Raw genomic sequence first — 72,089 nt, forward strand, 5'->3', positions numbered from 1 at the left:
GGCTGGGTGTCTACATGCGGGTGCATGTCAGTGATTTTTTTCCACCTATATGTTTGTTTGTCATTGGTCGGTGGGAAAATATTTTTCACACGCATCCGGCCCTAAGCTTTACTCTTTTTTAAAAGACTTTGTCAAAGACTCAAGGCCAATCAAGGAAAGATGTGCCTGTCAAAGGCAGGTTAATTTTATAATATTTTTATTAACTTTTTTTTCTTTTATTTTTTAAAACTCAATAAATATAGGCTGAAGAGGCCCCAAATTGTTTTTTTGAAATTTCAATATCCTCATACATTTTATTTATAATTCTATAAATATAGAGAATAGTCACTCAAAAAAATTATAATCCCCCATATACTTTTTAAAATTTTCTAAACTTTTAATATATTTAAAAATACCCCTCTCCAATTTTTTCCTCCTAAAATTTTGCAAGGTCACCGTAAACATTCTCATGAGCAGGCTCACCAATCATCTTTTGTAAGGTGGATAAATCCATCCTGTAGAATGTGGTTCGCAAAAAATTTGTCAAGAGATGATCCAAGTGACACCCCCTAGCAGGGGACTGAGGGGAGTTATATTTTCTTGTCGGTTTTTATTATTTTATTATTTATAATGTGTAATATTTAAATTGTATTTATTTATTTATTTTAAATATAAATAATGATATTAAAAATAGAATTTTTCTACATGTTGTATTATTGAAAATTTATATAAATATTAAAAAACAAGTGAAAATAATAGATAATGATGATAAACGAAGGAAAATGGAAGGGTAATCGTGTACTTTAGGAAACCTAGCAATCCGTTATCTGGTACCTCAAAACCGAAACTGTTATCCTCTTGGCCCTTGTCTGCGTAAAGATCCACTTCTTTGAATCTTTGGTTTCAGTCCAGACAGAAGAAAAGCCTTCCTTTTTTCAAGTCACCTTTCTTTCTTATGTCTTAGAAACAGGAAAATTGGAGGTGGGTTCCTGGATTAATATGCAATCGCTCGGTTGTTACGTAATCTGCACTCTTTGTTGCTTTACTTTCTTCGGTTCTTCGTAATGCCTTACATGGAGAACCTTAGGTCAGTTTTGGTCTTGAAACATGAGCGCAACGTTGGAGCTTAAAGAATCTCCTCCTCAAAAGAATGATGTTTTTTCATGAGTGGGTTGGGAATGAGGGTTTCGCTCGTCTTATGAGCACAACGGGGATTGCCTTATTGCTTTACTCGAGAATCTGAAAAATGTGGGCTTATATTCATGTTCTTAATGAGCTCTTCGATGGTCTTATGCCACAACTTGATTTGTGCTAACCGCGGAGTGCGTTGGGAATCGTTTTCTTTACACGACTCATCGAATTTTGTGGCTCAACTGGGTGGGAAGCGAAGGTGGGTTAGAGGGCTTATTCCGAATGCCAAGAAGAATAGCCGCCTTTCAAGGGAAAGGAGATGGTGGCAGAAGTTCTTTTTTGATGACGATGGCAATTGGCTTGGTTTGAAGGATGATGACATGCTCGAGGACGTATTGGAGGGCTCGAGTGATGAAGATTTGTCGGAGGGAGACAAGTTTGAGGCGTGGAAGAGAAGGGCCGAGACGATCATAGAGTTGAGGGAAGCACAAGAGGATATAATGAACGAGGAGAGCCGGGGGTGGGAGGATTGGCTTGTGGATGGGACAAATCATGTTAACGGCTCTTCTTGGAATCGAGATTGGGATAATGGAGTTGGGGAGTCGCGAGAAGATGTGCTGGGTGACTCCAGGGAGATGGCCCCAGAAAGGGGGTTGGTTGACTCTGTCAGGAATTTGGTTCTTGGAAGGGAAGACGATGATATGCTCTATGAAGATCGTGTATTTCAGTATGCCTCACTGAATTCGGTAAGTACATGTAGGAAACTTTTGCAGCTATATATTAAAATTGTTAAATCAGTTTAATACATTCATATACAGTGCCAGTCTATGTGACTATGCACTAAATTGATTGTTTTTGGGTTTCTAGTAGATACATTCTCAATGCCAGAACATACTCTCTCTCTCTCTCTCTCTCTCTCTCTCTCTCTCTCTCTCTCTCTGTCTATGACTCTTCTTCTTCCATTCCTGGTGCTTCTCACCAGGAATAATCCTTAATCGTTTCCTGGTTTTCCTTTCTTCTAGTTATTTCCTTAGTTAGTTAAGAGTAGTATGGGGCACTCAAGATTTGTAGTTATTGAGTCGAAGGAGTTTGAGGTCTTTAAAGATGGTAGACATGTGCGTATTTTTGAGAGAGGTAGGAGAGTGGTCACAGAGATATGCTTGGGCTTAGGCTTGGCAAGATGGTTCATTAGAGCCATGGAGGACTGTTTGAAGTTTGGGAGGAAGGTGTTTTATTCAACTCATAGGGAAGGAGGCAAGGGATACACTGCACAACGATGTGCTAATTTCAGGGGTTGTTATATGGAGTTGGTGGAGTATGGTGGAGGTGGTCATTGGAACTTCATCATTATTCCAAAGGATAAGGATGGCTGGGGATGGAGCAAACTGGTGGAAGCATTGAAGGAGGCTGCAAGAGGTCAGGCTCTTCCATCACCACCAGAGAAAAGGATTGCTACTGCGCAGCAACCATGTGCTCGGTCGTATAGGGAGGCCCTTCAACAACCTCAGGCCAGGTTAAGGGAGAGCTCTGACAAAGTGACCTACCCGAGTGGAGGTGTAGGCTTGCTAAGCAAATGTAGTACTTCCCTTCCAGTAGATAACCAAAACCATGCGGGAGTTGGTAGGGGTGGTGTTGGTCTGAAAGAGGAAATGAAGGAACGCGTGCTTCTGGAGTTGAAGAAACAACTTAATGACATGCAAGATAAAGTGAATTGGCTTATTAGGCGGGTTGAGGAGCAGAGAAGGAAGGGTATGGGCCTGGGTGGGGATCAGAATACACAAAAGGCTTAGATGGACTTTAGTGGACCTATGGGCTTTAGTGGGCCTCAGATGGATGGACTAAAGGGGAAGGCTATTTTAGATGGGCTGGGTATAAGCCCAAGCCCGAGAAAGGTCTGGAAGGAAATGGGGCATCTGATACCCCTTTCCGAGATATCGGCCCTCCCAAAATCATCCATTTCGGGGCTGATATCTGGGTCGAGCTCTCCAGCGTTGGCACAGAAAGTGTCGACGTTGCAGGGAGAGCCCGCTGGTGGTCTGGTGGAAGCTATGCAGGCGCTGGCTGTGGAAGAAGGAGAGATCGTGGGGTGTTCCGTAGATGGTGCAGGGCTGGAAAGGGAGGATAAGGGTCTGTCGATGTGCCAGACTTTGCTGATGAGTCCTCAGAAGACGTTGGGGAGCCCTGGTATGACACAGATCGTGCCGGTAAGTGAGGGGTTGCCATGGGATGCCCAGAACCTATCGTGGAGCTTGGAAAATACACAGATATTGCCATAGAAAATGCCGATGGATGGAGTTGAGCCTGTCGAAATGGAAGCAGGCGTTGTTTTGGGAAATGGGGAAGCACTGAGCCTTGAAAATGCCTAGAAAGTGTCAGTCAAAGCATGTGTTGGTATTGGAAGTGGGGAGCCTCTTGCAGTTGTGGGGAGTGGGGACGAAATGGATAGATCTCTTATTCTTTTTGAGTCTGCTAGAATCTCTCCTGAGGGGGAGTTTTCAGGGGAGGATCCTTCCCCAATCAATATTTCTTTACCCCCTGATTGGATAATGAAAAAGGTGAAGGAGTTACAGGTTTGTGTGGGGATCTCATGTGAGGGCTATGCAGAGCAATTTAAGGCATTGCTAACAGCCATAGAGGTTTGACATATTCAACAGGGAGCAGGATTGAAAAGGAATAGGGAGTTGAAGCGACTTACTTGTTCTATTAACTATGATGGCAAGGAGGGAAGTGCAAGCCGTGATCGAGGAAAAGGTAGGGCTGGTATAGTTGATAAATGCAGCACAAAATATTGATTTGGAATGTTAGGGGGTTGAATGAGATTAACAAGCGCCTCCGGATCCGAGCCTTGTTAAGACATTGGAAGATGGATATTATTTGTTTGCAGGAAACTAAGTTGAAGCTTATCACAAGGAAAACTATACGGAGCATATGGAGTTGTCAATATGTAGGATGGTTATACTTACCTTCAAAAGGGGCCTCAAGTGGAGTTTTGGTTATGTGCGATAAAAGGATGGTCTTTTAAAAATATAGAGGATGGATTTGTATGGGCTTTTGCGGGGTTTTATAGTCCTAATTTGGATGGGAAACGGCGGTTGCTTTGGGATGAGCTTGCGGGCTTGTGTTCTTGGTGGGAGGTCCCATGGTGTGTAGGCGGAGATTTTGATGTTACAAGATTCTTCAACGAAAGGTCGGGGGAGGGACGACAAGATTCTATGCGCGAATTTTCAGATCTAATTTCGGAGCTGGAACTTATGGACATACTGTTAATAGGAGGCGATTTCACTTGGTCCTCTAACCAAGCCTGGTCAAGACTAGACAGATTCCTTATATCTCCTTCATGGGAGGCGCATTTTCCAGATTTATGTCAGAAGAGACTCCCTAGGGTATGCTCGGACCATTTTCCTATTATGTTAGACTGTGGAGGCATCCCATGGGGTAGAAGGCCATTTAAATTTGAGAATATGTGGTTGAAACATGAGGGGTTTGTGGAGCTGGTGGGGCAATGGTGGAGCTCGTATCAATTACAGGGCAACCCGAGTAATATATTGGTTGGAAAGCTGAAAGCTTTGAAAAAGGATTTGAAGATATGGAATGAACAAATATTTGGTGATGTAACGATACAAAAAAAGAATTTATTCCAAGAGTTACAAAGCTTGGACGGGGTAGGAGAAGAGAACAACCGCAAAGGGCAAGTAGTTGCTGAATTGGAAAGAGTGATTCTTATGGAGGAAATTTCGTGGCGACAAAAGTCAAAGGCATTGTGGCTTAAGGAGGGGGATAGGTGCACAAAATTTTTTCATCGTATTGCAAAGTCGCATAGGAGGTTTAATACTATCGAGACTCTGAACATGGATGGGGATGCATCTACAGATCAAGCAAAAATAAAAGACCATGTGGCTGGACACTTTGAACACTTGTTATCGGAGCCTCATGATTGGAGATCTACCCTAGATGGGTTGGCTTTTGAGTCCATCGACCAAAGTAGGATGGCTTGGTTGGAGAGACCATTTGAAGAGGGAGAGGTCCATCTAGTAATCAGAAAAATGAAGAAAGACCCGGGCCTGAACGGTTTTACTATGGCATTTTTTCAGACTTGCTGGGAGGTGGTGAGAGAAGATGTTATGCAGGTCTTCCAGGAATTCTTCATGTATGTTAAATTTGAGAAGAACTTGAATGCTACTTTTGTTGCACTTGTTTCATAAAATAAGGGTGCTATAGAGGTGCAAGATTTCAGGCCTATTAGTCTTGTGGGAAGCATATACAGAATAATATCCAAAGTCCTAGCTAATAGAATGAGCATAGTTATGGATAAGATTATTTCTAAGACTCAAAATGCTTTTGTGTGAGGGCGATGAATTTTGGACTTGGTTCTTATAGCAAATGAATGCTTGGATAGTAGGATCAAGTCGGGAGTGCCAGGTATTTTATCCAAATTAGACATGGAAAAGGCCTATGATCACGTCAATTGGGACTTCTTGTTATACATGTTGAGAAGATGTGGTTTTGGGGAAAGATGGAGAAAGTGGATGAGGCATTGTATGTCAATGGCTCGCTTCTCGGTTTTGGTAAATCGGGATCCGGTGGGTTTCTTTAATAGTTTGCGGGGTTTACGACAAGGTGATCCATTATCACCTCTATTATTTGTCATAGTAATGGAGGCTCTAAGTAGAATGATGTCGGCTGCAGTTGAGGGGGGATTCTTTTCTGGATTTTCATTGGGAAATATAAACATTTCACATCTTTTGTTTGCGGATGATACTTTGCTGTTTTGTGAGGCAAATGTAGGACATATACAATCCTTGAAGGCCATTTTATTGTGTTTGAAGCGGTATGTGGTTTAAGATTAATCTTGCGAAGACGGAGATGGTTGCGGTTGGTGAGGTGAGGAACATTAGGGGGTTGGCCAACATTTTGGGATGTGCGGTCTCTTTGTTGCCATTGAAGTATCTTGGCCTTCCGTTGGGGGCTACCTTCAAAGCCAAGGCAATTTGGGAGGAGGTGGTGGAGAAATTAGAAAATAGATTAGCCAGGTGGAAAAGGTTGTATTTAACTAAAGGGGGGCGGATCATTCTTATTAAGAGCACTTTATCTAACCTTCCTACATACTACTTGTCTCTATTCCCTCTTTCCGCCAGCATTGCAACGAGAATAGAGAAACTTCAACGTGACTTTTTGTGGAGTGGCTTAGGTGAGGAGCTCAAATTTCACCTAGTAGGGTGGAATAAGGTGTGTACTCCTTTGAGAGATGGAGGCTTGGAGATTCGTAATGTGAGGGTTTTTAACGAGGCATTACTAGGAAAATGGCTGTGGTGTTATAATAAGGAGATGGGAGCTGTATGGAGAGGCATGATCGACATGAAGTATGGAAGTACATGGGGGGGTTGGTGTTCTGGGGAAGGGAGGGTGGCATATGGGGTGGGGTTATGGAAATACACAAGGAAAGGTTGGTGTTCCTTTGCCAAAAACACTAGATTATGTGTGGGGAATGGCAGTAGGGTCAGCTTTTGGCATGATGTGTGGTTGGGAGACACAGTCCTGAAGGATGCTTATCCTAATATTTTTTAGAATAGCTCGGGATAAAGAAGCCATGGTGGCTGATTTGCGGGTAATGACACACAGGAGTGGAACATAAGTTTTACTCGGGATGCACATGATTGGGAAGTGACTGGGCTGGTGGAGTTTCTTAGCCTGCTGTATAACACTGCAATTGATGCCATAAATGAAGATAAGATTGTATGGAGACCTTCTAGGAAAGGAAATTTTTCTGTGTACTCCTTTTATGACACAATTACTATGCACCAAAGACACAATAGTTTTCCTTGGAAGAACATTTGGAGGAGCAAAGCACCTACTAAGGTTGCTTTCTTTGTATGGAAAACAGCTTTAGGGAAGATTCTTACTATAGACAACCTAAGAAAATGAGGACTTATCATAACAGAATGGTGCTGTGTGCTGTATGTGCAAAAAGAATGGTGAATCGGTGGACCATCTACTTCTACATTGTAAGTTTGCTAGGGAAACATGGAATTATTTCTTCAGCAAAATGGGTATAGCATGGGTCATGCCCGGAAGCGTGGTAGAGCTATTAGCAAGTTGGAGAGGAATCACGGGGACATCACAGATTGCGGCCGCATGGAAGATGGCTCCTCTTTGTATTATTTGGTGTATTTGGAGTGAGAGAAATGATAGACTTTTTGAGGATCAGGAATGCTCTCTAGAAGAGTTTAGCAGGTTTTTTTGGAAGACTTTATTTATGTGGGCCATAGCTTTAGAGTTGAATGGTTTTAGCTTCCATGATTTCCTTGTATCAGTTACTAGTTCCTAAATAGGTGTATTCACGTATATACCTCCAGTGTACCTGGGCTATGCCTATCTTTTCATCAATAAAATATCTTATTACTTATAAAAAAAAAAAACATTCTCAATGCCTAGAGAATACCTGTTACATATCAACTTGCTGAGATGTCAAGTGGATGACATCCTGCCAATGCAACGTGATTCTTTCTGTAGGTCTTGAAATCTCTCATGCAAATCAACCGATCAATAATAGTGAACTCAAAAATACCTTGAATTCGCTTGATTGAATGAGGTCTTTCTATGTTCAGCCATCACATCCTCGGCAGTGAAATGCACTTCGAGAGCTCATAATACCTACAACCTAAGAGTAAAAATCTTGGGGAAAAAAAGCAGAGAGAGAGAGAGAGAGAGAGAGAGAGAGAGAGAGAGAGAGGAGAAAGAGGGTCTTTCAATGTGCATTCATCACATTCTCGGCAGTGAAATGCACTTCGAGAGCTCATAATACCTACAACTTAAGAGTACGAATCTTGGGAAAAAAAGCACACAGAGAGAGAGAGAGAGAGAGTGGGAGAGAGAGAGGGAGGGAGGGAGGCACTTCTATGCTGATCGAGGCTTTATTGCAATCAAAATGGAGCGAAGGACAAAAAACGATGATTATATCTCTGTACATATATTTTCATTTTATTTTATCTACTGCAATAGCAGTTGCATGCTTGTGACTTCTAGCTTTAAATTGATTATGCTGGGGCATTGATCTTGGTTTCCAAGTAGTACTTACTAAAAAATACAAATATAGGAGGTTATCCTTGTAGGCGTGTGCAGTTTACTGTCACTTATATTCATAATTTGACGAGGTTTCCAACCAAATACTTGTGGTAAGCTAATGTTAACATTACAAACTTCTCTAAGCTAACCGTTCCCTAAAATTATATTTCAAAGATTTTCATAATATTTACAAGTTCCCCCTGAAAAATAGAAATAAATCACTAGGAAGTTTCCAAATGATATCATAAGCTTTGTTGTTCTGTCTACATCTGTTATAGTGGTTCATACAACATCAAGATCATTGGGATGGACACGTAATCAATTTTGAAAAAGGAAGAACATATTTAAGAACTTCACATCCAATCCTCATTTTGGGTTTCAGATGTTGGACTATTTCAATATTAATGCCGGTCTTTCAAGATTGTTGTTGTTGTAGTCTAATTGAGGAAATCTCTGCTCCAAAAGCTTTACTTTAGCAGTTTGGTATTTTGTGTTGCTTATGTCCGCTAGAGAGGTTAACAATTTGGATAATTGAATATTGACAAGTACTTATCAAAAGATTTTTTTGACAATTATATAGAATCGTATTTCTTCCCTTGTTACAACATGCAGAATTACCAGAGATAAAATTAATTTAATTATTTACTTAAAAAAATGAATCCATCTATTTCATGTATAGTCAGCCCTATAATGGTTCCTTCAGCAATTTGGGTAATTTGATGGCTTATATTGTTTTTTTTTTTTTTTTTTATCAGTAAATAGGAATTGTATTAAAAACAGGCGAAGCCAAGTACATGGGATTGTTAAACATGACTTGCTATTTTAAGCCGTACTCTTCCTTGTTACAGGCTAAATTTTTGGCTGTATTGATACTTATACCCTGGGCCTTGGATTTTGTGGTGCACGACTATGTTCTCATGCCTTTTCTGGACAGGTAAGTTCTGAGGCACAATGATTTTAGCTTGTGTATTGCCTCTAATAGTTAAAAAAATACAATTGCTACAATTTTTTTTCTTTGCATAATTCTGTGTTTCAACATTAATTTTCTTTTTTTCTTTATGTCCTTTCTCAACATTTCTTCTTTGCTTTTGTATTATAAAAGGCCACCCCATGGTGGCTTGCATAGGATCACCTCCAGGGTGGCTTTTTTTTTTTGATGATTTGTTATATTTTTCATAAAAAATGTGTATGCTATTATAAAAAATTTATTTACTTTTTTAAAATGCTAATTTAGTTTTTTTAAATAAAGTCTTCATGTGGCAGTTCCGTAGATTTTTTTTTGATAAGATAAAATTTTATTAAAACAAGTAAAGAGAACCCTATTTCAAGTTTGGAATTAGAAGTGACACATGAAATTCATGAAGACTATTGATGGTTGCTCTCAAGTGGATGTGGTTTGGATTTGGTTATTCTCATGTATACTCCCTGTGTACTTGGGCTTTGCCTACTTCTATGAATAAAATTTCTTGATTATCTATAAAAAAAGAAAAAAGAAAAAAAGAAAGTCAATGCAGTTTGGAAGATGGGTTCCTTTGTGTCTTATGTGGTGTATTCGGATGGAAAGGAATGAGTGGTGTTTCAATGATAGGGAGCATACTCTGGAGGAACTTCGGAAATTTTTTATGCACTCTTTATTTCTTTGGTTTTCTGCTTTAGTGATTAATGGAGCTTATGCTCATGATTTTCTGTAGTCATTTTCTGCTTCTTAGAATGTATTTAGGTGTTCACTTTTGTATACTTCCTGTGTACATGGGCATTGCCTGTTTCATTCATATTTATAAGATTGCCTTTCTTACTTATATATATAAAAAAAAAAAGATCAGGAAGACTACATCCATTGAGTACAATGACAGAAGCCCAAAGAAACAAGGTGTGAGAAAAGAAACTTCTAAGCTCATCAAAAGAGTGCTCCCTATTATCAAAGCTCCAATCATTCATTTCAAGCCAAATGCACCCCATGAGGTGTAAAGGAATCAATCTCCATATAGCCGGAAAATGTAGGTTACCGTGAAGGCCTTTCCAACATGCAAAAAGACCCACCACTCTCCTAGGCATCACACATCTGAGTTCAGTCCTACTAAAAATCTCATCCCATAGCCTCCTTGCCACCTCACAGTGATGTAATAAATGATCACAAATTGCCATGTGTCTTCGGCTAACATTGATGGACAGAGAAATCAACTGAGGGACCTCTTCTTAATTAACTCATACCACTAGAGATTATTTCTAAAAGAAGTGATACATGGGTTGAATCCTAAATACCCCTATAGCATAGTAGGTGTTTATCCAAAATTCGCTTTTATTTTTTATTTTTTATTGGTAAATAAGAATTTTATTAAAGAAAGGAGAAGCCAAATACACGGGACATATACAAGAGTAACACCTAGGCATGGGTGTCTAAAGATACAAGAAAGTAGGTCTGTACACCAAACTGATAAACCGGCCTAAACCGACGGAGACTGACTGCCGGAGGCCGGAACTGGCGAAGAACCGGTTGGCGTTTGAGTTAAAAATATAGGAATCGACGTTGGCCGGTTCAGTTCGCGGTTCGACCCCAGGGAAAACCACTGAACCGGCCGACGTCAGCGGTAACCTTTTTTTTTTTTTGTTTTCTACTTGTAAAGAAACGACGCCGTTTAATACCCTTGGATGGGAAAAAAATTTAGTGGAACAGCGGCGTTTGGCTTAAGCCGTTAAGCCAAACGGCGCCGTTCTAAAATGGCATTAAACTAACTCGCCCCCCTTCCTTCTTCGTCGTCTTCTTTGTCAAGCTCTAGGGTTTCGTCTACCAGAGCTTCGTTGCACTCCCATGGCAGAGTCGCAGACGCTGCTCCTCCGTCCTAGACGACGCCGACGGTGGACCGAAGACCGCGCCGACGCTAGTCAAGACCGATGGAATCGGTTCTTTCTCCCCCAGTCGATCAGTTTCGGCCGGTTGTAAGCAACGTTTTCCCACGTCGGTGGGGTTTCGGTTTGGCGCCAAAACCGACGCCGACGCATCGGTTTACACCCCTGCAAGGAAGTCACATACACTCATGCCGTTAAAGTTTATTACAATCGACTAATGGAATAAAGTTTGAATGAAAAAAGTTCTAAGCTTGTCCATTGTCCATTCACGATCCTCACAGCTGCAACCATTCCTCACCATCCAAATGCACCACCATAGATAGATTGAAATCACCTTCACCTTCCACATAGCTGCAATTTGAGAATTACCCAGAAAGCCTTGCCAGTTGGCCAAAAATTCAACAACCCTTCTTGGCATTACCCAAAGGAACCCTACTCTAGCAAAGATATCATTCCACAAACTCATAGCCACATCACAATGCAATAATAGGTGATCCACAGACTCCTCACTTTTCTTGCACATATAACACCAATCCAACACAATGAGTCGGGGTTTCCTTAGATTATCTAAGGTGAGAATCTTCCCTAGTGAAGCTATATCCAAACAAAAAAAGAAGTTTTTAGAGGTGCCTTAGTCTTCCAAATGTTCTTCCTAGGAGATGGTCTTGTAGCATGTTTTCATTAGGGATGCATAGTACGACCAAACAATAAATCTTCCCTTCTTGGACGGTGACCACATCATCATATCAACTCCTCCATTCACTCTATAGTTATACACAAGATGGAAGAAGTATGCAAATGTGTCAATTTCCCAATCTTGCGCAACTCTAATGAAAATGATATTCCATTGAGGAGAGCTACTAGATAGATCCATGAGTTTTGCGATTGTAGCCTCTTGTCGTCATGCAATGCCGTATAAAGTTGGGTAGGCTTCCTTAAGAATTCGGTCTCCATACCAAAGGTCATTCTGGTTTTAATTCTAGATCCATCTCCAACTGCAAAGTGTGTATATCGTTGAAAGTTCCAACCTCTTCCTATGTTTTTCCAAAGCCCCACCCAATGTGATTCGCTCACCTCGTTTGAGCACCAGTACTTTTTATCAACATAACTCTACCACCTTTAGACAAATAAATCCTTTTCTAACTCGCCAGCTTCCGCTCCGTTTTTTCCAACACCTCGTCTCAAATAGACTGTGATTTAAAGGAAGGACCCAAGGGAAGACTGAGATACTTCATTGGCAAGGTGGAGACTTTGCATCCCAGAATATTGGCATAGCTCAAGACATTGGGAACATTTCCAACTAGAACTAATTCTGACTTGGCGAGGTTCACTTTCAATTCTGATACCGCTTTAAAGCAAAGTAGTAAAGCCCACAAAGCTTGAATATGATTGTGATTAGCACCACAAAATATAAGAGTATTATCTGCAAATAAGAGGTGGGTCATCTCTAGTGTGTCGATTCTTGCATCCCCTATTACAAAGCCAGATAAATATCCACCTCCCACAAGACCTAAATCATTTTATTAAAAGTTTTCATAATGAAAACAAACAGTAATGGAGATAAATGATTATCTTGCCTCAATCCCTGAGCTTCCGAAGAAGCCCATTGGAGTACCATTTACCAAAATGGAGAAACCTACAATGGATATGCAAAATTTGATCCAAGAGCACCATCTCGCTCCAAGTCCACACCTCTCATGCATATGTAACAAAAAGTTCCAGTTTACTCGATCATAAGCTTTCTCCATGTCAAGTTTGCATAGTAATCCTGGAGTGCCCGACTTGAGATGACTATCCAAACATTTATTGGCAATGAGAACAGAGTCAAGAATTTGTCCTCCTCGTATGAAGGCATTCTGGGGCTTGGAAATGATCGTCTCCAAGACCGTACTCAATCTATTAGCTAATACCTTTGAAAGGATTTTGTACATTCCGCTTACCAAGCTTACCGGGTGATGATCCTTAATCTCTACCATCCCTGGCTTCTTTGGAATAGGAACAATGATAGTAGCATTAAGACTTTTTTCGAAACTACCTTGTTCATGGAACTTGTGGAAGAAGCTCATGATGTCATCTTTAACTACTTCCCAACATGTCTTATAAAAAGGCATAGTGAACCCATCCGGACATGGAGCTTTATCACTTGCCATACTTCGCACTACCTTGCAAATCTCCACCTCCTCAAACGGCCTCTCTAGCCAACTTACTTCTTGATGATCATTTGACTAAAAAATAAGGCCATCCAAACATGGTCTCCAAGAAAATTGTTAAGAAAGTAATTGTTCATAGAAGTTAGTAATATGGTCTGTAATCTCAAACAAGTTTGAAGTAATCCTCCCATTTACTATTAGTGACTTAATGACATTGTGTCTTCTATGCGAATTAGCTATGCGATGGAAGAACTTGGCGCATTTATCCCCTTTTAGCCATTAAGCCCTTGATTTTTGTCTCCAGGAGATCTCTTCCATTAATGCCATCCTTTCAATATCTGATGATACTTGCTTTTTTTGAGTCTTTTCTTCTTCTAAGAGACCCCTCTCCTCCTCCACCTTCTCTAAACCCTGTAGTTCGTCGAAAAGTCTTTTTTCGGTGTTCCACATTCCCATATATCTGCTCATTCCACTTCTTCAGGTCTTCCTTGAGAGCCTTTAGCTTATATGCCAGCACATAACTAGGATTGCCCTGTATAAGATAGGATGACCACCATTGTCCAATTCTCTCAACAAATTCTTCTGATCTCAGCCACATGTTCTCAAACTTAAAATATCTTTTACCTCCCTGGATTGTGGGATAATGGGAAAATGATCCAAACATAATGTTGGAAGCCGTTTCTGCATTATATCCAGAAAATGTGCTACCTAGTTGGGCAAAATGAGGAATATATGAAGTCTTTGACCAAGCTGAATGTTGTCTAATACTGGACCATGTGAAAGTGCCACCAACTAGAGGAATGTCCAGAAGATCTTGTTTGTAAATAAAGTCAGAAAAATCTGTCATTGCTAAACTGCAGCTAAGACCTCCTACTCGTTCGCTTGGGAAGCGGGTGACATTAAAATTGCCCCCAATGCACCAAGGAAAACTCTATAAGCTACAAAGATCAGCCAATTCATCCCACAAGCCTCTTCTCGTGGTATTAGAGTTAGGACCATGAACACCGGCAAAAGATCATTGAAAGCTAGCTTCACATTCTTGAAAGAAACAGCCACTGTATATTCCCCCATGCACTCATCTGTCTTTTCCACCACCCGTTTATCCCATGTCACCAATATGCCTGCTGAAGCCCCCTTAGACAGCAAATACGACCATCCCTCATGACAACAATTCCACAAGCTCTGTATTATGGTAAGGGAGATGACTTCCAATTTTGTCTCTTGTAAGCATACAACATCCACTCTCCAGCCACAGAGCTATTTTTTTTTCTTGTTATTATTTTTTATTTCGGTACGTTTCTCTAGTTTGTTCAGCCCCCTAACATTCCACGAGACTATTTTGAGCTTCATAAAACCACCGACTTTGCCCTTCCCTTCGTCCTGCCACGACTCGCACTTCCTTTGTAGTTTATCCAACAAGTCGCTTTAATTCCCTTTCCATTTTCTTGGCTGAGTGGCAATTCATGGCTGAAGTAGGCTGTCCAGCTTCAATCGCAGCAAGTAGTGCCAGAAACTGATCTTCAAAACCAGTACATGGGAGTCCTAGACACAGTTGAACCTCCTAAAACCCAATCTGATGCTAGAGTCTGGTTCTTCAACATGGGCATTAAATTCAAGGAAATGGGCTCATCCCAATGATCTCTACTTCATTGTCCATACCCTCTGCTAACTCCACCTCCTTAATACCGTGTTCAGAATCCCTAGGTGTGAATATTACCAAGGTGCCAGCCTCAGTTTCATTTGATGATGCCATGTGAATCGCTAGAAACATGGAAGTGTATGGCTAACCCAAGAACGAAAGTTTCGTAAGGGAATAGGAGCAGGCTACCATGAGACAAAAGATCTTCTTTTTAAAGAAATTCGATTCAGAACTATTATATGTCCAAGGTCCAATATTGAAATAATTTCAAAGGTTTGCCTATATCCTAAGCTCCCCACTTTTCATAAGTACCCTTCATCCATCGTCATTTAATGTTTCATTTGAGGTTCTCGTGTAGATTAATCAACAATAGGACTTCCCTCTATCACAAACAATGTCGCCAGTTCATTTTGGCCCTGTTTCTCAGCCCGAGATCCCCTCTCATGGCCACAATGAGCATCCTCAGCTTCTACCTCCATCAGCGGTGGCGTCTCCAGCAAACAGATGACCAGAGGCCCACCCACTAGGTCTGTGTATTCGTTGGCTCCTTTTCGCTCTGTTCCATTGCCTAGCGTTCATTCTCGGCTTCTTCCTCTGTCAGCGGTGTCAACCTCGGCAAACCGTCGACTAGAATCACACCCACTAGGTCACATATTCCAAGCGACAGAGTCTATGTGAGCATCCGTTCCTTCCAACTGGTGGTTGGAAGAAGGTGCATCTTTGCCGATGGAGTCCATTACATGAATACAGGAAGTTTGTGAGAGAGAGAGAGTGCTTTTATTAATATAGGAGGTTGTGTTGAGGATATGATCTTGTGGGTTCCATCCCAAAAAAGGAAGTTTGAAGTAAAGAGCTTTTTATCACACATTGTGACCCATGAGCATTTCTATCCTGTTGAAGTGCATTTGCAAGAAAGCTCCATTGAGGGTGTTGTTTGTTGCATGGACAGCTGTGCTGGGGAAGATTCTATATATGAAGAGTCCAAAAATGAGGAGAATTTTAGTGATGGATTTGTGTTGTATGTGCAAGAACAATGTGGAAATGACAGATCTCCTCTTGTTGTATTATGAAGTAGCTAGAACAGTACGGGTCTCGGTCTTCTATCTTTTTTATGTGGATTGGATGGTGCCTCAAAGGGTGGTAGAGTTATTGGGTTGCTGGAGAAGCCAGGATGTAGGCATTGTAGTGTGGGGATTATTCATCTATATGTAATATGGTGTGTGTGGAAAGAACTCAATGCGCAGAACATTGAAGACGGTGTACACATGGTGTAGTCCCTTTGCACTTTTAATGAAATTGACTAGCTTAAAAAAAACCTGTTTGTATTCCATGAACAGAAAAAAAAAAAAGATTTGGCTAAAATTTGTCATAAATTCATATATCAACCAGCTAATATGGTATGCAATTATGTAGTTAATTCAAATATGAATTTACTTGGAGCAGTTGTGTACTCTCTCTCTCTCTCTTTGGAGTATGGAATGCCAGGGGTCTGAATGTTGTCCGCTACATTTAAATGGGTTTGAGGTTGAATCATATCATATTTTTATTTGCTCTTTTGATCTCTTGCTGTTTTCCATTTCTTCCCTAGTTACTGTAGTGACTGCTGATTCTAGATTTGGTTTAGAATAGTGAATGTTTTTGTTTTAACTAAAGCTAAATATTTCTTAGTAAATCAGTTTAAGCAACAATTCACTTTGTCTGCCATTACTAGATGAATCTAAATTTCTAAAACGATAGATGAGGTAACGCCTATGTTGTGAACAGGTATGTAAAGACTGTTCCACTTGCAGCACAAATGCTTGATGTTAGAAGAAATCAAAAGCTTGAAATGGTAAAAGAATTAAAGATTGAGAGAGCAAGATTCCAGCTTGAGGTAGAGATTGGTAAATCTCCACCTCTTTCTGAAGAGGAAGTTTTGTGGGAGTTACGGCATAAAGCGTAAGTTTTAGCACTGTTTTGTGTTCTTATGGCAAGATCTTGTTCTCGTTAGAATCTTATATTTATTCATTATGTTATTTTGGTGGCTAAAAGTGTATATAGTTAAGTTTAGATAGTGTGAAGCCTGATATCAATCGTGTTCAAATTATTTTCACATATAATATATATGTATAAAGTATACTTCTTGTGTACCTAGGCTATGCCTAATTACATGATTAATAAATTTTTCTTGCTTATAAAAAATATATATTTATGCATAAATGTTTGTTCTGTGTGTGTATGTAGTAATCTAAGTAATGGATACATGCTTTTGGGAAGGACATATTACAGGAATTCATCAATCTTGACTTTACCTCCTATCTGATAAAAAAGATTAGAGATTCTGTGACCAAATTACTAGTACACATGTTACAGCTGGAAACTTATTTTAAACAATCGTTGCCCTTGGAAAAATTTTCCTTATGTTCTGTTCTTATGAAAATAAATTTCCAGACTTCCATTACTTTAGTGCATGCTATTTTTATTGGCTTCCTATTTGTTGCTTCCACAGCTTAAATTTGAGAGATGAGTGGAGGTTAGAGAATCGTAGAGCATTTGCGAACATATGGTCAGATATGGTATTTGGGATCTCATTATTCATTCTTTTGTACTTAAATCAAACTAAGGTAAGCTATCATTGCTCTATTGCATTCTTACTTTGCATGACTTTTGTTTCCTAAAACTGTAGGAATGTTATCTACCCCAACTTTCTTACACGCCCATAGAACTTTAGTGACTACTTTTCCCTGAGCTACTCTAGATGACATTAATCTTTCATTTAGACTTCTATCGGCTGTACCATCCAAAATTTGGTTGTTTTGAAAAAACCTCTGTTAGTTATTCGGCCTCGGAAGTCTATGAACATGAAAATGGTGTAAATGGGATCACTTATATCATAGATCAAGCTAAGTGAACAGAAAAATGAAAATGATTGGGTGACCGAAATGGGCCTGTTGTTTTAAGAAATCGAAAATGCACAACACAAGCTTTGCCTATATCGAAGAGCTTTAAAAGATGACCCATCATCCTTGCCAATGTGAGTGGCTAACTTGTGCCTAGATTTGCCACTCACAACATTGTTAAAAACCCTATTCTTATTCATCTTGCTCTGAGAGGAAGTTAACTAATAGATACATTAATGGTTGCCTGGGCAGCTGGGCTGATCTCTTTTCATTGAAAAATACAGCTGACATTTGATATCCATTGAGCAGATGCTTCAATTCTTCAAAATAAATTTTGTTGGCGTGAGGGTATAGGAAAAAAGAATGGCATGCATCTTAATGGTAAGGTGCTAGGTTTTTAAGCTCGAGCATGAAAGAAACGTGACCAAAGAATTTGGCTTTCTTTGTTTCGGAAATTGTCAGAAGATACTAAATGTATAAGATCAAGAGGCTGGTTGTTTTAAAACCATTTCCTTGACATTTTGTCGTTTAAAAATATCCCATACTTTTAACACCACATTAACGAACACTGGCTTTTTTTTCATTCACTCGTGAAAAAACTTTTATTTTTATTTTTATAAGTAATAATCTTTATTGAATATGAAGAAACTAGGTAATGCCCAAGTACACAGGGAGTATACAAAGTGAGACACCTAGTTACATTCTAGTGAGCTATAAGGAAAGTAGCAACTCATGAACATTCCCGCCCTTCAGAACAATGGTTGAAAACCATTGAAACAGAGACAATACAAAAAAATTCCAGATTGCCCCCACTCCCCGCTCCTTATCATTAAAGCACCTCTCATTCCTTTCCGACCATAAACACCACATTAAGCACAAGGGTATAATCCACCACACTGCTGCCAATTGAGCACTGTTGTGAGATCTATTCCAGCATGCAAGTACCTCCACCACACTCCTAGGCATAACCCAGCTTAGCCCAGCTCTACTAAAGATTCTGGCCCATAACTCCCCAGCAACCTCACAATGTAAAAGCAGGTGATCTATCGATTCCCCACTCTTTTTGCACATATAGCACCATTCCATTACAACCAGCCTTCGCTTTCTAAGGTTATCAATCGTTAAAATCTTCCCATGAGCGGCTGTCCAAATAAAAAAAGCAACTTTAGAGGGTACTAGCACCTTCCATATACGGAGAAGAGATGATTTTGTAGATCCCACCTACCAAACTGATAGGCCGGAAATCTTTCAAGTCATTGGCACCCGCTATCTTCGGAATGAGAGCAATGAATGTAGCATTTAGTGACTTTTCAAACTTATGACTAGTATGAAAATCATGAAAAATCTTCATTACTTCTTCCTTTACTATATCCCAACATTCTTGAAAGAAAGCCATGGAAAAACTATCCGGTCCCAAGACTTTGTCTTTACACAAACCTTTCACCACAACATGCACCTCCTCTTCCTCAAATGGCCTCTCCAACCATCCTGCTACCTCCGAACCCAGCTGTTCAAAACTTAAGCCATCGAGTTTGGGGCGCCAATCTACTTTTTCAGCAAGGAGTTCCTCATAATACTGCACTATATGGTCTTGAATTTCTTCAGTTGATTGCAACACCTGTGAGCCGGAATGGATGACTTCAATAGCATTGTTGCGCCTATGTGAATTGGTCACCTTGTGAAAGAACTTGGTGTACTTGTCCTCCTCCTTCAACCAAAGTGCCCTAGATTTTTGGCTCCAAGATATCTCTTCCATCAACAAAACTTTCTCAATTTTAGTCACAACAACATTCTTGCTTGACATAGAAGCCTCATTAACATCCCCTTCCTCCAAAGCATGCAACTCTTTCCATGGCATATTTTTCTGCACTTCTGTATGTCTAAATACTTCTATATTCCACTTTTTTATGTCATTCTTAAGAGCTTTAAGTTTACCTGCCACAATGAAACTAGGAGTACCATCAAAAGAGTAGCCGTCCCACCACGCCCTTACCTTCTCCACAAATCCTTCAGCTTCCAGCCACATATTCTCAAATTTGAATGAACGCCTACCCCCTTGAATGCCACCACAATCAAGCAAAATTGGGAAGTGATCAGAACACACCCGTGGCTACCTTTTCTGGCATAGATCCGAAAAACGCGTCTCCCAAGAAGAAGAGATTAAAAATCTATCTAGTCGGGACCCCCCTCGACAGTTGGACCAAGTATAGGCCCCTCTTGCAATGGCAAATCCACAAGATTCAAATCAAAAATCAGCTCTGAAAAAGCTTCCATTGCGCCTGTCGACGTGGATGCCCCCTCCCTTTCACTAGGGAACCTAACTATATTAAAATCTCCACAAAAGACCCAAGGTAAGTCCCAAACAGCTTGTAAACCCGCCATTTCCTCCCACAACAAGCTTCTCTCTCTATCCTCATTGGGCCCATACAGGTTCGTTAGAGCCCACCTCCACCCATCCTCTATATTCTTAAAAGATACTGCCACTGAAAACATCCCAATACATTCCTCTACTAGCTCCACCACTCGCTTATCCCACAATACCAACACACCTCCCGAAGCCCCTGATGAAGCTAAGTAACACCACCCCACAAAGGAGCAGCTCCACAAATTACGAATTATGTGTCTATCAATACTACACAACTTGGTCTCTTGAAAGCAAACAATGTCCGCCTTCCAAATATGGAGAAGAGATCTAATGCGAAGGCGCTTATTCACATCGTTGATCCCCTTTACATTTCACAAAATGATTTTAGGCATTGATATAAGACGCTGGCCCCCTTCCCTTCACCCTCTCCCTCCCCACACTTCCTTCCTTATTATCATAGTTAATAGAACTCTTGAGGCGTTTCAACTCCCGGTCTTGTTTCACAGCTGATTTCAGAACTGTAGTTCTCCCTGCCTCTATCGCAACTAGAAGAGTCTTGAACTGATTTTCAAAACCAGGACACGAAATCCCCACACATTCATGAAGTTTCTCAACTTCTTTTAACACCCAGTCTGAGGAAAATCTGAACACTGGCTTTGGAGATAGAGTACGTAGCGGAATAGGGCTATCCATATCTCCCTCAGCCCCGCTAGTCACAATATCCCTCAACTCAGCCTCTTCTATGCCTTTTGCTAATGTCCCAGTGTCCCTCTCTGGCCCCCCTTCTAATTCCAGCAACCACATCTCCATGTTACTGTCCCCCTCCACTTCAGACTTATTCACCTCCCCTTCCTCTAGCTCAAACTCCCCTTCCTGTGCCTCGGAAATATCCTCAGATGCTTCCCATGCTTCGAAGATGGCCATCGGCGTCATTTGGGCCTGTGCCGGCAACCCATGTTGTGAGATAGACATTCCACTCGATTCCGTAGCTTCCTCCAAGAGAGAAAGTAGAACCGGGTTTAAGGTTTTTGCCTCTTTACCTAGGCCGGCTTCATAGAACCCCTGGGTTGGCGTCAACGAAGCCCCAGCAACCTTCGTTGCACGTTTTTGTGCAAAACCCGAGAGCCTTAATCCAGTCGAGTGGTCGTGGATGCATCGGGAGCTATCTTCATGCTCTGTTGTGAGCATTGCCTGCACCGTGCCATCCTCCGAGGGCGGCGATGTCACCTGAGGCGTCGGCGAGGTCATCTGAGGCCTCGTCGACGACGATGTCTTAGGCCCATAGGCCGATGGTCCTGGGTCAACCGATGCGCCACTAAGCTCTTCTGCCGAGCTCTTTCTGCAGATAGGCCTGGGCTCATTTTCGACCACTGGGCCCTTTCCCTTCCCAACTAACTCCGGCCCATTTGTCTTGTTTTGGCCTTGGCCCGCTTCACTCCAGCCCACCTCCAAACCCTTCTGTTTTAAAACACACCGTTTCAGCCATTTCATTTTAACGCTCAACTCTCCCATCTATTTTTCGATATCCATTATAACCTCTAAGCCAGTTCCCTCATTTGAGCCAACATCTTCTCTACCATCCTCTTCACCATATTGCACCCCTTCCAAAAGAGTTCCCATCTCTGGCCTGGACAGACTTGCCACCTCTGGCTTTTTTGTGTCTTGAGGCCCCTCAATCCGCCCTTGTAGTGCCTCCCTATACGACGGAGGCGGCATGGTACGAAACGGTGGAGTGGGCTTCCATACGTGGCTGTCTCTGTTCTTTCCTCCCAAACTAGAGGAAGCTCCAGTGATCTCCTTCAGCATATCCCCAAAGGTCCTCCACCCTACAACATCCCTTCCTTCTGGGATCACTAACATCCCATGCCTCTTCACTTGACCGAACTCTGATATGGAAAGAAACCTCCCATAGAAATTGCTCTGCCGCTGCACCACCAATACCTGGGCTCCATTTCTTTTCGTTCTGAAGAACTCAGAAGAACTTCCATTTACTACACCATCTTTCACCATGTTTGCCAGCCATCCCAGTGGTTCTTGATCCATGGAGATATATTTCACAGCACAGCAGCTACTTTCCGTGATTCTCCACCACCTAACATTGACCTTCTTAAACTCAAAGCATTTTTGTTTGATGATAACGTTTCTTGTTGACTCCATCTCAACACCACAAGAAGGATATGAACAGAACAGTCTAAACAACACCGGGAAAAAAAACTCTGGAATAAAAAGGGTCCTGGGACACACTAAGATTTCCTAAGCTTCAATATGGGTAAAGTAAGCCAATGGATCATCTCCGGCGAGAAACACCAGAGATGAGTGAGAGAGAAGAAGAGTTGTACGGAGAGAGCATAGCACTTCCTTTATCTGTGAATACCATTATTTTCTGAAGTTCCATGAAAAAACTAACACTGGCGTTTTATTAACTTAGTACATAAACTTGCCATCGACTTCTAATCCTTGAACTTGGTTACCTTAATTATATTGTTTTAATTTTCATTAAAAGAGAGAACCAGCCAAACATTCACTGACACCTTTGGTTCTCCAAAGTCTGAGGTAAAAGTGATTTAGAGAGAAGTAAGCATAATTGGTTTCTTTTTTATTTTTCACGTTTATTTCATTCTTGCTGAAATTATAATCCTGATGAAAAGAGATAGATGTATTTGACTTTTGCTGGAATGCTATCTGTAAGTTACCAACTCTATTTTTACCATCTGTGTGTTATTTCTCTCTTTTTCATGGATTTTCTGCCAATTTATCTGTCTAGTCAATATATGGCGTGTAAGTCAATATATGGCTTGCAAGTCTCCATGGGTATAGGTAGCTTAATACTTTTTTTTTGGTTATAACTTCATCTAGGTTTTTGGAGATTATTACAGATTTATTGTTCGTAATAGGTTTCTTAATCTCACCGATGAATTTCTATTGGCTGTCTCAAGTTTACCTCTTGCCTGATCAAGCTTTGATGCTTCAACAATTATAACTGTTGTAAAGTCTTTCTCAAAGTGATTCCACCTATAAAAAAGAATCCAATACTCAAATCAACTCAGCTAAGGCTTAATCCATACTATTTCGGTTAAATTAAATGGATTATTTTACAACAAGGAGCCCTATCTAGAGTTATGTCCCCATCTATCTCTTTAACAGCGGTGCCTTTCCTCATAACTACTACCCATGCTATTTTTTCTCCTTTTTCCCCCATTCGATTCCTTTCACATTAACAGAATTATGCTTTCACACCTATCTATGCATGTGTAGGGATCACTGCATATGTCCAAACTGTTTCAAATGAATGTTTCCCATTTTTTTTTTTCTCAATTTTTAGCATTCCTTATCTTGTTTTTCTTAGTGTTTCCATACATCCTTATCTCTAACGTACTCAGTTTGTTGACTGCCCATCTTTCTGATTCATAAGCATAGCTGGATTTATTGCAATTCCATGATATCTCACAATACCCTAGATGCACCTATCCATTTCATCTACCCCACTCCAACTCTATCATAAAATTCTCTATAGCTCCCAACTTATGTGAATAATTGATTGGGTTGGGTTTGGGTGTTGAGAAGTGTTGATATATGTTGTGAATAGTAGGGAAAAAATAGGTGAAAAGTAATAATAAAATATTGAATAGTAGTAAAAAGTAATGAATAGCAATAAAAAGTAGGTAAAAGTAATAATAAAGTAATAAATAGTAGTGAAGTATGTTGAGAAGTGTTGAGGTATCCTCAACACCCAAACACAGCCCGTCACACTGCAGTGTCTCATGGCCATCTAATCTACACATTTCTAGTCTTGGTTTTATTAATTTTATGTTCTAGATACTTGTCAAAAAAATTTTATGTTCTAGATACCTTGTAATAGTCGTGCTCAACTTGAATTCCTTAGATTCTAAATTGGATCTCCATAGTGTTCTAGTATCATGATTAAATATAATATCATCCATGAATAACATGCCGCAAGGGAATCCAGCATACATAAACAATGCAAATAGATAGGGACTCAGAGTTGATCCTTCTTGTAAACCTATTGTAATTGGGAACTCACTTGACATTCCTCCTACAGCTTTTACATTCCCCTTGGGTAATCTCTAGGGGTCATCAGATTGGGAGATTTTCCCCTGGAATTACCTGAGATGCATTTGCGGGAAACTCCTTGCCGAGTGCCTGTGCACCCCTGGGATTAGCCAGGATGCTGTTCCTTGACACCCGGTGCCAATAAAAATATATATATATATATATATCTGATGATGTTAATGTGTTTAAACCTGAAAAAAAAGCAAATGAAAAGCAAGAATGAATTCATTTTCCTTCAAAAAAAAGGAAGGAATGAAGTATTCTGCTTTCTCTATGAGCAGTATCTGAACACTAATGTGAATGGTAAAAATTTTATACTATTTGCAATGTCAGGGGATTCCCATTGAAATTCTTTATGTGGACGCTGACTGGATGTTACCTTTTGCCATTGGAGCATGAAGATTTGTTTTCTCGTTTCTTATCTGCTTAAATACCTATCCAATAAATGATATCTTGAACTGCATTTGAGCTTCATGCATTTTCTTTTACTAATTATCAACTCTTTTATTTCTTCTCTCACTTTTGCAGGTAGCTTTGTTGAAATTCACAGGTTACAAAATAATAAGTAATATTTCAGATACTGGGAAGGCATTCTTAATTATACTTATCACAGATATTTTTTTAGGGTAATATATCAGGCTCTTTATATAATGCAATCATTGGTATGTCTTGGCCATTGTGTTGATTGGTAGAATGAATACATGCAGTGATGAAATTAAATGTGGTGCTATTTGATGCTAACCACCACTTGTTTGGAGTTGATAATTTCACTCCTTTCCGTGTAGATTCGTTTGCCATGGAAAACTTTTCCTTTCATTATTTATTTCCTGCTGTTAAATGCATAAAGATTGAGGCAGGTCAAAATGTTTTAGCTATATCAGATTAAAGCTGTTTCCTCATGGCTATTCACTCTTGCCATTTGTTTTTAATCTTTCCTACATTTTCTTTCAGTAAAAAAATTTAATTGATAGAAATTGGCATTGCCCAAGTACATGGGACACAATAGCAACACCTAGTCACAATGGCCTAGAGATACGAGGAAGTCATGGATATTCAAACCATTGAAATCTATTACAATTGACCAATGGAATAAAATGTTAAAAAAGAAAGTTCAAAGCTCTTCCATTGACTGCTCACAATCTTACAAAGCATCTTGCATTACTCTCTCGAAAGACACCACCATAGATGAGTGGGAAGCATATTCCATGTTGTTGAAACTTGTGAATTACCACTTAATCCTCTCCAATTTGCTGAGAACTCAACTACCCTTATCGGCATCACCCAAGCTAGTCCAACTCTAGCAAAGAAATGTACCACAGAGACGTAGTGACCTCGCGATGAATATAGATGCTTTACCAAGGCCCCTCAATTCCCTACTCCACCTGAGCAAGCTCAAAGGCAAGGGAAGGAAGGGAGATTTACATAACATAATATTTTATACCGTTTAACCACTCTATTATTGATAGGCTCAGTAGGCTAAGTACTTCCATTGGTGAGTACGTCTCTTGTTAGGCTAGCTAGTAAGGTAGACGTAGTTCCCAAGACTTTCGTGCTAGTAGCTTATGAGTCAGATGCTTCTTCTCTCTCCTTTTGAGCCTGGGCTTCTGTTGGATATGGCTTAGTTTTAAATGAAGAAGTAATTGATCCACCGTCTCCCCGCTTTTCTTGCACATGCAACACCAATCCATTATTATTACCCGGCGTTTCATTAGGTTATCTATGGTGAGGATCTTTCCCAAGGAGGTTGTCCACACAGAGAAAGTTGCTTTAAAGGGGGATACTCTTCTATGGGAATGGACTTGTGTCGCGCATAGTTAGACTTAGAATGAGCTGCCAGTGAACTTTCCTTTATTCAAATGGCTTCAAACAATCTTGTCTACCTCTCCCGCCCCACCCTGAAGGAGTAGACAAGATTGTAAAATCCAGTGAATGCATTCATCTCCACAAGATGAATGTAATGTTTGATTGAGGAAATCCACTGGACAGGTCTAGGAGATCTGCAATTGAAGCTTCCTACAACCTCGCAATTCCATATATTCCTAGATAGGCTTCCTTGAAGGTCCTGTCACCAACCAAAGGTCATGCCAGAATTTGATTTGGCCCCCACCTCCCACCTCAAACTGAATGTGTCTAGATAGAGTTCCCCATCCTCATGTGCTTCCATAACCCACCCCAGGTGATCCACTCACCTCATTCAAAACCCATCCACCCAAGTCTCCCCAAGTTTTGCATCAGTGACCATCCTCCATAGAGCTCCCTTTTCTAATTTGTATGTCCAAAACGATTTCACTAATAGAGCACTATTGAAGACCAACAAGTTCTGGAATCCCAACCCACCTTCTGAAATTGGAGTGCATACCGTAGGCCATTTCAAAACACCCCCCCCCCCCCCCCCCCCCCCCCCAAAAAAAAAAAAAACAAAAAAAAACCAAAAATAAGAAATGTCGTTGCAGCTTTTCTAAACAGTGGGTGGAAAGTTGGATAGAGTGCTTCTTATCAACGTAACTCTTCCGGCTCTAGACAAATACAGTCTCTTTCAATTAGCCAGCCTTCACTCTATTTTTTTGATTACCTCATCCCATTTGGACTTTGATTAAAGGAAGCGCCCAAAGGGAGGGCAGTTTACGAAATCCATCCTATGTCACTTGCAGATTCCTTAATTTATTTGAATAATGATATTTCTACAATTTTACAAAAAAGAACTTTGATAGTGTCACTTCATTAAAAATACTAAAGTTTCTTATTTAAATTTTAAATTTTACATAATTGTCCTCCATTTAAAATAGAGTTATAAAAGATCTGTAAAATGGTTGCAAGTGTATCATTACTCATTTAATTTTAATAAATTGGATAATGTTGTGTGACTGATTTTCTGTTTCACAACTTTTTTAACTCTAACATGAGATTATTGACCTGCAGGTATCATTCTGAATCTGGATGGCAGACTTTGTTGGAGATAATTGTTGAACACTATGGACTTGAGGTTGATCAGTCTGCCATAACCATATTTATCTGCCTAGTTCCAGTTATCATTGATGCATGCGTGAAACTTTGGGTATGTTCTGGACTTGATTATTTTTATACAAATTTATTTTTCATGTCAAGTCTGGCCATGCAAAAGTGTCACTTTAACTTCCCAGCATATTGTTCATTCCTTGTCACCATGCTCCACAGCATTGTAATAGGATTGAACTCTTCTCTTATTAAAACATTAAATACAGTTCGTTTCTTTCTGTTTATGCTTGTGTCTGCATTAGCAAATCTGACATGGCAAGCTGGTGATATTGTAAAGGGTGCTGAATGAAATGTGTCTCCGTGGAGCATGCAAGTGAAATGGGAAACTTAAAAACGAAAAAGAAAAGAAAAAAACTGAAATGGGAAACTCATTAGAAGGGAATTTATCGCATGACTGACCTCTGACAATAAAAGTTTAATTGTACACCTAAACTTCCAAGTCAAACTAAATAAATTTGAATAGACATGCATACTTACAAACATCTGAATTCGTCAATTTACGAAATTTACCAGATATAACATATTATCAGTGAAAATCTATGCCATGGAGTCGGTTCTATTATGAGCAGGGCAATCAAGGAGTAGAATGTATATTGGGATGACAAAATTCCATGAAGCAGAGACTATGCTGGAGTTCTAAGCTAAAGAGGTAGGCGTGAGTAGCCTCGAGGACAGCGTCAGGAAGTGTGCTTAACTGAAATTCAAATATTCGAGAGAAGAAGAATATCACATATGAAATAACAAATCTACGAAGATAGTAAATATGAACTGAACAAAATCAATTTAGGACATGAAGTTTATGAAGGACCTTTTTGTAGTTCTCGTGTATTAAATATAATATGCTCTTCATTTATAAATTTAAGCGGAAGATGCCTTTAATATAAGAGAGTATAAGATTCTACCTAACCAACGTCTAGGGGTTGTCTCAAGTGGTTAGGGCCTCAATCTTGGTTGTATGCTTCTCCTAGGTCTAAGGTTCTGCAAATAATTTCCCGGAGCCACATGCCATCGGTGAAAGCTTGATATGATGTAGGCGCATTACATGGGTTGGGGGGTTTAATTGGATAAAAGATATGTTGTGTTTGCACAGTTTTCAGGAGTCCTCATCCTCATGCAGGATTCTTGAAGGTGTCCTAAAAAAGCTTTGTTTTTAGGGTGCTTTTTCTTCTTTTAATTTTTTATTTGTTATGGAGCCAATTGAGGATGAGGAACTTCTCTATGCTAGGTTGTAGTTTGTTCATCTTGATCTCATCTTGGAGAAATTGTGACAGTTTCACTCAGCAAAAAATGTCTGTATATGCTTGTTTACCTTTAGTCAATCACTAACGATTGTCAAGGATTTCCTGTTGAAATCATTTTTATTTTGAAATGAGTTTTTTGTTGATCATGATAATTATGTCTCGTCTTGACTTCAAAACTTTTAAAATTAAAGAAAAGGGCAGGCAAGCTGGAGAGATGGATTTAGAGGGAAGATGGACATGTACCTGAGCTTCTTGCTGATACTCGCTCTATCTTTAAAAGTATTATAAACATTGGCCCCCTGAAAATTGTAAATGACCTTCTCCCAAGCTCTTAAAAGTATCTGTGTGAGCCTATCCTTTCAAATAATTTATTTATTTATTTTTGATAAGTAAACAGTAGTATTAATAATAATAGGCATAGCCCAAGTACACAAGATGGTATACAAGAGGTAAGACCATTAAAGTCTATAGCTAGCGACCACAGAAATAAAGTGCTGAAAAAAAAGATACAAAGCTCCTCCGTTGTCCTCTCCTTGTCTTCAAAAGTTCGTTCATTTCGCTCTTGCCAAATGCACCACATAATGCAGATAGGTACCATCTTCCACACAGCTTTGATATGTAGATCTCCCCCCGGCATCGCCCAACTGGCTAGTAATTCAACTACTGACTTCGGCATCACCCAGTTTAACCTTACACGACGGAATACTTCACACCACACGGCTCTAGCTGTCTCACAATGTAGCAGGAGATGATTCACTGACTCACCAGCTCTCTTACACATACAACACCAATCAGTAATGATTACCCGCCGCTTCCGCAGATTATCGGTAGTCAGAATCTTACCCAGGGCTGCTGTCCAAATGAAGAACAGTGATTTGGGCGGTGCTCTATTCCTCCACAATCTTCTCCATGGAAACGGAGCATTCGGTATAGCTGTAAGGGCCTTATAATAAGAGCGAACCGAGAAAATACCCTTTCCCGTATATTTCCACCACAGCTTATCTTCATGCAATCCATTCGGCTTCATAGAGTACACTAGGTTGAAAAAATCTGTCAAACTGTTTACTTCCCAATCATGTGCTGCTCTATAAAAAGTGACGTTCCAGTGAACATGGTCCCCTGAGCGAACCAAAAGGTCCGCGACCGAAGCTTCTTGGTCACAAGCCACTTGATATACACAAGGAAAAGCGTCCTTCAATGTCTCCTCCCCACACCAAATGTCCCTCCAAAAACTTACACGTGTGCCTTCCCCCACCAAAAGTTTAGTATGGTTGGCAAACAGATTCCATCCCCTTCTTATTTGCTTCCAAATCCCCACTCCATACGATCCATTCCCCTCTCTAGTACACCATCCCCCCCATAGGCTGCCATATTTACTGTGAACTACTACTTTCCATAAAACTTCCGGCTCCATATTATATCTCCAAAACCATTTCCCTAGAAGAGCCCGATTGAATTTTCTCAAGTTCTTTATCCCCAATCCTCCTGAAGAAATTGGTCTGCAAACCGTGTCCCACTTGATTAGGTGAAACTTGAATTCATCCCCCAAACCACTCCAAAGGAAATCGCGATACAGTTTTTCAATCCTTGCCGCCACCGAAGCTGGAATTGTAAACAAAGACAGAAAATAAGTGGGTAAGTTAGAAAGAGTACTCTTTATCAAGGTCACCTGGCCTCCTTTCGACAAGTACAGTCTCTTCCATCCAGCCAATCTTCTCTCTATTTTCTCAATAACTGTATCCCATATAGCTATGGCTCGTGAAGCCGCCCCCAACGGTAAACCCAAATATGTCATAGGAAGAGTGGCTACCTTACACCCCAACGTGTTAGCCAACTGTCGAGATCTACTCACATTCCCAACTGGTACTAATTCTGATTTATCAAAATTTACTCTCAAACCTGATGCTGCTTCAAAGCATAACAGCAACGCTTTCAGAGTTCTAAGTTGTTCTTGATCAGCCTCACAGAAAATTAAAGTATCATCAGCAAAAAGTAAATGAGAGATTGAGATAATGCCCCTATTCAGATCACCCACAGAAAAACCAGCCAACAAACCATTGTTAACTAGAGCCATTAACATCCTACTCAGGGCTTCCATGATGATAACAAAGAGGAGTGGGGATAGCGGATCCCCTTGTCTTAGACCTCTCGAGCTGTTAAAAAAACCTTCTGGACTGCCATTAATCAAAATTGAGAATCTTGCTGTTGAAATGCACCATCTAATCCACCTACACCATTTTTCCCCAAATCCACACCTCCTCAATAGATAGATAAGAAAGTCCCAATTTACATGATCATATGCCTTTTCCATGTCTAATTTACAAATAATCCCTGCCGTACCGGATTTTAATCTACTATCCAAGCATTCATTGGCTATTAAAACCGAATCCAGAATTTGACGACCCCTAACAAAGGCATTTTGTGGCTTTGAGATTATCTTACCAATGGACTCTCCCAACCTGTTTGCTAGTACCTTTGAAATAATTTTATAGACCCCGTTAATGAGGCTAACGGGCCTATAATCCTTCACTTCCACAGCCTCGGTCTTCTTCGGAATTAATGCAATAAAAGTCGTATTCAAACTTTTCTGAAATTTCCCAGACAAGAATAATTCCTGGAAGACATTCAACAAATCCTCTTTTATCACCTCCCAACAAGTGTAGAAGAACCCCATCGAAAAACCGTCTGGTCCTGGCGCTTTGTCTTTCCCCATTCGTTTGATCACTTCGTATATCTCCTCTTCCTCAAACGCTCTTTCCAACCTTGCTGCTGTCTGCGGCTCAATGGAATAAAAAACAAGACCATCCACTCTAGGCCTCCATCCCTCCCTTTCTGTAAATAATTGTTCATAGAAATTCAGCACGTGTTCCCGTATCATAGGGGCCTCAGTACACTCTCTACCATTTATATTCAGCATCTCAATGGTATTATTCCTCCTATGAGAGTTTGCCACTCTATGGAAAAATTTCGTACTTCTATCCCCTTCTTTCAACCACAAAGCTCTTGATTTTTGTCGCCAAGAGATCTCTTCACAAGATAATACCCTTTCCAGCTCTGAAGTCAATTCTGCCTTTCTTGATCTTTCCTCTACGGTGAGAGCTCGACCTTCATTGATCCTATCAAGAACCTGCAATTCTCCCATCATGACTTTCTTTTGCTCCCCTAGATCCCCAAAAGATTGGGAATTCCACAGTTTTAGATCTTCCTTTAAAGCCTTTAGTTTGCCTGCAAGTATATGAGAGGGAGTGCCGTTAAACTGATACGAGGACCACCAGCTCCTTACCCTATCCACAAAACCCTCACTTTTAAGCCACATGTTTTCAAACTTGAAGTACCTACGCCCACTTTGAATGCCTCCGCCATCCAGTAGAATTGGAAAGTGATCTGAGCATAGACGCGGCAATCTTCTTTGACAAACCTCTGGATACTGACATTCCCATTCTGGCAATATTAAGAATCTATCCAACCGTGACCATGTCTGACTATTGGACCAAGTAAATGGGCCACCGATAAGTGGTAAATCCACCAAATTCAACTCAAAGATGCAATCAGAAAACTCTGTCATGGCTGGACGTATACGACTATCCCCTGATCTTTCACTTGGGAACCTTGTGATGTTAAAGTCCCCTCCTATGCACCACGGGAGATCCCACCAGCTGTGTACCCCCGCAATTTCTTCCCAAAGTTGATGTCTGATGGTATCAACATTCGGTCCATAAATTCCTGCAAAAGCCCACAAAAAGTTATCTTCCACCATCTTAAGAGAGACGGCCACCGTATATTCCCCTATGAACTCCTCCCTCTTCATCATCACCCTTTTGTCCCACATCACAAGAATACCCCCCGAAGCCCCATTCGAAGCCAAATAAACCCAGTCCACGTATGGGCAATGCCATACACTTCTCACTATTTTTCTGGTTACCAGTTTCAGCTTGGTCTCTTGTAGACATACAATATCCACCCGCCATTCTCGTAGCAAGTTTTTTATGCGAGAGCGCTTATTATTCTCATTTAGCCCCCGAACATTCCACGAGACTATTTTTGGCTTCATAAAGAAACAAACGTACCCTTCCCTTTGACCCTATCACAGCTTGAACTACCCTCGTTCAAGGACCAATCCAATCTCTTAAGCTCCCTTCGTTTCTTGGCTCCTTTATTTTTAGAATGCGAATGGCCCACCTCTATGGCCGTGAGAAGAGCCAAAAACTGTTCTTCATAGCCTACACACTTCATACCCACTATCTGTTGAATGTCTTTAACCTTGTTGAATACCCAATCCGACATCTCACACTCATTTGGTAGAAGACAGTCTAAAGGAAATGGACTCTTGTCCCCCTGCCCTTCACACTAATTATGGCCTTCCCATTCCACCATTGTGTTCATTATCTCCACTCCCTCTGAGGTAGTTTCAGATGAAATACCAGGAATCTCCCTTAAGGTCATCGGCTGATTTAATTCTTGAGAGTCAGGAACCATTATTATTTCATCACTTTGAGCCGTAGGATCCTCCCTTAGGATCTCCGAACTGTTCTGTCCCCCAACAGCAAGTGGGAAAGCTCTCGGGATATGCTGTTTTTCGATTTCCTCCAAGTTCTCTTCATCCCGTTTGAATCCGTGTTCTACGAGAAGGTCCAGGTGTTCTCCCTCTGAGCCATGCAACTCTGTTTGAGCGAAATACTCCACCATACTACCTATCGGTAAGTTCTGTGCGTAAATATCTGGGAAAAGAACCGTCGGAGGCTGAATCTCCTCTTTTTCCTCCACACGATGCGGTAAAATCTGCTCCACCCTTCTCGCCGGCGATGTCTGTGATGCCGGCAAAACTTTCGCCGTCGTTATCTGTTCGGCCTGAGTTTGGGTCGACGTAGACTTCTGTTCTGCCGATGTATATGGGTCGGGTCTCGGGTTTCGAATCCTCCAGGTTTTTTGAGGTATCGGATCGTGAGATGAGGCCGGGTCATACGGCTTCCTGAGCGGGCCTTTACCCGTGGGCCCCTTTCTGCCCAGATGAAAAGGCCTCGTGGCCCTAGCTTTCTCCCCCTCCAGGCCCAAATCCGGCCCAAAATAAGCCTGCCCCATTTCTTTCTTTAATAAGCACTCTATTTTCCTATGTAAGTCTAAAATCTGCGTTTTTGCTTCCTACAACAACTTCAACGTTTCCCCATCAGACACGCCACCTAGCTGTCTGCTACTACTCTGCCCCTGGACCAGGCACGTCTCTCTGTCAGGGACATGACCCAACGCCATACCTTCTTCATTTTCAGTACGCTGCTCCTTCGGCTGCTCCACCATCAGTGCCTCCTTGTAGGACAAAGGCTGTGACTGCACCAACCACTGCTTGCCTATCGTCTTCTTCCTACTGTCCTCAGTTTGCACTTTTCTCCTTTCATCAACAAAATCCCACAGCACCTCCCCCATCTTAATCCACCCACTTCCCTCTTCCTCTGGTATGAATATGAAGTTCCTCCTCCCACCAACTCCATACTCTACCACTGCCAGATAACGACCTCTCGAATTTGAACACTGTTGAGCAATGAAACTACTGCTGCCTTCCCTTTTTGAGGTATAAAATTCCTTTTGTTCTTCCTTTGAACAGACCGCCATGGCCTTTGCCAACCACTGCACTGCTAATGGACCCAGAGCTATCTGTGCCACCATCCTCCAAGTTTTTTCTGTGATAACCACCCTGCCCCCCTCCTTTACGAGAGAAAAGCATTTTGAATCAATCACAACCTCCTTACACCACTGCATAACGTAAAACAAGAACCTAAACTAAGCACCGCCGTGAGAACCGTCGTTAACTACCCCAACTAAAGAAACTGAAAAGCACTAACCATCACAAGAGAGAAAGTGTACGGAGAGAAAGTGCTTGGAAGAAAATGAAAAGTTTTAAAAGATTATTTCCCCTAAACCCCAAATAATTTATTCAATATGCTTTTCATGATACCTTCTAGAACTTTCACTACACTTCCAACTCCAAAGTAACAATTTTCTTTTGCTGAATGATCTCCTCCTCTTTCTACTCATTCATAAATAGCAAAAAATAGATTACATAGATAGGAAATTCAAAATCTAACTTCCTATCTTAAAGGGATTCAAATCTTGGATAAGATATGCTTCCCATACTTATCTACCCAATCTAAATATTCAAATTACAAATCCTATAAATCCTCTACAGCTGTACAAATCTGTCTATACCCGAAATACATAGATAAACGTAGGAATTAATTAGATAAACATAGAAATTAATTTAAATAAATATAATCCACTAATACCCCCCCTAAAATTGATGCTGGTGTATCTACTAGCATCAATTTGTTAACTAGGAATTGATGCCGCTGTCTAATCATCGCCTTTGTGAATATATTAGCTACTTGAAGATTCGTAGAGATATGAGGAAGAATAATAGACTTAGCCTCATAGGCCTGACCTGACGAATATAGTGACAATCCACTTCAATATATTTGGTACGCTCGTGAAATACTGGATAGGCAGCAATTTGAATAGCACTAGTGTTGTCACCATGAAGAGGAGTTGGCTTGTCTTGCGAAAAACCAATCTCTTGAAGAATGTCCTGCAACCACATCACCTCAGAGCAAGCTACTGACATAGCTCTATATTCAGCTTCAGTAGAGGATTTACAAACACACTCTTGGTTCTTGCATTTCCAGGAGATGAGTGAATCTCCAAGAACGATGCACCAACCAGTTGTAGAACGCCTAGAATCGGGGCAACCAGCCCAATCCACATCTCACTATAAGCCATAAGTTGTAGAGAAGTGCCAGCGGGAAAAAATAACCCACGGTTAGGAGTTCTAATCAAATATCTGATAATACAACGAACAACCACTAAGCGCAAGTGCCGAGATGTGTCCATAAATTTATTGACAATATGGACAGCATGTCAGATATCCGGACGTGTGATAGTGAGGTAGATTAGACTCCCAACAAGCTTCCTATATAATTTAGGATCAAAATTAAATCACCCTCATCCTTCCGATACTTCACATTGACTTCCATAAGAGTATCAACTGAAGTTGTCTCCCCCAACCCAGCCAACTGAACAAGGTCCTGGGTGTATTTATGTTGATTAATAAATAACCCGTGAGGTTGATTATGAACTTCTAGCCCCAAGAAATAAGTCAATAGTCCCAAGTCTTTCATATGAAAGACCTTATGAAGATGCATCTGAACCCTTTGAATAAATTCAATATTGGATCCAGTAATAATGATATCATCCACATAGACCAATAGGAAAACAAAACCAGAATCACTCTTATGAAGGAACAAAGAAACATCATTAGCTGAGAGCTTGTTTTAGACCATACAATGACATTTTCAGCGTACAAACATCATTAGCTGAGGAAAGTGGCATACCAGAAGGAAGTTTCATGTAAATGTTCTCTTTTAAAGCACCATGAAGGAAAACATTCTTCACATCCATCTGATGCAATTGCCTAGACTGAGAAGCGGCAATGGCAAGAAGGAGATGAACAATTGTCATCTTAGCAACAGGAGCAAACGTCTCGTCATAATCAATCCTATATTCTTGTCTATTTCCCAAAGCTACCAAATGAGCTTTATATCTCTCAAGGGACCCGTCTAATCTAAGCTTCACAGAATACACCCACTTACTACCAATAGGTGTCACAGAAGAAGGACAAGACACAATGTCCCAAGTGTCATTGGGTGCTAGTGCATCCATTTCTACTTGCATGGCATTCCTCCAACACTCATGTTCCACAGCCTGCTTAGAAGCAGAGGGAATGGTAATAAAAGAAAAAGTAGCAGTCATAGAAGAATGAGAGGAAAAACCATACCAGATCCAGGGGTTTGGAGACTCTAGAAGTATGCCGACGAGATGGTGGATCATAAGATGTGTCAAGGGATTCATCAGGAGCCACAGTTAGATGCTTAGAAGGGGCAGAAGGAGCGGTCAGATCTGCTTGATGAGATGATTTATGCCTGGTGTAAACACAACCAGGTTTAAATCGAGCGGATGCTGGTGTAGAAGTTGTATCCTCATCTGAAAAATTTGGCAAAACGTAGAAATTAGGAGGAATAGGGTCTAGATTACGAAAAAATTGTTGTTTGTCAAAGAACACCACATTGCGAGAAACTCGAATGCGTTTAGCTTGAGAATCATAACAAACAAAACCCTTTTGGAAAGAATTATACCCTAAAAAAGCACATTTGACTGATTGAGTAGAAAGTTTGTGTCTTTTGTGAGATGGAAGATGCACAAAACAAACACAACCAAATGACTGCAATTGAGAATAGTCTGGGGAGTGCCCAAATAGCAAAGAATAAGGAGAAATATTGCCTAATATTGGAGTAAGTAATCTATTAATTAAATACACAGCAGTAGACAAAGTTTCACACAAAAAACGAGAGGCAAGAACGTTGAGAAATAATTCCTTGATCTTGAAGGAACATTTGAAATTCAGTAGATATATATTCTCTCTTGAATCGGAGCGAAGAACCTTAGGAGAGGCAGAAAATTGATTAGTGAGATAAGCCAAGAAACACTTGAATATTGGAAATACTTCATTCTTAGTGCAAAGAAAGTAAATCTACGTAAAATGAGTATAATCATCAATAAACGTTACAAAATATTTATAATGATTGTGAGATTCGATTAGGGTAATACCCCATACAACACTATGAATAACATCAAAGGCACGAGTGGCATGAGATCTTTTTGAAGGAAAAGGCAAAACTTTACTTTTAGCTATCTTACATGTATCACAATCAAAATTCAATTGATCAAGAGAATAGAGCTCTTTATTGCCAATTAAACCAGAAGATAACAACTTATGAAGTATGTGAGAATTGGGATGGTCCAACCGCCTATGCCAATCCTTCACACTCAAAGTACCAACATTACAAGAAAATGAAGATAAATACTTTGACTCAACAGATTTTGAATCTACACATAAAGGAAACAGCCGACCCTTTTTAGGACCACTCGCGATCATCTTCCCAGTCACTTGATCCTGTACAAGACAACCAGAAGAAGTGAATGACACTTTACAATTGCTGTCAACTAATTGGCCAATAGAAATCAGATTGGTATTTAATGAAGGAGACACCAAAACATTTTTTAAGGAGAAATATCACCTACTACAGTGATAGGTAGGGCACTACCATCTGCCATGTGAATTTTAAGTGGACCAGCATATTGTGAGACATTAACAAGAGAGTGAGAGGCACTGAAATCAAAATACCAAGGTTTAGAGGCAGATTTGGTTTTACCTGAAATACCAAAAGTTGAAAGAGCTAAGATGATCATTTGTTGTACCATTTCTGGTGTAATAGAGGTAGGATTTTCAGAAGTGGAAGTTGGAACATGAGAGGAAGTGGCCAAGGTAGAACTGGCAGCACTAGTAGCCTCAGCAGCAGCTGAATAGGCAGTTTTTTTGTGACGTGGAGGACGTATTGGGCAACCCTTGATGATATGTCCTTGCTTCTTGCAATAGTTGCAAGTTTTCTTAGAGCAATTTGCAGAGATATGCCCATAACCTTTGTAACTATAGCATTGAGTAGTGCTCAAATCCCTCCCTTTGGTTTTTCCTTGAGTTGCATACGCCACAGGAGCTGGAGTAGCTTGTTCCATGGCTGTTTGAGTCACAGGATCTCGGTTCATCAGATTAGCACGAATAAATTCAAACTTGTTGCTAGAATTGATGTGTATACAATATCTGTATACTCAGCCCACAAGTTACACAAACCAGAATAAAACTCCTCTACAGAGAGAGCTCCTTGAGCGAAACTTGACATCTCTAGTTCGAGTTGAAATCTCCTAGCTGCATTATTCTGAGTATACAACCGCTTGAGATGATTCCACATATCACGAGCATTCTTGAATGAGCGTAAATTCAAGATAATATGGGGATCAACAGATCCAAGAATCCAAGACATGACTTGGGAATCCTTGAAGCCTGCTGATCTTTGTCCTATGGTGCCACACTACTCCCATTAATACGACCCCAAAGTTCCTTCCCTTTCACCAAAAGTTGAAACTAAAAAGACCACGCAGCATTACTCTTTCCATTGAATCGAACCAGAAGAGAATCTCTAATTTCAGAAGACATGATAGACAAGAAAGCCTAGCCGCAACCCTTGAGACTAGAGAAAAAAATAGCTGCAACTTTGGAAACAGAAAAACCCTAGCTGAAAAAAAAAAATCTTAGAATCAGAAAAACCTAGGATTCTGAACCTGTCTCTGATACCATAACAATTTTCTTTTGCTGAATGATCTCCTCCTCTTTCTTTCATTCATAAATAGCAAAAAATAGATTACATAGATAGGAAATTCGAAATCTGACTTCCTATCTTAAAGGGATTCAAATCTTGGATAAGATATGTTTCCCATACTTATCTACCTAATCTAAATATTCAAATTACAAATCCTATAAATCCTATACGGCTGTACAAATCTGTCTATACCCAAAATACATAGATAAACATAGGAATTAATTTAAATAAATATAATCCACTAATACAAAGGAGTATAAGTGTTTGCGTGGTGCATACTAGCTTGGACGAAGAAAGCTTAATGCTTCCTTGAGCACCTTTTCTCTATCATTTTTTTTTTTAATCAGTAAACGAGAGTTTTATTAATGGTATATGTGGATGCATTTTTTGGCCTCAATGGTATAGTCGGATGACCCTCTCCTTTCATGTGGTGGTTCTTGGTGGTAGTGTGCTTGGGGTGTTCATTCTTGGGCCTTAGTGACAAATGGCTAGAAATGAAGAAGATGAGTATTTATGTGGTACGGCTCTAAGGCCTATGGCCCTACGACTACGGGTCTGGGGTGTAAAATCCACTATAAACATGGTTGAATACAAGCTCTCTATTCTCACTCAGCTCTATACAATCACTCAACTCTCCAAAAGTTGCCTTGGAGCTTTTAGGTTCTCCCCTCCTCTCCAGCGGTCCTCTCCATCTCCCATCAATCAGGCCCCACTCTGTTGTCTCTGCTCCTCTTTAGGTCCCTCCCCTTGCTTATGTCTTATCCCCCAGCTTTATGTCCCATCTTCCTTTATGTTTGATCAAAGCCTTGTCCATTGTCAAACTCTCTTTCTCCCTTCCTTCCAATCATAGCTGGCTTTCATCTTCCATGGGCATTCGGTGGTGCCTTACTGTTGCACTCATTTTAACCCCCAACCAATATAAATAGGCATATCCCAGGTACATTGCCATGATACCATTCATAGCTTGTGTTTTTCCTGATATCATATTTTACCTACTGATTTCTTCCCTATGATTGCATTGATTGATTCCTGTAATGCAGTTTTTCCTAGAATTTTTTTCACACTCATGTCTACTCATATGCATGCATGCACATGCTCATTAGTTTCCAGGATTATAGATTACCTGGAAAATAGTGATTGCAGGCAGTAAGGGATGTGGCTCATATTTACTCTTTTCTCCTGCTGAGTCTACCGGGTTGAAAAAAACTCAAGCAGACTATATTATTTTTTGCTGGCCCACTGGCAAGATCCAGTAGTTGTAATACCAATCTTGGACTGGATTCTCCTTATGGGCTTCCTTGACCTTCTGTTACCTTCCCTGTGCTGACCAACCAATAGAAGAATTTTCAGTAAACTTAGATAATTATGGCTGTTCAGTACAATTAAACTGTTGCCATGTTGGTAAACTTGAATAGTGCTAAAGGCTGCCTTTTGAGTATCAAAGTTAATTCACATTTATTACATATTTTGAAAACACCTGTTGTGAAATGTTTTGCGAAATGATTTTGAACTTTTTATATGTTGATTATTAATTTCTAACCTCCCAAATGCTCCATTAGCAATAAATTTGTTGCTGGTTGGCAGGAAATGCTTCGCATCTACTTGCATGCTTGCCTTTTTTGGTAAATGATAATAATAGTAGAGCAAAAACACTAATGTTGTGGTGTGATTATGCATTTTCCAAATCATCTGTTGTTTGTGAGTTATGATGGATGATGCATCTCACAAAATTGATTGTGTTTAAATTAACCTTTAGGGGAAGTGTATTCGTAATTTTTAACTATATATTCGTTGACAACCATGCTATTGCATAATGTGGCTTTCTTTCATTTCTTCTTGTTTTTGTGGCACAGCTGTTTAAATTCCTTCCAAGATTATCTCCCAAGGTGGCAAATATATTCCGAGAAATGAAGCGTCACTAGCAGATTTGTTTACTGTTTCCTCTGACTATTTGAGGAAATTCAGAACAAAGGCAGTGTATCGTCAACCCTATTATTATGTGTTGGGTTCCCGGGTCGGATAAGAAATTGCCAGCCCTGTCCTTTATTGAAAGGGGTATTTGGTTTTGTGAGCACGTGAATTATGAAACTTTCTTGAATGTAGTTAGATATTCCATGAGAAGATGCGAGCCTACTGTCTTTTGAGCGCTGGGAATTCACGTGAAAATTTTTGTAATACAGTGAAAGATCGTGATTGGGAGTCTTAATGTTGCTCAACATTACTCCCCGGTTCATAATACAACTTATTATTATTATTATTATTTTTATTTTTTGTAAAAGCAGCTGGGATTTGGGGATTTTATCTCTAGACATCCTCACGGGGAAAAGAGAGAAATGTTATAGGGCTGTAAGGCTATTGAGTGTTCAGAATACAATCTTGATACAAGGGTATTTTTTTTAACTTTTTTAATTATTTGGTAGATAATATGGCTATGAGTTTTAACATGCAAGCATGAACGCAAGTTGCCTGTCCATAAGGTATTGGTTTGTAAGTTAGCTGGTATCTTCTTCGTTTGTAGACAATTGATGTGTGGGGTCGTAGGGATGTGTTTATATATTTGTCCCATTATCGTATCACTCCATCGCTTTGCTTAATCTATTAATGATGAATTAATAGAAGGAGGTGGAGGGTGTCACTTTGTTTATCTCATTGTTGGTCAAAACATGTATACGAACAATAAATATTTTAGAATAATTATACATTAACAATTTTTCTTATTTAAAACCCTTAAATTTAGAGAGTGAATTTGGATAATCTTTCTCGACTTCGAATTACACCTTTTCTTGAAAGTAATAATGCACCATAACAGTCAACTACATCATCTTTTTACTGACCAAACAATCCACTTGTTCGATCAATGCCAACTACTTTCGGCCTTCCCTCTTCGGTTTAGCAAAAGAATATGGGGGCCGAACTAGGGGTGTCAAATCGTGTTAAAGGGTCGTGTTCGTGTCGTGTCAAATCGTGTATATTATACTATATAGGTAAATCTTAACCCAATCAGTTAACATAACGTGTCGTGTCAACCCGTTTTAACCCATTAGTTAATATTATTAAATAGGTTGACACGAAACAATATGACTCATTTCAAACTGTTTATGTAAATAGGTTGAATATGCTTGAAATTAACCTATTTGACTTAATTAAATTTAACATAATTTTCTATACATGTTAAAATCACAATATCTATAAAAATTATAAAACTAACTACAAGTCTAAAATTATAATCTAAACAATAAAAATATCGAAATTAAAATTGTAACAATTTTACTTTTGGGTAGAAGGGTATAATTGTAACTTTAACTTTCTTAACGTGTTATAACGGGTTGACCCGTTATCAACCCGTTAAGCAATCGTGTCTTAACGGGTCAACCCGTTTTGACACGAACCCGTTAAGACTAAACCCTAACCCGCTATTATCGTGTCGTGTTCGTGTTGGATTAACGAGTCGTGCAATATATTGTCACTCCTAGGCTGAACGTATATTTCGTTGCTCTTTTCTTCTCTATTTTACCCTCTCCCTTTGACATCGCAGTTGTTGTATTCGAGTTTTTGCACATGGCCTAAGGCTCTGAGCCGGTGGCTCAGAGGACTTGTGACCGTTGAGTTTTCTTTCCTTTTCTCTCTCTACAAATGGGTTTACTTTGATTTATAGAATTTCTATCCATTTCTTTTTGAATACATTCAGTTTGACATTCTGATTTTGATACCCTAGAATTAAGTTTCATTAGGAAAACTGGATTTAAGGAAAAGGTTTGATCTTCTCTTTCCATTTTTGGTATTGTGTTTTTAATGATTTTGTGGGTGAAAAGGTAAACCCTCGAGTTGATGGCTGCTGCCGCATAAAGAAACTCAAACGAGTGGCATTTAATTGGTGAATCCATGAATCGATGTAAAAGTCTTTCAATTAGAACATCGGTCCATTTTATTTTTCACATAACTTGCCTCCCCCAAACAAATCCCCACCCCCCCCTCCCCCCCGGCGGCGCAATCACTCTTTCCTCATTTCTTACATTTTGTTGTCAACCAAACACCACCCCCACAAACCCATGAATCTGCTAAAGCGAAAGAAAATAATAAAACTATTGTATTTATAAGGAAGCAAAGAAATGACCAAGTCAAACCCATAAATCTGAAAACAAAAAAATTTATAAAACCCAAATTTCAAAGGGCAAACAAAAAGAAATACTTGCATTGAAGCAATGAGAAATGTCTGTCGATCTCTGATTTTCTCTCTACCACAAATGCACCAAAACTTTGGTGGGTGGAAAAGGGGGTGAAAGGGTCTTTGAGTTGCTGGGTTGTTTAACAAAATTTAAATGTTTTTGGGTTGCTTGCTTACGCTTTCCAGTGATAGGCTTGCTAAAGATGGCCATTAGTTAACTTTTTAGAAGTTTAGCCTAGGATAGTACCAGAAAGGGGCCGATGGAGGTTGACAGGGAGATTTGGGAAGAAGATGCAGTGGGATGCACGTATTTAACTTTAAATATAAAAATTACACACCCGGGGGAGATGAGGGGGAGGCGGGAGAAGGGGGAGATTTGTGTCATGAAGCAAAGGATCTGAGATCTAAGTCACTCGTGTTGCAGTTTGATTTAAAAAGAAATTCCATGTTGGCAAAAGTGTGCGGTGTAAGGGCTGCTAAGTGGAATGACTCGCTTAAGAATGGTTCACTTTATATTCGCGGGGAATGGCGTTGTAAACACTCCTGAGTCATTGACGAGTTATACATAGAATAGAATAAAATTGATTCCTGCCCTAAAGATATATGTGGATTGAGTAAATATATGCATAATTTTATTAAGAAAAATACTTTAGCCACAAAAATATTATACAAAATTAAATCCACAAATTGATATAGCTTGATACAGTATGTCAGATTGTAAAGTTACTTTTAATGTCACGTAAATCTAATGCATCATGTGAAGTCATATCAATTTGTGTGGTTTAAATTTGTGTAATCTCTTTATATCTGTAACAGTTCTTTTTAATTAATTCATTTAGCCTGCCCTTCCAGGGACTGAGACATTAGCTTATGTGCCAAATCTATGTACAATTATGAGCTATATTTTTACGAGAAATGTTTTGTATAAGTCTCAAATAGATAAGTCATATACAAGTCCTAATGCATCATGTGAAGTCATATCAATTTGTGTGGTTTAAATTTGTGTAATCTCTTTATATCTATAACAGTTCTTTTTAATTAATTCATTTAGCCTGCCCTTCCAGGGACTAGGACATTAGCTTATGTGCCAAATCTATGTACAATTATGAGCTATATTTTTACGAGAAATGTTTTGTATAAGTCTCAAATAGACAAGTCATATACAAGTCCTAATGCATCATGTGAAGTCATATCAATTTGTGTGGTTTAAATTTGTGTAATCTCTTTATATCTGTAACAGTTCTTTTTAATTAATTCATTTAGCCTGCCCTTCCAGGGACTGAGACATTAGCTTATGTGCCAAATTATGTACAATTATGAGCTATATTTTTACGAGAAATGTTTTGTATAAGTCTCAAATAGACAAGTCATATACAAGTTCTTATAAAAAGGGGACCTCATCTAAAAAAGTGTAAAAAAACTATTATTTATTAGTGAGATCTACTTTTTTACAACAGCTTTGCTACAGGTACCCGCCATTGGGTACCTTTTGCAGAATTGTTGCCGTGCCATTATACCACTTGGCCTTATCTTTAATTTAGACTTAGCATATATGAACAACAGACATTTCACTTCTTCTTTTTTGTTTTTGTTTTTTTTTTTTTATCTTCACTTTCTCACTCTCTCCCTACACTGTGAACCCCACCACAAAGCCACCGACACAAATCCAGTAGCAATACAAAGCTGCGATTAAGTGTTAAATTGAACAACAGCACTAGTTAGAATCTTTGTCCATCTGCCTGCAAAGAGAAATAATATAGAGCATGAGATCATAGAAGAAGAACTAGAAGAACAAGGCAAGCCGTAAGGAAAAATTAGAGAAAAAACGTCTGAGCCTCCAAGTTTAAAGAAAGCTCTTTCCTAGGTTGAAGAAAATGAAAGCTTTTTCACCAAAGTTTTATTTTTCACCAACAGATCCAGTTTAGTAGAGTTTTTCATTACCCCAGAGAAAAAAAAATTAAAATTAAAATAAAATTAAAAATTTAAAAAAGAAGAAGAAGAAGAAGATAAAATGCCAATTCCGAAATATTTTTCTTCCACTTTCTTGGCAACCAAAGAAGACATGCAAAAAGTAAATGTAAAAGAAGTGGGAAAAATAAAGAGGTATATGGGTGGAATAGAATGAAAATAGAGTTTTGAAGTTCTTCGATTCATTATTCTACACAGGTACGACCTCCATGAGCTCAGGTGACCAAACACGTGGAGGGATCGTGTACGCGGGGGTTTCCAACCCTGTGTGCAAATAGAGTTTTTCTTTTTACAAAGAACTTGATTGAACTTGTCTATTTGAGACATAGCATTACTCTATTTTTAGTGATCTTGATGTAGTCCAAGAGATGGATTCTGCTCTGTTACGACCCAAAGAATTTCAAGACCTCTACGTTATATTCCCATCAAAAGTATCTGATCCAGCTGGTGGCTATCTCCACTTGGTAGTTTGGTGGCTTGCTTACCTATAAAAAAAAACTTGGGGGCTTGCTCAATCAGTACTCTGCAATGATAACGAAAGTTGCAGTTTTGCACATTTACAATAGAATTTTGAGCAGCAATTGCCATCACTTTCAAGCAAGCCCCCTTGTCTTTATGAACTAAATTGTACTGAGCGCTATGAGAGGGGCAGTACAAGCTTCAACGTTTTGGAATCAGCTGCTTTATGGAAATAGGATCGCATATCTTTTTTTTCTGTCAACAACGTCAATGGGTGGCTGCCCATTAACAAAACATTAAGTTAATACCAAGATGTTATTCAGCTATCCCTCATAAATATGAGTTCCTGTGAATGATGTTTTTACTGAAGTTTGTATCAGTATGCGCTATATTCAAATGTGGATGCACTGAAGTTTAGGTCAGATGATGCTTACCTCGTTCCTGTATATGGAGAATCGCGTTCCCACATTGAAACTCTCTTATATATAGACCCAAAAAAATAACGATCATAGAAATGATATATAAATTTATATTAAGAAGGAAATAGCATTTTGTAACCAATTGTAAAAATATATGGCATTCAAGATCAATGTCAAACCCATATGACCAAGAAAGACATCATGTATGTTGAAACTGGATATGATCTATAAGCCCTTCAAAATTGAATGGAAGCAGAACTCTCCCTGAAAAAATAAAATAAATAACTTAATAAAGAAACAATAACAATTCCCTAAGCAAAAATAAATAAATAAGTATTACGGTCTTACATTTAGTAATATCGAATGTTTCCATAAATAAAAAGCTAAAACCCTCATTTAATTTCTCAAAATTTTAAAAGCAAACCCCCCTCTCCTCCCCCCCCCAACCCCCAACCTTTATCTTTGTCTCATCAATTACTCGTCGTAATTGAATTCCTTTGATCAGTGGCTCTCTCTCTCTCTCTCTCTCACTCTCTCTCTCAGATCTTCGATTCATGGACGCCTCTCTGCAAGAACGGGCCCGAATCGTCTCCACCGGTACCTATCTATTTATATATGGTTATATATGTACGTACATATTTTACGTCTGGTTTGAAGTTAATCTTGTGTATGGGCTTGTATTGCAGAACCCTTGTTGTAATTTATTTCATAGCTAAATGTAGTTTTTAAAGGGGCAATCGATATTTCTCGTTTTTCTGATTCTATCATTCTATCAGAAAAATTTCCAAACGTGATTGTTCTTTTGCTTGACATGATGAGACTTTTGTATTGGTTCGTATGGAATGTACGTTTGAGCACGTGTATGTGCAAGACGAGCAAGGTTTCATAACCACATTGTCTGCGAGTCAAATGGGTTTTCTAGGGTTTTTTTAAGTATAGACTTTGGGATTTTTTTCATTTTAGTGGTTTTGCGTTATTGTTTTATGCCCAGACAAATGCAAAATTAGTGAAAGATGGAAAATTGAAATCATTCAATTCTCATTTTATCAAATGACTAATTCTTTTACTGTGCTCCAAGTTGCGAACTGTTTTCTGTGCCTTTTTTGTTTGGTACCTATCGGGTGTGGACTTTGATTCCTGGGGTAGTGGCCAATTCCGTTCGTGGGAGCATTCAGATCTACCCTCCTGGGGCAGAAAGTGGGTGATTGTGTATTTTTTTTTTCACCAATAACAAAAGTGGGTGAATTTGTTTTAAATAGCTTTCTTGACTAAAAATTCTTTACCAGCTGTAGTTGATAAATCTATAGGAGTAAATGGTAGACAAGAGTGGCTACTGTTGCAAACCTACAACATGGTTTGGTTTCAATTTTAAAAGTTGGCGTTAGATTGGGTTGATTGACTATTCGATATGGCAGTGGGTACATATGGCTAAGAAACTTGAAAGATGGGGGGGAAGATCAACATTCTCGGATTTGTTAGTTAATGGGTCACATGCCTATGTTGTATGGATTAGGAACGCAGACTTATAACGTTAATAGATAAAGAGCTACCAAAGAATTAGGTGTGTCAGGTTAGACGCCATAAATCTTGATTGGTTCCACCGCCACTAGAGACTTGACATGTATATATATATATATAATCTGTTTTCTAAATAAAAAGAGTTAATGGATATTGTTATAGGAAGCAACCCCTTCATGATTCTACTTTGTAAATGCGAGAGAGAACATAAGTTTCTTTAATGGAATTGAATCAAAATAAAAGTTGGATAATCTGAATGTAATAATCGTGGTGTTTTGGTTGGTGGAATTTGGTTCTTATATAACTCTTGCTTCAAATGAGTTTATATTATTGAGATTAACACTTGCCGAGGGCCTCTATACCCCCGGGATTAGTCGGAACGTTGTTCCTGGACACCCGGTGCCAATCAAAAAAAAAAAAAAGTCTTCTGTGTATTCGAGCTAGTCTGAAGTTTTGGCATTGTTTGGCTACAAATTATTTTAAAGGTTTCTACACAATCTGGAAATTTTAAACCAAATATCTTCAAATCTCAAAAAAAATTAAATTTCAAATTTTTGTCCTGTCATTACCTAAACACAAAAATCAACAAAACTTTTACAAACACCAAAACAAAAACTGTTCTGAAAAATTTATATCCCAACAACTTTTCAATTCTACCTAATCCGCTCTCACAAACTCCAATACCAAACCTATTTTCGAAAAAAAAAATTGTTCAGATTTTTTTCTCCTTTCCCAAAACCCAATAAACAATACATCTAAAAAAAATCTCAAATATTCTTCAAAATTTTCATAACCGAACATACCCAAAGTTCTTTTTATCTTTGATTATACTTGAAGCTGGTTCTGCTTTTGAAAAAAATCTTTCCCGCTCTTTTTTATTGAACTCATTTCTCATACTTTTTACATCCCTTGCCTGGCTGGTTAATGTTTTTAGGTAAATAGATGCTACTACTGAGGTGAGAGGGGCTCGGACTCTCAACATTGGGATAACTCGGGAGTTATGAGAAAAGTTTAAATTCCATTCCTATCCAGCCAGAATGGCCGGAAGTTTTTGTTACAGTGTAGTATTTAGTACACTTCACCTCATTCTGTTTTGCTCTAAATCTCAGCATGTTCCAACTGTTTTGGTCTGTTTTGCGTTCTGGTCTGGAATATGTCAGTGGGATTTTTGTAGTTTTTTTAAACTTGGATGTCATTTTCATAAATATTGAATCTGAATAGTATTTTTATAAGTTTGAATCTGAATGAAATTTCTACAAGTTTTTAACCTGATTGTGTTTCTGTAATCTTGGATTTTTGTAATTTTAAATATGTATTCTTATTCTCTCTTTATTTTTTAGCCCCCATTCTTTTTGTATTAATTATTAGCTCTTTTATTTTATTTTCTTTCTGCGTATCTCAACTCAAGTATGTGAATATTTTTTTAATCTTATCTTTTTCCACATATATCTCTACCATTATTTTTTAATGGGTTTCAACATATATTCACTATATAAAATGTCAATTCTTGCACACACACACACAAGTAATTCCAAAACATTGCACAGTTACATACCAAAATATTCCATTCTATTGTCCCAGTGTCTCAATTGGAATAATCACTAGAACAAAATTAAAAACTTTGGCTATGCAACCTACGTGCTAGCCAACTCAGGCAGGTTAATTATCTCTTCTTTCCTTGTCTAGGGAGCTTGGAGTGAGTTAAGCCAATGGGTGCAACTAGACAGACTAGGTTCATCCCTTTCATGCGGAGCTAAATGCAAATATATGATTAAAGTGTAGGTGGTGTTAAAGCTGGTGCATTCACCTTTAGTCCCTATAAAGGTCAATGATGTTCACCCAACCCTATAGTAATTTTGTTTGTATGCTGGTTTTTTTTTAAATGAGTTTATCATGTTATACAAAGTTTTTTGTCTGCTCCCAGAATACCTCAACAAACCTATCATAAATTTAAGATACCTTTGAAAGTTGCCTTAGCTTATACTTAAGAAGTTAATATTATCAGGCACTTTCATTGTCTGGTTATTAACCCCATAGGGGTTGGCTCAAGTGGTACAGGCTTTGGCCTTGGGGGTATACTCCCTCCATGTCTAAGGTTCAAATTCCCTTGGGTGCAAACAATCTCTAAGGGCCATCGGACTGAGGGATTTTTCCCTTGAATTACCTGAGGTGAACTTGCGGGAAACTCCTTACTGAGGGCCTATGCACCCCTAGGATTAGTCGGGATGATCTTCGTGGACACCCGGTGCCAATAAAAAAAAAAAAATTATCTGGTTATTGAGAACTGGAAGTCAGCATGCTTACTACATTTTGTTATGTTAGGATTGAGCACGTGAATTTGAATGTAGGAGATCATGGTTGGGACTTTGTCTTAGGCACCTGGTGCCATTAAAAAAAAAAGAATGTTGGAGATCATGTGTTATCGCTTTTATTAGTGAAGATTTATCAAAGTACAAGTCGATTTAAATAACTTCCTGGTGAATCAAATATGCAGTTCCATGGATTGTATGAGCAGCCTAGTACTGATGTTTGATATGTATATAAAGCTCAATATGCTCACATGGTCCATACACAGGCACACTTGTGTAATGCTGCAAAATCAAACTAACAAGGACCAGTTTTTTAGAAGTGTTATCTAGTCAACATTGGAACTTGACGTCTGCAACATGGTATTTAATCATAAGTATGCTCCTCATTGTCAAACTTGTTCTTTATTTGTTCAAGGTCGTGGAAGTTTCATATTTTATTTATCGGTAGGACGCTTTCTTCAGTTGCATGGATGTAATGAGTTTTATGAGATGATTTTTCATGCTATTCCTATTTGCCCTCTGCCAATACTTGGAGATTTTTTTCAATCTAGTTATGCTTTTGCACTTATCAATAAAGAATTATTACTTATAAAAACATAATTTAGAGATTGTTTCTGGAGAGCTATGAACTTTACGTTGAATGTTCTTTTTCCCACTATCATGCTCAGGTGTGTATCCTGGGTTTCGGTGGTAGTTGATGCTAGATTTGCCAAGGAATTGACCTTTATGTATGTGCAAGTTGTGTTTTTTTATCCATTGATTCACTTACCAGTTATCTATAGTGCTGTTTTTTTTTTCCTATAATAACTGGGTTGCTTTCTACTAAGGCACTTGACACATTAATTTTGGACACAGGAGAGAGGCCTGTTAAGCCAGATAATATGACACCGCAGGTATTTTCCTGTTATTATTTTAGAATACTGTCTTAATTATGTTCATTTATTTATCTGTTTTGGATGAGGTTTGGTAATTTGTTCCATTAGCACTTAATGTTGTAATTTGTAATCAGCCACTTACGCCCAAAGATGAAAGGATTGTGTCGGCGAATCCTTCTCCGGATGCAACCATCATAGGACAATCAAGGGATGTACCTGAACAACAAGGATCTTCAGAAGCAGCTGGAGATTTGAGCACTATCCATTCACTCAATGCTTATGTTTCCCATGAACAAAATATATCATTTGGTGGTTAGTTGTTGATCTTTTGTTGCTCTTGCCTATTTAGGATGAAGCTTTAACTTGTGGTGGTAGCTGTGAAATATATTCCGGTAAAATTGACTTCCACTCTTTGAGCTATTTCAAAAATGTGATCATTTTAATACAAGAATTCTTTTTCCCCCCGATAAGTTGGTCATTATTTTTAAAAGCCAAAGGAACAAAACACAAGTACACAGGGTATATACAAGAGAAAGCGCCTAACTAGGAAGAACAGGGAAAGCAAAGAGACATACACTCAATATAGTTAGAAAAGCCAGGACTATCCTGAGCCAACATCCAAACATAGAGTTTTTATAATTATGGATTTAAGCTTTCTGTAAACAATATATTTAAGTTTTACTTATCAAAAAAGAATATTTTTAAGTTTTAGACGTTCAAAAACAATGTTTGGAATGTACATATTCTTATTTTACCATCATGGAAGCATGGAATTTGAGATTTTGTTTGAAAATATTTTTGGTCGTTGCAGTAATCTCTTTAGGTTGCTGCCTCATAACAAAATCATTTATAATGTTAATTAATGTTGCTAAGAAGTTTCACATCTGATTCAGGTCCTGGTAGTAGCACTGGATTTTGGGATGGATATTCCCAGTATATTAATACTGATGGCATGCATGTTGTATCACCGGTGAGGATAACGGCCATACTTATATTATTCCTTAGATTAATATTTGAAACTAATTTACTATAATATTTTTCCTTCTTATTTTAACCTGTTTTAGGTCATCTACAATGATAATCCATCTGTTGTGTTTCATTCTGGTTATGGCTTCAATCATGAAATGCCATATGGACAATATTCTCCCATTGCTACACCTCTGTCATCTTTAATGGTGGATGGCCAGCTGTACTCTCCACAGCAAGTCCCATTTTCTCCCTCTTATTATGCACAAGCAACTGCTCCAAGTTTGCCTCATATGTCTTCAGCTATTTCAATTTCACCAGCTGACCTGATGTTGCCAGAAAATAGTAGCATTGACACAATGCTTTTTGGGCCTGGATCAGGCTACTTGGCAAGTTTTGGACCATTTGCTGGAGGAAACCTTTCAGGGAATCTTGGTTCTAGTCCTCTTGCATCTCCAGCAGCTTATCCCCAACCAATGGGCATACTTGGATCATATGAGCACAATGTTGGTCAGGTCTGTTTTAATTGATTTTGAATAACATCATTCCTTTGTCGTCTTTGCACTTTGGCACTGAAGGGCCCACAGCATTTTTGTATCCTACACAAGGCTCCAAAATTACCTATTCCAAAATGAGGAACGTAACACCAGCGCAGGCTTGAACCTGTGACCTTGATCTCCACCCCTGCTTTAGTTTTGAAATTGTGTTGCAACAGTACAAAAACATCGGTTATTTCAGATGGAAAAATGTTTGGTTCACAATGAGATCTCACAAAAGGAATCTCACAAACTAATGTGGTTTGCTGTGACACATTAGATCTTCTCTTACAGTAAAAAGAGCTTATAATCTAATGTACCACAATAAGCCACCTCAGTTTGTGAGTTGACTTTTGTGTTGAACCTGTGACCTTGATTTCCACCCCTACTTTAGTTTTGAAATTGTGTTGCAACAGTACAAAAAATTGGTTATTTCAAATGGGAAAAATGCTTGGTTCACAAAAAGATCTCACAAAAGCAATCCCACAAACTAATGTGGTTTGTTGTGACCTTAGATCTTCTTTACAGTAAAAAGAGCTTACAATAATATACCACAGCAAGCCACATTAGTTTGTGAGTCTACCTTTGTAAGATCTCTTTGTGAATCTAGCACTCATCTTTTAGAGGTCACGCGACCAAGTTTGTTCTTTTCAAAAGTATTTTCTCACCTGTAATTATTAAAACAAATAAATAAAATCCTAAAATGAATCTCTTCGTTCAATATTTACCAATAAAAACAAATGTTTAGATGGCTGTTATTTCTTTCAAGCAAAAAGAGTTTCCTGGGGGTACCATATTTTTAGTAGTCATTGGACTTTGAGGATACCTGCCGGAATCCACCCTAAACTATTGTACTTCCATTTGATGAAGAATTGGACTGAGCCTCTTTACATGCTTCTTCATGGATGGTCAAAAGTCGCAACTAAGCGCAGAACATTATTGGCTGTTTGTGACCTTTCTTTGTTTTGGGTAGCAAAGCATAATATCCCTGGGATCAATGGAAGTACATATTGCTACTTAGACTTGGAGTTCAGCCACACCAAGAGGAAAAAAATTGAATGTCCTTGTCTGCTTAGTTGCAATTTTGACTCTTGAGATGAATGTGGACATGTTCATTTAGTGCCTGACTTTTGTTATTATTCAATTTCAGATTTCCCAACAACAGAGACCAATGCATGGATATGGCTTAGTATCCAGTTCCTTTAGTGGATTTTACCCACATGGTAGTTCTAATCAGAGCTCTACCTTTGGTGGTGCTTCAATTTCTTATCCAGTCACTAATGATCGAAATCGTCTAACTCTTGACAAGGGAAGAAGAAGAGACAGGGACCGAGGCTCAGCTGGCATTTACAATGATTCACAGGATATCTTCAATGACCGTAATCGTGGTCCAAGGGCTTCAAAGCCAAAGAGCAGGAGTGCCACTGAACAGGGCTCCTCGTCCGTCATTAGCAAAAATGTTTCACCTACTTCTAGAATTCATCTTGATTCATACAACCAGCTAGATTTTGTCACAGATTACAAGAATGCAAAATTTTTTATAATCAAATCTTTCAGTGAGGACAATGTTCATAAAAGTGTCAAATACAATGTTTGGGCCAGCACACCGCATGGAAACAAGAAGCTAAATGCTGCTTATCATGAAGCAAAGGAGATGAAAGGCAACTGTCCAGTATTCCTATTGTTTTCAGTATGTTGCTTTAAGAAACTTCAATTTCTTTTTCTTTTTTTTATTTCTTACTTGCTGGAATAACTTGGTTTAATCGGTCCTGTTTGGGACTATTGTTCATTTTTTTTTCTTGGTTAAGGCCATTTATTTTGCTTTTGTTGAACCATGCTTGTAGCTATGCTGGTTATTTCTCCTAGGCATTTTGCATTTATGAACCTCTTGGTGTATAGACATCAAACCACCAGAACTCCAAGTCCTATAGCTGTGCCATATCATTAATCACTTGAGCAAGCAAGTGATTTCTTTCAACCGTGTTGATATGTGCATTATTATTTTGATCTAGCAAGCTGAGAATGCTGTACTCTATGGAGTTGTGGAAGTGTCTGCAATGCAATATTCTTCCTGTTCATTCTTTGGACATAGAAATTGTTAACAAAAAAACTGCTTTTAGGAAAGAAGACTGCTATAGCCACAAAGAGATTACACAAAAGCAAACCCACAAATTGACGCGGTTTCATGTAATCCGTTAGATCTATTTACAATTAAAGTAATTTTACAATCTGACAAATCACATGAAGCTATGTCAGTTTGTGAGATTATTTTTGTGTAATCCATTTGTGGTTAAAGCATTTCTCTTTAGGAAAATGCTTTCATAGCAGCAGATGAGATGTATTAGATACATCACTTCTAAGCTATTTGTGCTCATATTTCCATTTCCTGAAAAATCTTGGGTTCATGCTTTCCATGTTGAACGGATCTCAAACTCTTAAATTTGGAAATTTTTCTGATTGGCAATTTCATTCTTGTATATGACCTGGATTAATCTTAAATTCTGGCTACTCTTAAATTTGGAAATTTTTCTGATTGGCAATTTCATTCTTGTATATGACCTGGATTAATCTTAAATTCTGGCTTTTACTTGTCAAAAGAAAGCCTGTTCTAACTGGTTTTAGCATGAATGGCAACCCATTTAGGAAAAAAATATAGGTATTATAAGAAACTTGGCTATTATTTTAGCTACTTCAAAACTTGAGCAGCTTTGTCCAATTTTGAATTTCTTGCACTTAATTAGTCAGTCTTATATCTTTTGGGCTAAAACTTTTGCAGGTTAATGGTAGTGGACAGTTCTGTGGGGTAGCTGAAATGGGTGGACCTGTAGATTTTGATAAGGATGCAGATTACTGGCAGCAAGATAGATGGAGCGGGCAGTTTCCAGTTCTGTGGCACATCATCAAAGATGTCCCCAACGTTCGATTCCGACACATTCTACTTGAAAATAATGATAATAAGCCTGTTACTCACAGCCGAGATTCTCAGGAGGTAGTAGTTGATCTAATATATAGACACACACACACATAGAGGTGCATATATGAAAAAAGAATTACTGTAGTTGTAGAAACTCAAAACAATTCTCGAGCTTATGATAGAGATGTTCAAATATGCCTAAACATTCTATAGCTGGTTGCTAATTGCTGTATGCCCAGAGATACTCCATGCCTTGGCTGATGTTGGTTGCTCTAGCGCAATTATGTTTCTAAATAAAATTTCAACTTTTCATCTGCTGATAGATTTGTTGCTTCAGGCTTTGGTCTTAGGAAAGGCCAAATTCCAAGTCTTCAGATGGTGAGCTTAAGGGCTCCCACAATTTACCTAGTGGAGACAGAAACTATGGATTGAAGAGCATTATGGCATATAGTGGGGTACATGATAGTTGAACATGGTAATGTGGTAGTTTGTAAAAGCATATCTGTATTTTCATCAATGCTGTATCTAGTTGTGTGCTTATGTGCTGCCACAAATCAAAAGGTTAATGTTGCTGTCATGGTCGTGTTAATTGCTCACACATACAAGTCATTTTAAAGAGTGAATCTGTATTTGTGTTCATTTGACCTTAATTATGGCCCTTACCTGCCTTTGATGCTTTCAAGAGGATATGAGATTAGATTTTTTTCAGGTTGCACTTCTTCCCAAAACTTGCCTTTCATCTGTAGTGATCCAATTGGTGTCAAACGATAGTCTATGTTTTTCAATAATATTGTTGGTGTGATTCAGTTGGTTGGCTTTTACTTTTTTGTGTCTTGCCACGGAAAACCTTTGGCTCGGTTTTTGAATGGTAAAGTTACACATGCCTTACATTTTCTCTCTTGATGCTGAAATCTTTCCAGGTCAACCTGGAAGAGGGTATTGAGATGTTGAAAATTTTCAAGGATTACAATGCACAGACATCTATCTTAGATGATTTTGATTTTTATGATGAGAGAGAGAGAACCTTTACAGAAAAGAAGGCCAAACAAGCTTGTTCAACGGCAGATGTTCCAGATTCTGTTGTGGATGAGTCCGTTAAGGAAATATCTGATAGTTTGGGTCAGGCACGTAAGCTGGAAGTGAGTAGTAATGAAGTACCGGCAGCCGAACAAGGTGGTAGCTCAAGAGCAGATGCTACAATCTCATTTTCCCATGATGCCATGAACCAAACATCTGATTGCTTGTCACGAGTATTACGGTTGGAAGAGAGTTGCAATGAAGCACAGGAATCTGAAACGGGTGGTGGACACGAGATTTGAGCCTGTCAATTAGATGACAGCAGTTCGTCTGACTGCTAGTTGCATTTAGTTGAAATTATTGCCGGCATCTTTAGCGCACACTCCTGTACCCTGGTTATTTATGAATTTTTGGCATGCTAACAGTCGAGGTCATATTCCCCGCATCTCGAACAGTTAGACAGCAAACTGACAATTCTCTTTTCTTTTGGGTAAATTGTGCAAAGCAGTTAGGAGGTAATTCAGCATGCTCGGCCAGGAGGAAGGCTGTTTGATACCTGACACTTTTTCTTATGAACTCTCTAAATTGTTTCCTCTTTAAGGTAGATGGTTTTGGTGTTGTGGTTGTAATTTAATGTATGATGTTCTCTGTATACTAGGGCTGATGCCTTATCAGTTGTAACTTACATTCTCTTAGTGGTTGGCTGCGGGCTGCTGGGTACCGGAAGGATAGTGATAACCCTTTTTTGGGGAAGCAATTTAATAAAGTGTTTCTACAAAGAGCTTTGATGTTCATCATTTTCGCACTATACTTATTTTTATTTTTAAAAATTTTTTAATTTTATTCTTTCTAAGTTAATTGAATTTTTTTAGTCATCATTCATATATCATATATTTGGTCAGAGAGAAGAAATAAAAATTAAAAAAATGATGGGTAATATGAGGATGATGAATAGAATTTTTCTTCTGCAAATGCGAATGAACTTTTATAGAAATACAACGAACAATTGCATCTTGTTGCAATACATACGACGTGGCATCCTTTTGCAATACTCGACTCCCACAATACAATTTACCTCTGCGGCAGTCTACAATTTTGAAGAAAGAAAGTCAGCAGATCTTTTGCAATAAACGACGGGGTATCCTTTTTGAGGGACGGTGTCGAGATTTCACGCATGCAATAAGTTCCATAATCCATTAGAGTGAGCTTATCCTATGAGAAGGTAACATACAGTTAATTATGTACGACTGACAATCACAAAACATTAGAAAGCTCCAATACTGTCATTGGACTTGTGCAGTTTTTTCTCGCTCGTGGGGAAAAAAAATGAGTATCATAGCAAGAACAGCAACAAACAAATAAATCTAGCAAGGAACACCTAAATTCGTTCATTTTTGTTCCCATTTATTATTAGCTGTGAAAGGCTGTAAAAGAAGTACAGCGTTACATCCCGGGAAAGGTTTCAATGCTCAATGTTTTTTCTCTTGATGTTTTTGTAGCGTAATCTTCCATTATCTGCAGTTGCATACAGTCCCATTGTGTAATCTGTTCCGTTTCAACTCTTTTCTACCCAAGACCTAGAAGAATATGCAATAAATAGAGCATTTCAATGTATATTACTCAACTGCCTGCTGGCCAAGCTTTAACTGCCACTAAACTCGCTTGGACATACTCAACCATAATAATAGCTCTATTCAGCTCTCTAGTTTAAAGTAAACTGCACTAGGTTTGGAGAAGTATGCACTTAAATCTGAGTCGTCAGATTGAGGGGCAGTTATGTAAGCAGCAATATACAAGAGGAATCGAACTCAAAAGTTATTCTCCACGATACGTGTATGTGGAATGATATAAGTAAGTAGTTGACAGTGGTGATGGAGGATTGTGTCCTTCCTATTCTCCAATACCAAGCGGAGGGTGGACTCACGCATTCGAATAGGTGCACACGGTTCTTTAATAAGCACATTGCTCCATACAGAAGACTCTGTCACTGAACAAGCATTAATGAAGCACCATCTCCTGCGTGCCATCATATTGAGTGGTAAAGCTCAACATATTTCCCAGCTGTGTTGTTCCAGCTATTGTCAACTTCCATTACTTTCTTTATAATGCCATTCCATTCATCTGGTTCTGCATTCATCAAAATAAATGAAAATGTTGAGATAAAATGGAGTAATCTCAAGTAAAAATTGATTCGAGTTTTAAAAGCTTTGTAGTTTGCACCAAGGTTTTGCATGAGAATTGCCTGACTCCTTTTGGAATTACCCTGAAATGAAATAGTTCTGTAGGCTATTTCACCCCTCATTTAATTCTTGAAAGATTTTAAACAAGATAACCTATACAACACTGAGGCAGCTGAATTTTGTGAGGTAGTGTGATGATAGAAGGCCTCTAGGGGACTGTGGCGACAACTTGGAAACCTCAAGCAATAATAATAAAAAAAAGAAAGAAAAATCCGTGGAGAATATTTATAAAACTAAATACTACAGTCAGTCTGGCCATGACCTATTCAAACAATTAGGCTATTGGTGCTCAAGGCCTAGCAACATTAGCATTCCTCCTCATTATAGGAGACAGTCCTGGGCAGTTCCTCAGTCTAGGCAATAGGCAGTTACAGAAATATTATCAGCCTAACTTAAGATTGAACCTACTCTCTCTGAAGTACGTAAATGCACGGTCTAGAGCACAGTTTAAGGATCCTTCATCAATTCCTTCAAACACAAACCTGAAATGTGAACAACGGTACGTAAATAAACATACGATATCAGTAGAACAGTTTGTGACAACATAATTCAAGACTATAACCAAGCACGTAAGGCTAAAAATCTCGCTTTGTAAACTGGAGCTATAATGTAGAGACAACTCACTGTCAATTTATGCACAGTTGCACACAATAAAAGAGAAATCCTTTAATTTATTTAAATCATTCCAACCACTCAAGAGTTGGCCATATGAACTCTTCCTGTCTATCTTGTTCCCACAATTTCAGAGCATACAATTTTACCATCCTAAGGGATAATAAGATGAGGACTGATAGTAAAGGTCTTGGGATGCCAAGTGCAACTGCACATATTTGAGTCATAAAAATGACCCTTCATGCAAAAAAGCTAATGGGTAAGACTGTATCCAAGCTACCTTTTCCAGAAATTTAGTGAGACCAGCTCTTGGGTACAAATTACTAGATCACGATTCGTGCATACCACATTCAACAAGATATTGGAAAAACATTGGAGGATAATGGATTCAATGCAGCAAGTGGATGAAATTCACATCGTGACTTAGGATATATCGTTGAAATTTCCCAAGTATATTTTAAAGTGGTGTGCAGGACTCGTATAGAAAGCAAAATTTACATATAAATATAAAGGATACAAATAGAATAGGCCAAAGGTCTTTGGGTCAAATGGCATCTGTCGTTCCATATGACAAGAGAAAATGATACACACACACATATAGATGTGTATGTATTTACCTGTCAAAAATAAATAAATAGATACACACACATATAGAATACCCATTGGCTTTGTTGTGGTTCGACTGATCATCCATATCAAAAACTGTGTCTGCAAGACCACCAGTCTTTCTTACAACTGGGACCTGTGACAATCATTTTATCCAAATCAGAATTTTTACCTCATATTAGTCTTCCTTATCAACCTATGTTATGCATATAGAACATATGAACTTCCTCTCAACAGATGTTTTTTAAAAAACAAATACAATAAATATCGTAGCAAGCATATAGGCAGCATGTTATAAATTGATCGTGTTTAACCAGTGATGTACCTTGTTTCAAAATTCAACTAGCCATATGATGATTAACATCTCAATCTGATACCTTTTTTCCAAAATTTCACATATGATCACCAAGGGAGAATTAAAGACTGAGCTTCAATTATTTTTACATTCTACTGGCCACAATAAATGAGATAGCAGAATCTAAGTACATACAGCTCCGTAACGCATTCCAATCATTTGGGTGAGTCCACAAGGCTCATATATGGAAGGTACTAGCACCATGTCTGCTGCAGCATAGAGCATGTGGGACAGCTCGTCACTGCGAAGAGAGCATATAAAAAACAAGAAACCCCCAAGTCCAGTCAGTAACCAAAATAGTACTGTACAAATTATTTCAGTATAGAAAGGGTAGTTTATATTGCTACGGAAGGAACTTCAGTGAGGACTAAGGCACTTCAGTAGAGAAAGGGTCTGTATGCTGTTGACAGATGATTTACCTAAACATCAATAGGATCCGGATGCAAGGACCTTGGTTATGCTACAAAAGAAAAGGTCCAACAAAAAAATGTCTGTCAGCTCATTGCACTCAAATAGAAAAAGATGGTCAGAAAGATTGAGAAGAAAACTTAAGTTATTCCCCAAGCTCAACGTTTCACAAATAATTAAACTTCGTTCAACTAAATGCGAACTTACATAAATGAGATTAGGACAGATCATGCTGATGTGAGTACACCAAATGGTGCTTATCGTTAATGAAGTTAAGGTAAAATTGAATGCAGGAAACATAGCCACTCATAAGAGATGGGGGGTCCAAATGTCAAAGATCCAAACATACATGCTTCAGACACGTTTCAAACATACATCCAAATGAAATAATTTTGGTCTACAGCAGAAGACAGGACAGATGCAGCCTGGACACATTTTGGACATGGGCAGGACACGGCTTAAACACGGGTGGTACAATTTAAATTTTAGAAATTTGGTTATTTATTTTTAGAGGCCTGAAGACTTTGAAAAATAAATTAATAAATAAAGGATGAGACAACATATAACATGGTAAAAAGCGTCGAAATTCTTATGGTGATCGAAATTCATTAAAAAAATGATGTCAAACACTTTTACTACGATTTCTGTTCTCTACATTAGATAAAAGTATTTGACCTCTCTTATGTTCTTTTAGTTTTTTATGTCTTCCAATAAATAATGTGTACATAAATTATATTCTCAATATATGTACCAGCTTCACTATTCGAAATACATATGCTAGCTTCCCCACCATATCCCAATGACATTCATATGATACGTTAGATCTACTTTACAATAAAAGTAGCCTTACAATCTAACATACCAAATCAAGCTACATTAGTTTGTGAATTTACTTTTGTGAAATCTCTTTGTGGCTAAAGCATCTCTCTCTCTCTCTCTCTCTCTCTCTCTCTCTCTCTCTCTCTCTCTCTCTCTCTCTCTCTCACACACACACACACACACACACACACATAAAAGATAAAAGCTCAAATTCATTACCAATTTTGCAAGACCTTCAAATTCTGTTTGAACTCGAACATCTGAGGCTTTCCCAAGTATGACCATCTGTCCACCCTAAAAGTGACTCCATTGAAAAAAGAGGGAAATCAGTTGAAATGCAGGTGTTTTTAACTCGTATTCCAGGTCTCAAATGCAAACTTTCACTTTTTAGTTTTCCGTGCATCAGCACATTAATAGTAGTGGCCAATGTGCAATCTAGTTATTGTTTCATTTGCAGAATGGATAGATATTGATGAGGCTTCAGGAAGAATATTTATATTCCCTTTCTGAGATAATAGACATTCTAGTTTCTACTAGCACTATGAAGTTTTTCTATTGTAACCAGCAAGGCAGTTTTGCATTTACTGTATACCTTGTGAGCATATATTCAAGAATGCTCCTAAATAACTGTACAAAAACTTAAAGAAGCGACATAAAAATTTGTGATAATACAATATAACAGGTATCCGTTTTTTTTTTTCAAAAAAAGAAAAAAGAAAAAGAAGAGGACGGTACCCCATATCACAGGTATCTTTATTTCCACCATGTTTGACTCGGAGAGTAATACTCACAAGTTCTTCAATGTGCTTGATTGCATGAGAAATCAAATGAAGACCCTTCTGTGGGACTAGCCGAGTAATGCAGACTACTAAAGGTGCCTTGTATGTTATATCTGGCACATGGTTACCATCTTGAGTGCCTTCTGAAGCCAAACCAAGCCCCCTTTGAACATAGTATTTGCAAAACTTCTTTCCCTCAGGCTTTTGGTCTGCAAGGAAGAAATTCAGTGAATTTAAACAGAAACCTAGAGCACCTTGGCAATTGAATTTAAGGATATATATGAGGACGTCAGAAGTAAAGCTGCTTACATCAGGAATAACAAGAGCTGGTATCTTCCATTTTTAAAAATACAATTATTTTCCTTTACTAATGTGAAGTCAATCAAAAAAAAAAAAAACTGTGTCTTGGCTTAATAAATTCGAATTCAGTATAGCTATCAAAACTTAATGTTACCATTAAACTTCACGGGCAAGAAGATATCAGTAGCAGGGTTCCACATTGTAATGTCTATCCCGTTCAAAATACCAAAGTATCTACAAAATTATATAATGCAACATTGTCAGATATGTTTTCTGTAGCCATAAGTAATTACAACGCTATGCATAATCAGAGGGTGAAAGACACCACTAATTAATTATTCATGAAGGAAGAAATATTCTGGGCGTTCCACATGTTACTCAAAATTTCATATTGGTCAGTAAATTTATCCATTCTGATATGTTTTTACATGAGAAAAGAATTCAGGGCTGCTTTTCTTATAGTTTATAAACACCACTAAAAACATGATATGGTATCCAATATGCTTGGATAAAGATGTGCCGAATCTCCTATAAAAGTCTTGTTAATTCCAAAGAGTGTTCCCGCGGTACAATCAGAAAATGTTCCAAGCCTTATTTTCAATCCTTTTTTATTTTTTTCGCTAAGCCAGCCATATTTTCAATCACTATAAGGTACCCGTACAATTGGAAAAACAGTTTACTCGAGAACAAACTGATATTAATTATATAGTTGAACTACATGTAGATGACAGCAGGACCTTCCTTATTTAGCTTTCCTAATCTGTATATATATACTTCCTTACTTAGACAGATCATGTTCCTTACTTAGACAGATTATAAAAATAGTCCTAGTTTCCTTTTGTAGACAGATTTGATTACTGTAAATTAGGCTTGATTCTAGCCTTGTATCATGCACACTTGTGCCTATATAATGAAAGGAAATCCTCACAATGGAGGTTTTCAATCCAATTTGACATTGTTTCAGAGCCATAACTTTGAAATATTCCTGGTTCTTTCTAGTGGGATTTTTTTCGTTGGTGGGCAAGAGTTTCCAAACTGTTGGCACTTTCTTAGGGGCCTGAGAATTTTTTTTCTTGGCTGGGTGTGGTTCTATCGGCCACTTTGTGGGGGTTACGCTTGGCTGGCAGCTGCTATCATTCTGTCAGCATTTTTTGTGATGCTCGGGCAGGTATTTTTTTGGCTGCACTAGTGTTTTGTTTTCTTTCTCACTTACGGGCATCATGTCTTCCGAATCTTTTGCTGTGAAGTTCACGGGTAAGAACTATTTTGCCTGGAAATTTCAATTTCGTTTATTTGTTCTAGGGAAAGAGTTATGGGGTCATATAGATGGGAGTAATCTGGCTCCTACTGAGCTTCCAAAGTTGGCTCAGTGAAAGATCAAAGATGCTAAGGTGATGACATGAATTTTAGGATCTGTAGATCCTCTTATTATTGTTAATTTGAGGCCATATAAGACTGCTAAGTCTATGTGGGAATACCTAAGTGTATAGTCAAGACAATATTGCTAGGCGTTTTTAGTTGAAGTACCAGATTGCCAGTTACTCTCAAGGCGATCTCTCCATTCAAGATTATTTTTATGGATTTAATAATCTCTAGGGAGAATTTACTGACCTGATTTATGCCAAGGTAGCAGAGGAATCTCTCTTTGTTGTGCAGGATATTCATGAACAAAGCAAGCGAGATCAATTCTTAATGAAGTTACGACCTGAATTTGAAGCCACTTGCTCCAATTTGATGAACCGTGATCCAGTGCCTTCTTTGGATGTTTATTTTGGGGAGTTACTTCGTAAGGAGCAGCATCTTGCCACACGGGCCACTTATCGGCACGATAAAATGATACCAAATGCGGTGGTTTATGCTTCTCACGGGAATGGCAAGGGACGAACATGCAGAAAGTTCAATGCTTCAGCTGCAAGGAATACGGACATATTGCTGCCCACCGTGCGAGAAAATCTTGCTACTACTGTAAAAAGCCGGGGCATATTATCAAAGAATGTCCTAGTCGTCCTTAGAATCGTCAGGCTAATGCTTATCAAGCTACTATGGGTTCCTCTTCTTCCACTTCTATTGGTGACTCTCCTGCTCTTACTACTAAGATGGTCCAGCAGATGATTATTTTAGCATTTTCAGCCTTGGGGCTGCAAGGTAATGGTTCACTTCCATCCTTATCATGGCTTGTTGATTTGGGTGCATCTATTCACGTTACTAGTTCTTCTGGTACACTTAGCAATGTTCGGACTTATAATGAATCGCCGTCCATTCAGATTGCTAACAGTAGTCAATTACCTATTCATACTATTGAGGATGTTAATTTTTTATAGTTAGAGATGGTTTTGTATCTCCTAAGCTTTCCACTAGTTGTATATCAATCGATCAGTTGGTTGATAACAACTGTGATGTTCGCTTCTCTCATGATGGTTGTCTTGTGCAGAATCAGGTGTCAGGGAAGATACTCACAAATGGGCCTAAAGTTGGACGTTTATTTCCTCTGCATTTTTCCATTCCTGCTATTATTTCATTTTCTTGTAATACTGTCAACAATAAGAGTGAAGTATGACACAAACGATTGGGTCATTCTAACTCAGTTGTTTTATCTTATCTAATAAACTCTGGTTTGTTGGGCAATAAAGATCAATTTTCTTCTCATCTCTCTTTTGATTGCTCCATATGCAAATTAAGTAAAAGTAAGTCTCTTTCTTTTCCCTCTCATGGTAGTCATGCTGAAAGTTGTTTCGATTTAATTCATAGTGATGTGTGGGGAATTTCTCCTGTTATCTCACATGCGAATTATAAATATTTTGTTACTTTCATTGATGATTGTATCAAGTATAGTTGGATTTATTTTCTTCGTTCTAAATCTGAGGTCTTTTCTGTTTTCCAACAATTTATCGCTTATGTTGAGACTCAATTTTCTTCTAGAATCAAAATTCTACGGTTTGATTCCGATGGTGAATATATGTCTCGTGAGTTTCATGATTTTCTCCAACAAAAAGACATTGTTTCTCAACGGTCTTGTCCTTATACACCTCAGCAAAATGGTGTCGATGAACGTAAAAATAGACATTTGTTGGATGTTGTTCGTACTTTATTGCTCCACTCATCTGTTCCATCTAGATTTTGGGTCGAAGCATTATCTACGGAAGTTTATTTAATTAATAGATTGTCATCTAGGGTCTTGAATTTTAAAACTCCTTACTTTCATCTTTATCATCAGCATCCTCGTTATCTTGATATGCATACTTTTGGTTGTATTTGTTTTGTTCATTTGCCATCCCATGAACGTCATAAATTCTATGCTCAATCCATTAAGTGCACTTTTGTGGGTTATAGTCTTTCCCACAAAGGCTGTGTTTGCTATGATCCATGTACTAACAAATTTCGCATTTCCCGTCATGTTGTCTTCTTTGAAAATCAATCTTTTTTTTCTTCTCATGTTGCGTCTTTGCCTGAGATGCCTGTTTTGCCGCATTTTGATGACTTGACTCCTTCTCCTGACCGATTCAAACCTGGACTTGTGTATGAATGACGACACCCCACTTCGCCCCTTCCTGAGCCTGATCCGCCGTTTGCGCTTGCTCAGACTATATCTTCTATGGGTGATACGGACAACCCTATAGTTCCTCGACGTTTGACCAGAGTGTCTCGTCCACCAGATCGTTATGGTTTCTTGCATACCTCTCTTCATGTTACTTTGTCTTCCATTCTCATTCCATCAGGTTATTCCAAGGCGGCTAAACAGGCTCTTCAAGATAATCATACATGGGATATTGTCGCTTGTCTTGCTAATGTTAAAGCCATTGGTTGCAAATGGGTTTATTCTATCAAGTTGCATTCTGACGGGACTCTGGATAGGTATGAGGCACAATTGGTTGCACTTGGCAACAAGCGAGAGTATGGGGTGGACTATGAGGAGGCTTTTGCTCTGGTTGCCAAGATGACTATGATGCAGACTGTCCTTTTTGTTGCTGCATCCCAAGGTTGACCTCTTCATCAAATGGATGTCAAACATGCCTTTCTTCATGGTGATCTCAAAGAAGAGTTATACATGACCATTCCGCCTGGTTTGTCATCCTCTTCTTCCTTGGATGCTTGTAAGTTGAATCGCTCGTTATATGGGCTGAAACAAGCTCCCTGAGCATGGTTTGATAAATTCCAATCCACCTTGCTTTAGCTTTCTTTTAAGCAGAGTCAATATGACTCTTCTCTATTTCTCTGCAAGACATCTACTGGCATCGTCCTCTTCTAGTTTATGTTGATGATATTCTTATTACTGGGACAAATTCCACCTTGATTACCCAACTGCAGCAGCATCTTTATGCCACATTTCATATGAAGGATCTTGGTCCTCTTACGTACTTCTTAGGTTTGGAAGTTCATACTGATCCATCTGGAATTTATTTGAATCAGCATAAATACACTCAGGATTTTATTACTTTGGCTGGTCTTTAGGACACTTCTTCTGTGGATACTCATCTGGAAGTAAACACAAAGTATCGTCAGGAGGAGGATGATCTCCTTTCCAACCCTACTATGTATCGACAGTTAGTGGGTAGCCTGAACTATTTGACTATTACTCGACATCATATTTCATTGGTTGTCCAGTAGGTTAGTCAGTTCATGCATGCTCCACGTCATTTACATTTAGCTGTTGTTCGTCATATTATTCGATATCTTCGAGGATCTCCTAGCCATGGCCTGTTCTTCCCTACTGGGACTTCTCTTCACCTTGTGGCTTACAGTGATGCTAATTGGGCAGGATGTCCTAATATTCGACGATTTGTTACAGGTTGGTGCATGTTTCTTGGTGACTCTTTGATATCTTGGAAGAGTAAGATACAGGATCGTGTTTCCAAATCTTTCACCGAATCCGAATACCGGGCGATGTCCGCTGCTTGTTCTGAGATTTTATGGCTTCATGGTCTCCTAGCTGAGCTTGGTTGTGTTTAGTCCAATCCTACTCCTCTCCACGCTAACAACATTAGTGCCATTCAGGTTGCCGCAAATCCTTTTTTCATGAACGTACAAAACACATCGAAGTGGACTGCCATTCCATTAGGGAAGTCTTGGACACTTGTATCATTTCTCTTCCTCATGTTTCTATTGACCTCCTGATTGCTGATGTGTTTACAAAGGCCATGACACAACAACATCATCAGTTTCTTGTGGACAAATCGATGCTTCTTAACTGACCAGCATCAATTTGAGGGGGGATGACAGTAGGACCTTCCTTAGACAACAGGACCTTCCTTAGACAGCAAGACCTTCCTTATTTAGCTTTCCTAATCTGTATAAATATACTTCCTTAGACAAATCATGTTCCTTAATTTTTTTCAATAAGTAGATCATGTTCCTTACTTAGAAAAATTATAAAAATAGTCCTAGTTTCCTTTTGTAGATAGATTTGATTACTATAAATTAGGCTTGATTCTAGCCTTGTGTCATGCACACTTGTGCCTATATAATGAAAGGAAATCCTCATAAAGGAGTTATTCAATCCAATTTGACAATAGATATGCCTTAACAAGTAAGTTATGTGTGCTTATTCCAAGCACTACCTATTTGTTGTTGAGAACACAATGGAAATAAGTCAGTCTGAATAGTGGTTAAATATTGTGAGCACTCCCTTAACTGGGTTTACATTTAAAATGCACTAAAAACACATTTTGTTCAACCTTCATAAGCCAAAAATACTGTTTTTTTTTTCAATACAAAATGGGTTGACACATTTAATCATAGTCACAAGAATCCCAACAGATTCACCTTCGGTAGGTATGTAATATATATATATTTTTTTTTTGTAAGGAAGAAGAATTTTATTAATCCACATTATTAGGCAAAGCCCAAGTACGTAGAAAGTATATAAGATATGAACCTAATTACAAGCTATATCATACATATCATAGACCAAAAAGAATTAAAAAGCACTCAAGCTTAGCCAGATTTTCCAGTCATCTACTCAGAACAGCCTAAAGATCACTAAACCAATTTTACAAATTAAGACTGGCCGCTGTTTTTTGGTTATATAGTATGGCTAGTTTCTATATTCATGGCCATTCCTTAAAACTTTATATCATACAACAACCATTCTTCAACCAAAGGCATTACATTAGCATTTCACCATTTCATTATGCCATCTAGGATTTAAAGGACGGTCATTTGCACCCCTCTTCCTCATAGGGCTGAACAATCTTATCTTGCTACTTAATGTGACTTCTTCTTTCATAATTGAAGTTATTGGGCTCTAGCATTGAACCCTTCATGGATGCAGGATATTTATAGTAGGGTTATTCAATATCCTTTGGCTAGGAAAAGATAGAAAATGCCACCAAAGCCAGCAACCTTCAGTATTTCCTCTCATCAACTTCAAGTTTTGTTAAGTTTTGTTGAACATATATGATGCACTTTAACAATACCATTTACAATCCATTTCTTCACTTTTATATCTTCATATTAAACCTTACTTTGGTGTCAATAACTAAAACAAAGTCATCAACAAAAGTCATCAATTGCAAGCAGGGGAACAGAAATATATGCATACCTATATATATGTATATTTATATATACATATACACGCACATATATAAGAATCCAATGGATGGCCTCTAGAAAATGCCTATTTACAGAGATTTTTTATTTTTGTCATTCAGTTTATGCTGGGTTCATGGCATTTTGAAGCATGCCACGGTTCATGATAACTTCCTAACATATATGAAGATTTTTAGGCACCTGAAACAACTATTGGAAAAGGATCAAGTTTCCTGAAAAGGGAACTCCCCACTTTAAGACATCAAACCTTATTACCATGAAATTTTTATAGATTGAAAAATTGAGTTGTTAGCTATTTGATCAATTTATTAGCTATAATATGACTCTCAATGGCATTGGAGGTAGCCATTTCAAAAACCAATAAAAGGGGAGTATTGAGAATTTAAATTAAAAAATAAATGCCTAGAATGTTTTCAGTACATGATAATTATAGGCTTTAGACATGCAGAGCACTTGAACTTGTATTAACTACTTTTTAATCCACATCTTTAAAATTTCTTTTAGATAGTAATAAAATATATATACTAAAAGAAATTTCAAAGAAAAAAAACCCGCAAAAAATATTCCGTAAGTACATGAGAGGTTAAACATACAGTTTCAAGCATTTATAACTTTCATTAACTCTCCAAGTGCAAAATATTAGATGACTTGTCCTTTAGAAAGCTCTTTTTACCCTGTACTTCAGGAATTTAAACTTATAATGCAATTGATTGTAAAGGCATTTGTAACACCCTGCTCCCCAGGTTTAAGAATAAAATCACTTTTAGAAATTCTCGGGGAATCCGGAGTGCTACTACTGACCTTGACTTAAAAATATTTTCTTTTATTCTATAGGAAGCGCTAGGTATAAAGATTCCTTATAATAAATAAAGTCGTTTTGCTTTAAAATATTGAAATCATAAATAAGAGTGCGTGAAAGCATTTATTAAAATTTCTCAAAATCTGTGCCATAAAAAACATAACTTAAAATCTTTGTACATGATCTAGGTCACTGTCATGCCTCCCTAGACAAAGTCCCGTCCTGCAGCTCTACCTTCATAAATATTCTGACCTAAGGTGGTTTAAAAACATAAAACAACTAAAATGAGTCGATGACTCAGTAAGGAACCCATCATAACGTAGACATACTTAACATAAGGTTTTTCACAAAATATTTCATGATGAGAACTTAAAATCATGACCATTCATACGTATGCTATGACATACATGACTTATCTTGGTTTATCTAACTTATTTTACTTATCATACTGGCCCACACACTTAATCATGTGTGCAAGGTTGTGCATCGGCCCCACATCCCACTGTTGCAAGGGGAGCCGCTAATAGTATTCCAACATACTATGGTGGACCAATCTTAGGTCCATGGCTTGCACGTCCACCCATAAATCGCAGTACCATGCATCTAAATGGAAATCTGATTAATTGTTCAGAGCTTATCTTACACTTGATCTTATGAAAGCTTACTTGTCTTATGTAACGTGAGATAGATGAGATGCATAATACATACATAACTATAATATGTGGAATGAAACATGATGAATGACGTGCTTGCAAATATCATGACATGCGTGGTACGTAAACATTAACTTCCAAAGAAGTAGCTTTAATAATAATATATATATAACATATATATAACTAGCTAACGTATTCTAATCCTAATTTATGATCAAGCTACTTACTCGCAGTGTTAATCCAATAATTTTGACATGAAATCAATCATGTGAACTAGAAGGAGAAAGAAAACGTGAGGCATGTTGTGAGAGGAACGAGGCAGGCTATTGGCGTGGTGAATGTGGGACACACACGGTGTTGGACTGGGTATCTTGAGTTCGGCTGCTGCACTTACAGAGGTTTATGATTTTTTTCCAAATAACACACGGAAGAGAGATATTTATAGAGAGATTTGGGAGAGTGTGCTGTGTCAATGGACAGCTTTGCTGTCCATATTTGTTTCCATATTTGTTTCATACTTATTTCCTTGATTTACTCTTCCGTGTAATTAGCTTAATATTTGACAGATTGTATAGGAATAACAGTAGCATTTACGTAGCTCTTTCCATGTATAGAATTCCTTGTACAGCTTATATAATAGAAAGAAATCACAAGGCCAACCATTCGGCTATTCATTCATCTTTTTCGACTTATCTTGACATGGTATCAAGAGCCGGTTGAAAATTTTTTTTTCTCTCGGTTTGTTGTTGCCCGCGTGAATTTTTTTGGTCTTTTTCCTTTCGGTTCTGTGTGTCGGCGTCTTCTGAGTCTCGGCAGCACATCTCGGCATTTTTCTGTTTCTGGTTTTTCACATCTGACATCACAGCCTTGTGTTTTTCGGCATTCTGTTTCTGGGGTAGTGTTTCTCGGCAGCCTCTGTTTCAGTTTGAGCATTCTCGGCAGCTTCTCGGCATTCTGTTTCTGGGGTAGTGCTTTTCGGCAGTCTCTGTTTCAGTTTGAGTCTTCTCGGCCACTTCTCCATCTATCGACCCGTTCCTCTCCTGGAGTGGTCTTTTTCGGCAGCTTCTGTTTAAGGTCTGGGTATTTCTCTCGGTCTCTACGTATTTTTTTGGGTGTCGTTCCTTTTTGCCTGGAGTGGGTGTTTTCGGCACATTTTTTTTGTTCTGGATATTTTTTGGGCTTCTATTATTTGTCAACAGCAGGTCCTTCTATTGGTCTCTCTCCATTTTTTTTAGACTATTTTCTGCTATCTCGGGTTCCATTTTTTTGCAATGGACTCTGCACCTGTGTGTGTCAAGTTTACTGGCAAAAATTACTCTACTTGGGCTTTTCAGTTTGAACTTTTTCTAAAGGGAAAAGACCTTTGGGGTCATATTGACGGAACCGATGTTGACGACCCATCCACTTCTGACAAACCCAAGACTATTCCTTCATGGGCTGTTCTTGACGCTCGGATTATGTCTTGGCTTCTTGGTTCGGTGGAGCCACATATTGTTACCAACTTGCGGGCGCATCGCTCCGCTCAATCCATGTGGAATTACTTGAAGATGGTCTATCATCAAGATAATGATGCTCGTCGCTTTCAGTTGGAACATGCGATTGCCATGTTTCAACATGGTAGTCTTTCCATCCAAGACTACTATTCGGCCTTTTTGACTCTTTGGCATGAATATACCGATTTGGTTATAGCGGATGTTCCTGTTGCCGCTCTTTCGACTATTCAGAACCTTCATGAGACTAGCCGGCGTGATCAGTTTCTTATGAAACTACGCCCGGAATATGAATCTGTTCGCTCCTCTCTACTGAATAGATCTCCTGTTCCCTCTCTTGATGTTTGTTTTGGTGAGTTACTTCGCGAAGAACAACGTCTTAGTACTCAAGTTGTTCTGGACCAATCTCATGGCAGTTCCGGGACGCCCACTGTGGCTTATGCTGCCCAAGGACGAGGATCCTCTATGACTTCTAAAAATCTGCAGTGTTTCTGCTGCAAGGAATTTGGGCATATTGCTGCCAATTGTCCTAAAAAGTATTGTTCTTATTGCAAGAAAAAGGGTCATATTATCAAAGAATGCCGTATCCGTCCTCAGAATCGTCAGGCCCACGCTTTTCAGACTTCTGTTACTGTTCCTCCTGCAGCAACTTCTGTATCACACGACTCTCCTTCAGGTGCTTCTTCTGATCTTGCATCCCC

At 38.7% G+C, this 72,089-nt stretch overlaps 3 protein-coding genes across 25 annotated transcripts in view; 2 read left to right on the forward strand and 1 right to left on the reverse strand.

Moving 5' to 3' along the window:
• The first annotated feature begins 770 nt into the window (after positions 1 to 770).
• Positions 771 to 41,106, forward strand: LOC122319433 (chloroplast envelope membrane protein). 2 transcript variants are annotated; one of them, XM_043137497.1, is made up of 7 exons: positions 774 to 1,856; positions 9,021 to 9,106; positions 16,573 to 16,746; positions 17,297 to 17,411; positions 24,652 to 24,749; positions 27,043 to 27,178; positions 40,489 to 41,106. In XM_043137497.1, the coding sequence occupies exons 1-7, from the start codon at positions 1,242 to 1,244 to the stop codon at positions 40,555 to 40,557; spliced, it is 1,293 nt and encodes a 430-aa protein (XP_042993431.1). In that variant the 5' UTR covers positions 774 to 1,241; the 3' UTR covers positions 40,558 to 41,106. The 2 variants fall into 2 exon arrangements, with proteins under 2 accessions (XP_042993432.1, XP_042993431.1); XM_043137498.1 differs by lacking the exons at positions 17,297 to 17,411; positions 24,652 to 24,749 and having other exon boundaries at positions 771 to 1,856.
• A 4,950-nt stretch (positions 41,107 to 46,056) lies between these two features.
• On the forward strand, positions 46,057 to 56,575 carry LOC122318590 (YTH domain-containing protein ECT1). Of its 14 annotated transcripts, XM_043136097.1 has the most exons (10): positions 46,096 to 46,243; positions 49,740 to 49,847; positions 50,142 to 50,201; positions 50,329 to 50,366; positions 50,483 to 50,660; positions 51,242 to 51,318; positions 51,413 to 51,829; positions 53,001 to 53,540; positions 54,627 to 54,839; positions 55,685 to 56,575. In XM_043136097.1, the coding sequence occupies exons 4-10, from the start codon at positions 50,355 to 50,357 to the stop codon at positions 56,081 to 56,083; spliced, it is 1,836 nt and encodes a 611-aa protein (XP_042992031.1). In that variant the 5' UTR covers positions 46,096 to 46,243; positions 49,740 to 49,847; positions 50,142 to 50,201; positions 50,329 to 50,354; the 3' UTR covers positions 56,084 to 56,575. The 14 variants fall into 14 exon arrangements, 13 of the variants coding, with proteins under 13 accessions (XP_042992027.1, XP_042992028.1, XP_042992031.1 ...); XR_006244882.1 differs by lacking the exons at positions 49,740 to 49,847; positions 50,142 to 50,201 and adding an exon at positions 55,102 to 55,239 and having other exon boundaries at positions 46,057 to 46,243; positions 55,685 to 55,822; XM_043136094.1 differs by lacking the exon at positions 50,142 to 50,201 and having other exon boundaries at positions 46,095 to 46,243; positions 49,740 to 49,833; positions 50,301 to 50,366.
• A 784-nt stretch (positions 56,576 to 57,359) lies between these two features.
• Positions 57,360 to 72,089, reverse strand: part of LOC122319304 (glycogen synthase-like) — a 27,393-nt gene continuing 12,663 nt past the window's right edge. For 5 of the 9 annotated variants that reach the window (XM_043137303.1, XM_043137307.1, XM_043137300.1 and 2 more), the window contains 8 exons: positions 62,055 to 62,134; positions 61,613 to 61,809; positions 61,041 to 61,115; positions 60,014 to 60,054; positions 59,730 to 59,835; positions 59,251 to 59,375; positions 58,430 to 58,503; positions 57,360 to 57,908 (listed from right to left, as the gene is read on the reverse strand). In XM_043137303.1, the coding sequence (XP_042993237.1) occupies positions 57,808 to 57,908; positions 58,430 to 58,503; positions 59,251 to 59,375; positions 59,730 to 59,835; positions 60,014 to 60,054; positions 61,041 to 61,115; positions 61,613 to 61,809; positions 62,055 to 62,134 (799 nt within the window). In that variant the 3' untranslated portion in view covers positions 57,360 to 57,807. Of the gene's footprint in view, positions 57,909 to 58,429; positions 58,504 to 59,250; positions 59,376 to 59,729; positions 59,836 to 60,013; positions 60,055 to 61,040; positions 61,116 to 61,556; positions 61,810 to 62,054; positions 62,135 to 72,089 lie in introns of those variants that run through there. The other 4 variants (XM_043137306.1, XM_043137305.1, XR_006245051.1 and 1 more) reach the window with 3 other exon arrangements.

Source organism: Carya illinoinensis, chromosome 8 (genome assembly GCF_018687715.1).
Source record: "Carya illinoinensis cultivar Pawnee chromosome 8, C.illinoinensisPawnee_v1, whole genome shotgun sequence".
NCBI classification, from domain to species: domain Eukaryota; kingdom Viridiplantae; phylum Streptophyta; class Magnoliopsida; order Fagales; family Juglandaceae; genus Carya; species Carya illinoinensis.

Excerpts from the sequence above, each read along its gene's own strand:
- LOC122319433 (XM_043137497.1), top strand. The coding sequence starts at position 1,242 with ATGTTCTTAATGAGCTCTTCGATGGTCTTATGCCACAACTTGATTTGT. Across the intron at positions 1,857-9,020 it reads AGTATGCCTCACTGAATTCG|GCTAAATTTTTGGCTGTATT; the intron begins GTAAGTACATGT and ends TCCTTGTTACAG. Across the intron at positions 9,107-16,572 it reads CTCATGCCTTTTCTGGACAG|GTATGTAAAGACTGTTCCAC; the intron begins GTAAGTTCTGAG and ends TGTTGTGAACAG.
- LOC122318590 (XM_043136093.1), top strand. The coding sequence starts at position 46,201 with ATGGACGCCTCTCTGCAAGAACGGGCCCGAATCGTCTCCACCG. Across the intron at positions 46,244-50,328 it reads GGCCCGAATCGTCTCCACCG|GAGAGAGGCCTGTTAAGCCA; the intron begins GTACCTATCTAT and ends TTTTGGACACAG. Across the intron at positions 50,367-50,482 it reads CAGATAATATGACACCGCAG|CCACTTACGCCCAAAGATGA; the intron begins GTATTTTCCTGT and ends ATTTGTAATCAG.